The sequence below is a fragment of the Sinohyriopsis cumingii genome, unplaced genomic scaffold (genome assembly GCF_028554795.1).
Source record: "Sinohyriopsis cumingii isolate HCF-2022 unplaced genomic scaffold, ASM2855479v2 utg000066l, whole genome shotgun sequence".
Taxonomy (NCBI): domain Eukaryota; kingdom Metazoa; phylum Mollusca; class Bivalvia; order Unionida; family Unionidae; genus Sinohyriopsis; species Sinohyriopsis cumingii.
In genome coordinates this window covers 41375-110735 of record NW_028315866.1, presented here as the reverse complement: position 1 = coordinate 110735, position 69361 = coordinate 41375, and the positions used below count along the sequence as shown (strand labels likewise).

General features: G+C 33.7%; 10 non-coding genes across 10 annotated transcripts; all 10 read left to right on the top strand.

Annotated features, from left to right (window-relative positions):
• Positions 1-4570: 4570 nt before the first annotated feature.
• On the top strand, positions 4571-4654 carry Trnal-cag (transfer RNA leucine (anticodon CAG)). The gene has a single exon. It is a non-coding gene; the product is annotated as a tRNA-Leu (tRNA).
• Positions 4655-11441: 6787 nt separating this feature from the next.
• Positions 11442-11525, top strand: Trnal-cag (transfer RNA leucine (anticodon CAG)). The gene has a single exon. It is a non-coding gene; the product is annotated as a tRNA-Leu (tRNA).
• Positions 11526-18304: 6779 nt separating this feature from the next.
• Positions 18305-18388, top strand: Trnal-cag (transfer RNA leucine (anticodon CAG)). The gene has a single exon. It is a non-coding gene; the product is annotated as a tRNA-Leu (tRNA).
• A 6787-nt stretch (positions 18389-25175) lies between these two features.
• Positions 25176-25259, top strand: Trnal-cag (transfer RNA leucine (anticodon CAG)). Its single transcript has one exon. It is a non-coding gene; the product is annotated as a tRNA-Leu (tRNA).
• Positions 25260-32044: 6785 nt separating this feature from the next.
• Trnal-cag (transfer RNA leucine (anticodon CAG)) lies at positions 32045-32128 on the top strand. The gene has a single exon. It is a non-coding gene; the product is annotated as a tRNA-Leu (tRNA).
• A 6766-nt stretch (positions 32129-38894) lies between these two features.
• Positions 38895-38978, top strand: Trnal-cag (transfer RNA leucine (anticodon CAG)). Its single transcript has one exon. It is a non-coding gene; the product is annotated as a tRNA-Leu (tRNA).
• A 6775-nt stretch (positions 38979-45753) lies between these two features.
• Trnal-cag (transfer RNA leucine (anticodon CAG)) lies at positions 45754-45837 on the top strand. The gene has a single exon. It is a non-coding gene; the product is annotated as a tRNA-Leu (tRNA).
• A 6773-nt stretch (positions 45838-52610) lies between these two features.
• Positions 52611-52694, top strand: Trnal-cag (transfer RNA leucine (anticodon CAG)). Its single transcript has one exon. It is a non-coding gene; the product is annotated as a tRNA-Leu (tRNA).
• A 6776-nt stretch (positions 52695-59470) lies between these two features.
• On the top strand, positions 59471-59554 carry Trnal-cag (transfer RNA leucine (anticodon CAG)). The gene has a single exon. It is a non-coding gene; the product is annotated as a tRNA-Leu (tRNA).
• A 6767-nt stretch (positions 59555-66321) lies between these two features.
• Positions 66322-66405, top strand: Trnal-cag (transfer RNA leucine (anticodon CAG)). The gene has a single exon. It is a non-coding gene; the product is annotated as a tRNA-Leu (tRNA).
• Positions 66406-69361: the final 2956 nt, after the last annotated feature.

Below are 69361 nucleotides of genomic sequence, written 5' to 3'. Positions count from 1 at the left end.
TATTTATTATGCAGATACATCCTTTAGTGATCATTCTTTTGTATACCTTAAACTAAATACCTGCAAAGTGGAAACAGGGCCCGGATTATGGATATTAAATAACAATGTTCTTTTTGAGGAAAAATATGTACAAAGAGTGAAATCAATTCTTACCGAAGGAAAAACTGACGAAATGTATTTCAGTGAACCACTCATTTGGTGGGATAATGTAAAATACAAAATTAAAAAATTTTCCCAAGTATACTGTACAAGAAGAAATAAGGAAAGATTACAAGAATACTTTACATTGCAAAATAAATTAAAATCATTTTCAGAAAAAGTCGCAAATAAAGAACCATATGACATTAACAAATATGAAGAACTAAAACATCAGCTAAGTGACTATGAAACTGATTTTTGTCGGGGTGCTATATTGAGATCTAAGGCCAAATGGGCAATTGAAAGCGATAGAAATACTAAATATTTTCTAAATCTTGAGAAATATCGACACAACAAAAATGTAATCAATGAATTAATTGATGATGATGGTGTAATTATTTCAAATACAAGCGGAATCTTAAATGAAATACATCAGTTTTATAGTCATTTATATTCTTCGGTAACTGTTGATGATAATTGTACTGATTCACTTTTAAATTTTGTAAACTGTTCTGTATCTGATGAGGATAAAGATATGTGTGATGCCATAATAACAGTTGATGAAATACATACAGCTATAAAAGGGATGGCTAAAAATAAAAGCCCCGGCCCGGACGGATTGACAGTAGAGTGGTATTGTAAATTTTATGATTGTATATATGATATTCTGTTGCACATCTTTCAGAGTGTTGAGAATGACAATATTATGTCGAGATCAATGAGATTTGGGGTTATATCACTTATTTATAAAAATAAGGGGGATAATAGAAGATTGCAAAATTGGCGTCCTATCAGTTTACTTAATGTAGATTATAAAATTTTGGCAAGGATTTTGTCTACACGTTTAAAAATGGTATTACCCAAAATTATTTCTCAAACTCAGACATGTTGTATAGTTGGGAGAGATATTGCTGATACTATAGTCACTGTAAGAGATATTATAGATATGGTTGAGAGAGACAATCTTGAGGGATATATCTTAAAAATTGATCAAGAAAAAGCGTTTGACAGAGTTTGCCACTCATATTTGATTTCTGTGTTACGAAAGTTCGGTTTTGGTGACAATTTTATTCAGTGGATAAAGATATTTTATAATGAAATTAAAAGTAGTGTTAAATGCAATGGTCATCTAACGAAACCCTTTTTAATTAAAAATTCAGTCAGACAAGGTTGTCCTATATCAGCAATGTTATATGTATTAGCAGCAGAACCCTTAGGACTCGCTATCAAAGCAAATCCCACTATCAAAGGTATTCCACTCCCACTGTCTAGTAATACAAGTAAAGTTTTTCAACATGCAGATGATACAACCTTGACATTAGCGGACACACAATCCATTAATCAATCTTTTAATGTACTTGACTTGTATTGTAAAGGATCTGGTGCAAAGGTGAACAAGGAAAAGACAGAACTTCTGTGTATTGGATCTGGTAAACTTACTGATGATTATTGCAAACAATTACAAATTCAAATGTGTGATCAAGTCATCTTAATTTTGGGAGCTTATGTGGGAAAATGTGCAAAGTTATGTGAGCAACTGAACTGGAATGATAGATTGTCTAAAATTAAAAACTTATTGCAACTGTGGTCACAGAGATATTTGACAATACAAGGAAAAGTAACAGTTGTTAATAACTTATTAGTTTCTAGAGTATTGTACATAGTGTCAGTTCAGCCTCTTCCTGATATGATTGCTGATGAATTGAAGCAATTATTTCTCAGATTTATCTGGTCAGGAAAGTCCCATTTGGTTCACTATTATACAATAATTGGTGATAAGCGAAATGGCGGACTACAGTTAACTGATATAAAGATGAAAATGTATGCATTCAGACTAAAATTTTTAAAAAGATACTTTGATGTGAATTGCCATGCTATGTGGAAAAATACCTTTGATCACTTTTTATCTACTGTCCTGAACATGAGGTTGACCAAAGAGTTGTTTCTCATGTCTTTAAATAAGCAACAATTGAATACCCTACGTATATTTTACAGAGAAATGTTTCATGCATGGGAAAAACTTAGAAATAATATCGATACAAATATTGATGTGAGGAATGTTTTTGAACAACCTCTCTTTTTAAATCCTAATATTACATGTGCTGGTAAAACGTTGTTTTTCGCAGAATTTATAGAAGCAGGAATTGTTCGTGTTCAGGATATTACATATGAATTTGTACCTGGAATACTACCTTATAGAGCTATTCCAGAAATGATATACAAATCAAATTCTGAGATCAAAACAGATAAGATAAAAAAAGACTATAATTGCATAATAGAAAGTATACCATTAGGCTGGAGAAATATTGTTGCAACAGAGTCAAAACCCACTGTAACCAATGGGAGAAATAATATGTTTCTCAGAGTTGATACAAAATTATATGACCTCTGTTTATGTACAACACAACTATTTTACAAGCTTTTATGTACGTTGATTTTTCAAGAACCAGCTTCTGTTTCCTTTTGGAGTAAGATATTTAGTTTGGAAAAGCATAAATACTGGAAATTGATACACCTACCTTTCAAGACCCCAGATTGTATAGATTTGGATTATAGAATAATGCACAATCGAATATTTACAAAAGAGAGACTAAAATACTATGGCAAAATTGATAATGACTCATGTCCAGTGTGCCAGTTGGAAACAGAGGATTTATTTCACATGTTTTTGAAATGTCCTGAATTAAGCTCTTTTAAGAATTATATTGTATATATAGTTGAGATTCTTTTTAAAAATTGTAGAGTTGGTGTTCTCAATAGCACTTCTCTTGAACAAATGCTCATGATAGGATATAACAAAGAAACAAAATCAGTAAATAGTTATTTTTTGAACTACATTCTGAGCATTGCTCGATTGTGCATTTACAAAAGAAGAAACATTATGTCTTTATTAGGGAAACAAATAGACATCGAAAGATTGTTCCAATATTTGACTAGAAAATATATATTATATGCGTATCAACATTACAAAGACAAAAATCAGACTTTGATTACGAAGTATTTTGTAAAAGATAATCCTTTAATGAGAATAGAAGAGGATAAAGTGTTTATTACATTGTAGAATCATTGTTTTGTACTATAACATTACACAATAAAATTTTAGAATCATTGTTCTGTAATATAGCTTAACAAAATACTATTGTAGAATCATTGTTTTGTAATATAGCATTACAAAATACTATTGTAGAACCATTATTTTGTAATATAGCATTACAAACTACTATGTACATACTGACTGTATATTTTTAACTTTTATACTGTACAAAGCGTTTTTGAATAAAGAAAGAAAAAAAAAAGGCGATGCGTTCAGGTCGCAGTCGGGTCTTCCCGGCGTGGGTTCGAATCCCACTTCTGACAAACTGTTCTTTTGTCATAGAGCAGTATCTCTTATGACTCTAAAATAGAAAACATCAATCTTACAGCGTTCATGTATGCTGGCATATAACAGCTGTTTTAGTTAAATATGCTTTTCTGGCCCTTCAAATGTATTAACTTGTTATCCTCTCTCTCTCTCTCTCTCTCTCTCTCTCTCACACACACACACACACACACACACACATATAGACACACACACACATACAAATCTCACGGATATCTACAGACGGGAAAGCGATACTACCTGCATGAGTGTTTCACTCACATTCATTCGAGTCCCAAAAAGGTTACCTTTTTATTCTTTATGCTCAAACAGTTATAATAAGCACAAGGTATTATCGAGAGGAGAAGTTTATCTCTTGTATGTTAATGAGAAATTGTCATTTTTATATAAGTACCCGCTGGCGCTATATTCCCGCGATTCACAAACAAGATGCCCATCTATCCACTGCCTGTCTAATTATATACGTCCACCTACCCTTCCCCCCCCCACACACACACACACACACCATCTCTCTCTCTCTCTCTCTCTCTCTCTCTCTCTCTCTGTCTCTCTCTATGGATGTATGCATACATAATATAACATTGTTCAATAACGCTTACCTGTTACATTGGAGGTTTTCACTGTTCCTTCATATTTCAATTGTTCTCTATTACTTAACATTTGCATTTGTCTCTATCATTTAATGTATCCTTTCCACTGTATTTCTAAGAGATAAGGTGCAGAAAACTAATGGATAGATCAGGATGGACAAGCGGTCTAAGATGATGCATTCAAATTACAGTAGAATCTCTCCCTCATCGACTTCTCTGCAAGGAAAACATTAATAACTTTGTAGTTAATGTTATCATTATTAGAGGCACAATATACAAGTACAAAGATAAAAATATAGATGATGGGAGATTATCCTGTGCTGTTACAAAATCTTTGTTGTTACAAAATCTTACTATTTATTCAATTAGTCGATGATTCTAGGCCTCAACGAGTCCTATTCAGTATGCTGACCTATACGCCCTTCAATCTCTCTATGTGCACTCGGATCTTTGCAATGCATATGTCAGGATGGCCGAGCGGTCTAAGGCGCTGCGTTCAGGTCGCAGTCGGGTCTTCCCGGCGTGGGTTCGAATCCCACTTCTGACAAACTGTTCTTTTGTCATAGAGCAGTATCTTTTATGACTCTAAAATAGAGACTTCCGGTTATGACATCAGAAGGAAAACACGTTTGATGATCGCTCCGTGAATTTTCAAGTTTTTTTCCTTTAATAGACATTTTTGCTGTTTTAATTTGTTACAGGTACGTTGATAAGATTTGTTTGATCGCATTCATATATAAGTGAGATATATTTTGAGTGTGTGGATAACTTTATCCACCACACAAAAAATTTTTTTCTGTGACAATGAATACAAAGCCTGGTCGTGCTGCACGTGCAGCACAAGGAGCTGACTCACACTCTAATGACACCAGTGGAATAGCTAACAATAAGAATGGCATGTCGAGTAACATCGATAGACAGACAGGAGCTTCTCGTCGTTTTGGGAAAGAATGTACCGTGGTGATTGATGTAAAGGATGTGAAGAAAATAAAGGCAAGTGATATTGTTAGAAGTGTAGAAGAATTAACCGGAGATATGTCGGTCTATGCAGTTGTGCCCAAAGGTGCAAATTTGTATGAGGTCACACTACCGAGTAAGGAAGTAGCATATAATACCTTGTGTGGAATTGATATTGGAAGTGAACACTTTGATTGTACTCTTTTATATTCAGACACTATTATTGTGTCAATTCTTCATTTACCAGCATACATCACAGATGATGATATAAGTATGAAGCTCGGTGAATACGGAGTAGAACTTCTTTCTCCCATTCAACGCAGATATTATCCTGGAACTAGTGTGGCTGATGGGACTCGTTATGTCAAATGTAAATTTCCACAGCAGGTAAAATCCTTGCCTTACAGTCTGAAATTTCAGACTGTCAATGGTCAACAATACTTTAGAGTATTACACAATAATCAAGTTAAGGTATGTTCTAGATGTCTTGATCCGGGACATGTTATAAAAGACTGCCCTGATTTTGTATGCTACAAGTGTGGGGAGCAAGGCCATGTAGCAAAAAATTGCACAAGGCAAAGATGTGAAAGTTGTGGAAGTTTTCCTCTTATGTGTACATGCAGGATATGCGACAAATGCCACAAAGAGGCGCAAACATGTATGTGTTACAGAGAGGCCATTACAGGCATTCATTCGCAAGTTGATGATGATATGAGGGAAGACATATTGGAGTTACAGAGTGACGAAGATGATAAAGAAGAAATTGAGAATGCAAAAAAAGATAATGAGAGTGGAGAAAGTGGGGAAGAAAAAGAAAGAATTGGAGTTGATATGACCAATGTAGAAATAGAATCTGAGGAAGTAAACAACAATCATACAATTGGAGATGGATCGGGGACAGATTCAGATGATGACAGGAAGATGGCTGCAGACGTTGTTGAAAGATCAAACGAATCACGTACATGTCAAGAAAACGGTACTAATATCGAAAATTTCAAAGTAGTACAAAGGAGAAGGAGAAGGTTTAATCCAGTACCTAATATGAAGATGAATAGCATGCGACGAACACCTATGAAGAAATGATCAAACACTCAACATTTTTTAATACTTTCAATACACTCATCATAATCATGGCTTTAAATATTGTATCTCTAAATGTAAATGGCTTGCGTAATTTGAATAAACTAAAGTCTGTTTTAGAAATATTTAAAGAGAAAAGAGGCCATATTTTATTATTGCAAGAAACCTTTTGGGATGATGAGTTTGTTGAAAGTATTAGAGAAAATGAGATTTGGAATGGTGACATATTTTATAGTAATGCTGACAACAGGAGGGCAGGTGTTGCTGTTTTAGTAGTGAGAGAATTGAGAAATCAGGTGACACAAGAAATGATTGAAAAGGGTAGGATTTTACATCTTAAAATAGCTATTGATGATAAAGTGATTGATTTAATCAATATTTATGCTCCAAATGTTGTGAAGGAAAAGTTTAACTTTTTCATGAAGCTAAATACATATTTACATAACAGTACTAGTGATAGCACTATCCTGGCTGGTGATTTTAATACAACTTTAGCAGGTATTGATCGACATAACAAAGCCTTACATATTGATGATGTAGCAATGCGTGAACTTTATAAAATTATTCATGATAGGAATATTACCGATTTATGGAGATCACGAAATCCTAGTACTCGTAGTTTCTCCAGAAAACAAGTTGTACTAGGCGAAATGAAGCAGAGTAGAATAGATTATTTTTTGATTTCCTCAAAATTGCACTCCAATGTGCAAAATATTTATTATGCAGATACATCCTTTAGTGATCATTCTTTTGTATACCTTAAACTAAATACCTGCAAAGTGGAAACAGGGCCCGGATTATGGATATTAAATAACAATGTTCTTTTTGAGGAAAAATATGTACAAAGAGTGAAATCAATTCTTACCGAAGGAAAAACTGACGAAATGTATTTCAGTGAACCACTCATTTGGTGGGATAATGTAAAATACAAAATTAAAAAATTTTCCCAAGTATACTGTACAAGAAGAAATAAGGAAAGATTACAAGAATACTTTACATTGCAAAATAAATTAAAATCATTTTCAGAAAAAGTCGCAAATAAAGAACCATATGACATTAACAAATATGAAGAACTAAAACATCAGCTAAGTGACTATGAAACTGATTTTTGTCGGGGTGCTATATTGAGATCTAAGGCCAAATGGGCAATTGAAAGCGATAGAAATACTAAATATTTTCTAAATCTTGAGAAATATCGACACAACAAAAATGTAATCAATGAATTAATTGATGATGATGGTGTAATTATTTCAAATACAAGCGGAATCTTAAATGAAATACATCAGTTTTATAGTCATTTATATTCTTCGGTAACTGTTGATGATAATTGTACTGATTCACTTTTAAATTTTGTAAACTGTTCTGTATCTGATGAGGATAAAGATATGTGTGATGCCATAATAACAGTTGATGAAATACATACAGCTATAAAAGGGATGGCTAAAAATAAAAGCCCCGGCCCGGACGGATTGACAGTAGAGTGGTATTGTAAATTTTATGATTGTATATATGATATTCTGTTGCACATCTTTCAGAGTGTTAAGAATGACAATATTATGTCGAGATCAATGAGATTTGGGGTTATATCACTTATTTATAAAAATAAGGGGGATAATAGAAGATTGCAAAATTGGCGTCCTATCAGTTTACTTAATGTAGATTATAAAATTTTGGCAAGGATTTTGTCTACACGTTTAAAAATGGTATTACCCAAAATTATTTCTCAAACTCAGACATGTTGTATAGTTGGGAGAGATATTGCTGATACTATAGTCACTGTAAGAGATATTATAGATATGGTTGAGAGAAACAATCTTGAGGGATATATCTTAAAAATTGATCAAGAAAAAGCGTTTGACAGAGTTTGCCACTCATATTTGATTTCTGTGTTACGAAAGTTCGGTTTTGGTGACAATTTTATTCAGTGGATAAAGATATTTTATAATGAAATTAAAAGTAGTGTTAAATGCAATGGTCATCTAACGAAACCCTTTTTAATTAAAAATTCAGTCAGACAAGGTTGTCCTATATCAGCAATGTTATATGTATTAGCAGCAGAACCCTTAGGACTCGCTATCAAAGCAAATCCCACTATCAAAGGTATTCCACTCCCACTGTCTAGTAATACAAGTAAAGTTTTTCAACATGCAGATGATACAACCTTGACATTAGCGGACACACAATCCATTAATCAATCTTTTAATGTACTTGACTTGTATTGTAAAGGATCTGGTGCAAAGGTGAACAAGGAAAAGACAGAACTTCTGTGTATTGGATCTGGTAAACTTACTGATGATTATTGCAAACAATTACAAATTCAAATGTGTGATCAAGTCATCTTAATTTTGGGAGCTTATGTGGGAAAATGTGCAAAGTTATGTGAGCAACTGAACTGGAATGATAGATTGTCTAAAATTAAAAACTTATTGCAACTGTGGTCACAGAGATATTTGACAATACAAGGAAAAGTAACAGTTGTTAATAACTTATTAGTTTCTAGAGTATTGTACATAGTGTCAGTTCAGCCTCTTCCTGATATGATTGCTGATGAATTGAAGCAATTATTTCTCAGATTTATCTGGTCAGGAAAGTCCCATTTGGTTCACTATTATACAATAATTGGTGATAAGCGAAATGGCGGACTACAGTTAACTGATATAAAGATGAAAATGTATGCATTCAGACTAAAATTTTTAAAAAGATACTTTGATGTGAATTGCCATGCTATGTGGAAAAATACCTTTGATCACTTTTTATCTACTGTCCTGAACATGAGGTTGACCAAAGAGTTGTTTCTCATGTCTTTAAATAAGCAACAATTGAATATCCTACCTATATTTTACAGAGAAATGTTTCATGCATGGGAAAAACTTAGAAATAATATCGATACAAATATTGATGTGAGGAATGTTTTTGAACAACCTCTCTTTTTAAATCCTAATATTACATGTGCTGGTAAAACGTTGTTTTTCGCAGAATTTATAGAAGCAGGAATTGTTCGTGTTCAGGATATTACATATGAATTTGTACCTGGAATACTACCTTATAGAGCTATTCCAGAAATGATATACAAATCAAATTCTGAGATCAAAACAGATAAGATAAAAAAAGACTATAATTGCATAATAGAAAGTATACCATTAGGCTGGAGAAATATTGTTGCAACAGAGTCAAAACCCACTGTAACCAATGGGAGAAATAATATGTTTCTCAGAGTTGATACAAAATTATATGACCTCTGTTTATGTACAACACAACTATTTTACAAGCTTTTATGTACGTTGATTTTTCAAGAACCAGCTTCTGTTTCCTTTTGGAGTAAGATATTTAGTTTGGAAAAGCATAAATACTGGAAATTGATACACCTACCTTTCAAGACCCCAGATTGTATAGATTTGGATTATAGAATAATGCACAATCGAATATTTACAAAAGAGAGACTAAAATACTATGGCAAAATTGATAATGACTCATGTCCAGTGTGCCAGTTGGAAACAGAGGATTTATTTCACATGTTTTTGAAATGTCCTGAATTAAGCTCTTTTAAGAATTATATTGTATATATAGTTGAGATTCTTTTTAAAAATTGTAGAGTTGGTGTTCTCAATAGCACTTCTCTTGAACAAATGCTCATGATAGGATATAACAAAGAAACAAAATCAGTAAATAGTTATTTTTTGAACTACATTCTGAGCATTGCTCGATTGTGCATTTACAAAAGAAGAAACATTATGTCTTTATTAGGGAAACAAATAGACATCGAAAGATTGTTCCAATATTTGACTAGAAAATATATATTATATGCGTATCAACATTACAAAGACAAAAATCAGACTTTGATTACGAAGTATTTTGTAAAAGATAATCCTTTAATGAGAATAGAAGAGGATAAAGTGTTTATTACATTGTAGAATCATTGTTTTGTACTATAACATTACACAATAAAATTTTAGAATCATTGTTCTGTAATATAGCTTAACAAAATACTATTGTAGAATCATTGTTTTGTAATATAGCATTACAAAATACTATTGTAGAACCATTATTTTGTAATATAGCATTACAAACTACTATGTACATACTGACTGTATATTTTTAACTTTTATACTGTACAAAGCGTTTTTGAATAAAGAAAGAAAAAAAAAAAAAAGGCGATGCGTTCAGGTCGCAGTCGGGTCTTCCCGGCGTGGGTTCGAATCCCACTTCTGACAAACTGTTCTTTTGTCATAGAGCAGTATCTCTTATGACTCTAAAATAGAAAACATCAATCTTACAGCGTTCATGTATGCTGGCATATAACAGCTGTTTTAGTTAAATATGCTTTTCTGGCCCTTCAAATGTATTAACTTGTTATCCTCTCTCTCTCTCTCTCTCTCTCTCTCTCTCTCTCTCTCTCTCTCTCTCTCTCTCTCACACACACACACACACACACACACACATATAGACACACACACACATACAAATCTCACGGATATCTACAGACGGGAAAGCGATACTACCTGCATGAGTGTTTCACTCACATTCATTCGAGTCCCAAAAAGGTTACCTTTTTATTCTTTATGCTCAAACAGTTATAATAAGCACAAGGTATTATCGAGAGGAGAAGTTTATCTCTTGTATGTTAATGAGAAATTGTCATTTTTATATAAGTACCCGCTGGCGCTATATTCCCGCGATTCACAAACAAGATGCCCATCTATCCACTGCCTGTCTAATTATATACGTCCACCTACCCTTCCCCCCCCCCACACACACACACACACCATCTCTCTCTCTCTCTCTCTCTCTCTCTCTCTCTATGGATGTATGCATACATAATATAACATTGTTCAATAACGCTTACCTGTTACATTGGAGGTTTTCACTGTTCCTTCATATTTCAATTGTTCTCTATTACTTAACATTTGCATTTGTCTCTATCATTTAATGTATCCTTTCCACTGTATTTCTAAGAGATAAGGTGCAGAAAACTAATGGATAGATCAGGATGGACAAGCGGTCTAAGATGATGCATTCAAATTACAGTAGAATCCCTCCCTCATCGACTTCTCTGCAAGGAAAACATTAATAACTTTGTAGTTAATGTTATCATTATTAGAGGAACAATATACAAGTACAAAGATAAAAATATAGATGATGGGAGATTATCCTGTGCTGTTACAAAATCTTTGTTGTTACAAAATCTTACTATTTATTCAATTAGTCGATGATTCTAGGCCTCAACGAGTCCTATTCAGTATGCTGACCTATACGCCCTTCAGTCTCTCTATGTGCACTCGGATCTTTGCAATGCATATGTCAGGATGGCCGAGCGGTCTAAGGCGCTGCGTTCAGGTCGCAGTCGGGTCTTCCCGGCGTGGGTTCGAATCCCACTTCTGACAAACTGTTCTTTTGTCATAGAGCAGTATCTTTTATGACTCTAAAATAGAGACTTCCGGTTATGACATCAGAAGGAAAACACGTTTGATGATCGCTCCGTGAATTTTCAAGTTTTTTTCCTTTAATAGACATTTTTGCTGTTTTAATTTGTTACAGGTACGTTGATAAGATTTGTTTGATCGCATTCATATATAAGTGAGATATATTTTGAGTGTGTGGATAACTTTATCCACCACACAAAAAATTTTTTTCTGTGACAATGAATACAAAGCCTGGTCGTGCTGCACGTGCAGCACAAGGAGCTGACTCACACTCTAATGACACCAGTGGAATAGCTAACAATAAGAATGGCATGTCGAGTAACATCGATAGACAGACAGGAGCTTCTCGTCGTTTTGGGAAAGAATGTACCGTGGTGATTGATGTAAAGGATGTGAAGAAAATAAAGGCAAGTGATATTGTTAGAAGTGTAGAAGAATTAACCGGAGATATGTCGGTCTATGCAGTTGTGCCCAAAGGTGCAAATTTGTATGAGGTCACACTACCGAGTAAGGAAGTAGCATATAATACCTTGTGTGGAATTGATATTGGAAGTGAACACTTTGATTGTACTCTTTTATATTCAGACACTATTATTGTGTCAATTCTTCATTTACCAGCATACATCACAGATGATGATATAAGTATGAAGCTCGGTGAATACGGAGTAGAACTTCTTTCTCCCATTCAACGCAGATATTATCCTGGAACTAGTGTGGCTGATGGGACTCGTTATGTCAAATGTAAATTTCCACAGCAGGTAAAATCCTTGCCTTACAGTCTGAAATTTCAGACTGTCAATGGTCAACAATACTTTAGAGTATTACACAATAATCAAGTTAAGGTATGTTCTAGATGTCTTGATCCGGGACATGTTATAAAAGACTGCCCTGATTTTGTATGCTACAAGTGTGGGGAGCAAGGCCATGTAGCAAAAAATTGCACAAGGCAAAGATGTGAAAGTTGTGGAAGTTTTCCTCTTATGTGTACATGCAGGATATGCGACAAATGCCACAAAGAGGCGCAAACATGTATGTGTTACAGAGAGGCCATTACAGGCATTCATTCGCAAGTTGATGATGATATGAGGGAAGACATATTGGAGTTACAGAGTGACGAAGATGATAAAGAAGAAATTGAGAATGCAAAAAAAGATAATGAGAGTGGAGAAAGTGGGGAAGAAAAAGAAAGAATTGGAGTTGATATGACCAATGTAGAAATAGAATCTGAGGAAGTAAACAACAATCATACAATTGGAGATGGATCGGGGACAGATTCAGATGATGACAGGAAGATGGCTGCAGACGTTGTTGAAAGATCAAACGAATCACGTACATGTCAAGAAAACGGTACTAATATCGAAAATTTCAAAGTAGTACAAAGGAGAAGGAGAAGGTTTAATCCAGTACCTAATATGAAGATGAATAGCATGCGACGAACACCTATGAAGAAATGATCAAACACTCAACATTTTTTAATACTTTCAATACACTCATCATAATCATGGCTTTAAATATTGTATCTCTAAATGTAAATGGCTTGCGTAATTTGAATAAACTAAAGTCTGTTTTAGAAATATTTAAAGAGAAAAGAGGCCATATTTTATTATTGCAAGAAACCTTTTGGGATGATGAGTTTGTTGAAAGTATTAGAGAAAATGAGATTTGGACTGGTGACATATTTTATAGTAATGCTGACATTAGGAGGGCAGGTGTTGCTGTTTTAGTAGTGAGAGAATTGAGAAATCAGGTGACACAAGAAATGATTGAAAAGGGTAGGATTTTACATCTTAAAATAGCTATGGATGATAAAGTGATTGATTTAATCAATATTTATGCTCCAAATGTTGTGAAGGAAAAGTTTAACTTTTTCATGAAGCTAAATACATATTTACATAACAGTACTAGTGATAGCACTATCCTGGCTGGTGATTTTAATACAACTTTAGCAGGTATTGATCGACATAACAAAGCCTTACATATTGATGATGTAGCAATGCGTGAACTTTATAAAATTATTCATGATAGGAATATTACCGATTTATGGAGATCACGAAATCCTAGTACTCGTAGTTTCTCCAGAAAACAAGTTGTACTAGGCGAAATGAAGCAGAGTAGAATAGATTATTTTTTGATTTCCTCAAAATTGCACTCCAATGTGCAAAATATTTATTATGCAGATACATCCTTTAGTGATCATTCTTTTGTATACCTTAAACTAAATACCTGCAAAGTGGAAACAGGGCCCGGATTATGGATATTAAATAACAATGTTCTTTTTGAGGAAAAATATGTACAAAGAGTGAAATCAATTCTTACCGAGGGAAAAACTGACGAAATGTATTTCAGTGAACCACTCATTTGGTGGGATAATGTAAAATACAAAATTAAAAAATTTTCCCAAGTATACTGTACAAGAAGAAATAAGGAAAGATTACAAGAATACTTTACATTGCAAAATAAATTAAAATCATTTTCAGAAAAAGTCGCAAATAAAGAACCATATGACATTAACAAATATGAAGAACTAAAACATCAGCTAAGTGACTATGAAACTGATTTTTGTCGGGGGTGCTATATTGAGATCTAAGGCCAAATGGGCAATTGAAAGCGATAGAAATACTAAATATTTTCTAAATCTTGAGAAATATCGACACAACAAAAATGTAATCAATGAATTGATTGATGATGATGGTGTAATTATTTCAAATACAAGCGGAATCTTAGATGAAATACATCAGTTTTATAGTCATTTATATTCTTCGGTAACTGTTGATGATAATTGTACTGATTCACTTTTAAATTTTGTAAACTGTTCTGTATCTGATGAGGATAAAGATATGTGTGATGCCATAATAACAGTTGATGAAATACATACAGCTATAAAAGGGATGGCTAAAAATAAAAGCCCCGGCCCGGACGGATTGACAGTAGAGTGGTATTGTAAATTTTATGATTGTATATATGATATTCTGTTGCACATCTTTCAGAGTGTTAAGAATGACAATATTATGTCGAGATCAATGAGATTTGGGGTTATATCACTTATTTATAAAAATAAGGGGGATAATAGAAGATTGCAAAATTGGCGTCCTATCAGTTTACTTAATGTAGATTATAAAATTTTGGCAAGGATTTTGTCTACACGTTTAAAAATGGTATTACCCAAAATTATTTCTCAAACTCAGACATGTTGTATAGTTGGGAGAGATATTGCTGATACTATAGTCACTGTAAGAGATATTATAGATATGGTTGAGAGAGACAATCTTGAGGGATATATCTTAAAAATTGATCAAGAAAAAGCGTTTGACAGAGTTTGCCACTCATATTTGATTTCTGTGTTACGAAAGTTCGGTTTTGGTGACAATTTTATTCAGTGGATAAAGATATTTTATAATGAAATTAAAAGTAGTGTTAAATGCAATGGTCATCTAACGAAACCCTTTTTAATTAAAAATTCAGTCAGACAAGGTTGTCCTATATCAGCAATGTTATATGTATTAGCAGCAGAACCCTTAGGACTCGCTATCAAAGCAAATCCCACTATCAAAGGTATTCCACTCCCACTGTCTAGTAATACAAGTAAAGTTTTTCAACATGCAGATGATACAACCTTGACATTAGCGGACACACAATCCATTAATCAATCTTTTAATGTACTTGACTTGTATTGTAAAGGATCTGGTGCAAAGGTGAACAAGGAAAAGACAGAACTTCTGTGTATTGGATCTGGTAAACTTACTGATGATTATTGCAAACAATTACAAATTCAAATGTGTGATCAAGTCATCTTAATTTTGGGAGCTTATGTGGGAAAATGTGCAAAGTTATGTGAGCAACTGAACTGGAATGATAGATTGTCTAAAATTAAAAACTTATTGCAACTGTGGTCACAGAGATATTTGACAATACAAGGAAAAGTAACAGTTGTTAATAACTTATTAGTTTCTAGAGTATTGTACATAGTGTCAGTTCAGCCTCTTCCTGATATGATTGCTGATGAATTGAAGCAATTATTTCTCAGATTTATCTGGTCAGGAAAGTCCCATTTGGTTCACTATTATACAATAATTGGTGATAAGCGAAATGGCGGACTACAGTTAACTGATATAAAGATGAAAATGTATGCATTCAGACTAAAATTTTTAAAAAGATACTTTGATGTGAATTGCCATGCTATGTGGAAAAATACCTTTGATCACTTTTTATCTACTGTCCTGAACATGAGGTTGACCAAAGAGTTGTTTCTCATGTCTTTAAATAAGCAACAATTGAATACCCTACCTATATTTTACAGAGGAATGTTTCATGCATGGGAAAAACTTAGAAATAATATCGATACAAATATTGATGTGAGGAATGTTTTTGAACAACCTCTCTTTTTAAATCCTAATATTACATGTGCTGGTAAAACGTTGTTTTTCGCAGAATTTATAGAAGCAGGAATTGTTCGTGTTCAGGATATTACATATGAATTTGTACCTGGAATACTACCTTATAGAGCTATTCCAGAAATGATATACAAATCAAATTCTGAGATCAAAACAGATAAGATAAAAAAAGACTATAATTGCATAATAGAAAGTATACCATTAGGCTGGAGAAATATTGTTGCAACAGAGTCAAAACCCACTGTAACCAATGGGAGAAATAATATGTTTCTCAGAGTTGATACAAAATTATATGACCTCTGTTTATGTACAACACAACTATTTTACAAGCTTTTATGTACGTTGATTTTTCAAGAACCAGCTTCTGTTTCCTTTTGGAGTAAGATATTTAGTTTGGAAAAGCATAAATACTGGAAATTGATACACCTACCTTTCAAGACCCCAGATTGTATAGATTTGGATTATAGAATAATGCACAATCGAATATTTACAAAAGAGAGACTAAAATACTATGGCAAAATTGATAATGACTCATGTCCAGTGTGCCAGTTGGAAACAGAGGATTTATTTCACATGTTTTTGAAATGTCCTGAATTAAGCTCTTTTAAGAATTATATTGTATATATAGTTGAGATTCTTTTTAAAAATTGTAGAGTTGGTGTTCTCAATAGCACTTCTCTTGAACAAATGCTCATGATAGGATATAACAAAGAAACAAAATCAGTAAATAGTTATTTTTTGAACTACATTCTGAGCATTGCTCGATTGTGCATTTACAAAAGAAGAAACATTATGTCTTTATTAGGGAAACAAATAGACATCGAAAGATTGTTCCAATATTTGACTAGAAAATATATATTATATGCGTATCAACATTACAAAGACAAAAATCAGACTTTGATTACGAAGTATTTTGTAAAAGATAATCCTTTAATGAGAATAGAAGAGGATAAAGTGTTTATTACATTGTAGAATCATTGTTTTGTACTATAACATTACACAATAAAATTTTAGAATCATTGTTCTGTAATATAGCTTAACAAAATACTATTGTAGAATCATTGTTTTGTAATATAGCATTACAAAATACTATTGTAGAACCATTATTTTGTAATATAGCATTACAAACTACTATGTACATACTGACTGTATATTTTTAACTTTTATACTGTACAAAGCGTTTTTGAATAAAGAAAGAAAAAAAAAAAAAAAGGCGATGCGTTCAGGTCGCAGTCGGGTCTTCCCGGCGTGGGTTCGAATCCCACTTCTGACAAACTGTTCTTTTGTCATAGAGCAGTATCTCTTATGACTCTAAAATAGAAAACATCAATCTTACAGCGTTCATGTATGCTGGCATATAACAGCTGTTTTAGTTAAATATGCTTTTCTGGCCCTTCAAATGTATTAACTTGTTATCCTCTCTCTCTCTCTCTCTCTCTCTCTCTCTCTCTCTCTCTCTCTCTCACACACACACACACACACACACACACATATAGACACACACACACATACAAATCTCACGGATATCTACAGACGGGAAAGCGATACTACCTGCATGAGTGTTTCACTCACATTCATTCGAGTCCCAAAAAGGTTACCTTTTTATTCTTTATGCTCAAACAGTTATAATAAGCACAAGGTATTATCGAGAGGAGAAGTTTATCTCTTGTATGTTAATGAGAAATTGTCATTTTTATATAAGTACCCGCTGGCGCTATATTCCCGCGATTCACAAACAAGATGCCCATCTATCCACTGCCTGTCTAATTATATACGTCCACCTACCCTTCCCCCCCCCCACACACACACACACACCATCTCTCTCTCTCTCTCTCTCTCTCTCTCTCTCTATGGATGTATGCATACATAATATAACATTGTTCAATAACGCTTACCTGTTACATTGGAGGTTTTCACTGTTCCTTCATATTTCAATTGTTCTCTATTACTTAACATTTGCATTTGTCTCTATCATTTAATGTATCCTTTCCACTGTATTTCTAAGAGATAAGGTGCAGAAAACTAATGGATAGATCAGGATGGACAAGCGGTCTAAGATGATGCATTCAAATTACAGTAGAATCCCTCCCTCATCGACTTCTCTGCAAGGAAAACATTAATAACTTTGTAGTTAATGTTATCATTATTAGAGGCACAATATACAAGTACAAAGATAAAAATATAGATGATGGGAGATTATCCTGTGCTGTTACAAAATCTTTGTTGTTACAAAATCTTACTATTTATTCAATTAGTCGATGATTCTAGGCCTCAACGAGTCCTATTCAGTATGCTGACCTATACGCCCTTCAGTCTCTCTATGTGCACTCGGATCTTTGCAATGCATATGTCAGGATGGCCGAGCGGTCTAAGGCGCTGCGTTCAGGTCGCAGTCGGGTCTTCCCGGCGTGGGTTCGAATCCCACTTCTGACAAACTGTTCTTTTGTCATAGAGCAGTATCTTTTATGACTCTAAAATAGAGACTTCCGGTTATGACATCAGAAGGAAAACACGTTTGATGATCGCTCCGTGAATTTTCAAGTTTTTTTCCTTTAATAGACATTTTTGCTGTTTTAATTTGTTACAGGTACGTTGATAAGATTTGTTTGATCGCATTCATATATAAGTGAGATATATTTTGAGTGTGTGGATAACTTTATCCACCACACAAAAAATTTTTTTCTGTGACAATGAATACAAAGCCTGGTCGTGCTGCACGTGCAGCACAAGGAGCTGACTCACACTCTAATGACACCAGTGGAATAGCTAACAATAAGAATGGCATGTCGAGTAACATCGATAGACAGACAGGAGCTTCTCGTCGTTTTGGGAAAGAATGTACCGTGGTGATTGATGTAAAGGATGTGAAGAAAATAAAGGCAAGTGATATTGTTAGAAGTGTAGAAGAATTAACCGGAGATATGTCGGTCTATGCAGTTGTGCCCAAAGGTGCAAATTTGTATGAGGTCACACTACCGAGTAAGGAAGTAGCATATAATACCTTGTGTGGAATTGATATTGGAAGTGAACACTTTGATTGTACTCTTTTATATTCAGACACTATTATTGTGTCAATTCTTCATTTACCAGCATACATCACAGATGATGATATAAGTATGAAGCTCGGTGAATACGGAGTAGAACTTCTTTCTCCCATTCAACGCAGATATTATCCTGGAACTAGTGTGGCTGATGGGACTCGTTATGTCAAATGTAAATTTCCACAGCAGGTAAAATCCTTGCCTTACAGTCTGAAATTTCAGACTGTCAATGGTCAACAATACTTTAGAGTATTACACAATAATCAAGTTAAGGTATGTTCTAGATGTCTTGATCCGGGACATGTTATAAAAGACTGCCCTGATTTTGTATGCTACAAGTGTGGGGAGCAAGGCCATGTAGCAAAAAATTGCACAAGGCAAAGATGTGAAAGTTGTGGAAGTTTTCCTCTTATGTGTACATGCAGGATATGCGACAAATGCCACAAAGAGGCGCAAACATGTATGTGTTACAGAGAGGCCATTACAGGCATTCATTCGCAAGTTGATGATGATATGAGGGAAGACATATTGGAGTTACAGAGTGACGAAGATGATAAAGAAGAAATTGAGAATGCAAAAAAAGATAATGAGAGTGGAGAAAGTGGGGAAGAAAAAGAAAGAATTGGAGTTGATATGACCAATGTAGAAATAGAATCTGAGGAAGTAAACAACAATCATACAATTGGAGATGGATCGGGGACAGATTCAGATGATGACAGGAAGATGGCTGCAGACGTTGTTGAAAGATCAAACGAATCACGTACATGTCAAGAAAACGGTACTAATATCGAAAATTTCAAAGTAGTACAAAGGAGAAGGAGAAGGTTTAATCCAGTACCTAATATGAAGATGAATAGCATGCGACGAACACCTATGAAGAAATGATCAAACACTCAACATTTTTTAATACTTTCAATACACTCATCATAATCATGGCTTTAAATATTGTATCTCTAAATGTAAATGGCTTGCGTAATTTGAATAAACTAAAGTCTGTTTTAGAAATATTTAAAGAGAAAAGAGGCCATATTTTATTATTGCAAGAAACCTTTTGGGATGATGAGTTTGTTGAAAGTATTAGAGAAAATGAGATTTGGACTGGTGACATATTTTATAGTAATGCTGACATTAGGAGGGCAGGTGTTGCTGTTTTAGTAGTGAGAGAATTGAGAAATCAGGTGACACAAGAAATGATTGAAAAGGGTAGGATTTTACATCTTAAAATAGCTATGGATGATAAAGTGATTGATTTAATCAATATTTATGCTCCAAATGTTGTGAAGGAAAAGTTTAACTTTTTCATGAAGCTAAATACATATTTACATAACAGTACTAGTGATAGCACTATCCTGGCTGGTGATTTTAATACAACTTTAGCAGGTATTGATCGACATAACAAAGCCTTACATATTGATGATGTAGCAATGCGTGAACTTTATAAAATTATTCATGATAGGAATATTACCGATTTATGGAGATCACGAAATCCTAGTACTCGTAGTTTCTCCAGAAAACAAGTTGTACTAGGCGAAATGAAGCAGAGTAGAATAGATTATTTTTTGATTTCCTCAAAATTGCACTCCAATGTGCAAAATATTTATTATGCAGATACATCCTTTAGTGATCATTCTTTTGTATACCTTAAACTAAATACCTGCAAAGTGGAAACAGGGCCCGGATTATGGATATTAAATAACAATGTTCTTTTTGAGGAAAAATATGTACAAAGAGTGAAATCAATTCTTACCGAGGGAAAAACTGACGAAATGTATTTCAGTGAACCACTCATTTGGTGGGATAATGTAAAATACAAAATTAAAAAATTTTCCCAAGTATACTGTACAAGAAGAAATAAGGAAAGATTACAAGAATACTTTACATTGCAAAATAAATTAAAATCATTTTCAGAAAAAGTCGCAAATAAAGAACCATATGACATTAACAAATATGAAGAACTAAAACATCAGCTAAGTGACTATGAAACTGATTTTTGTCGGGGGTGCTATATTGAGATCTAAGGCCAAATGGGCAATTGAAAGCGATAGAAATACTAAATATTTTCTAAATCTTGAGAAATATCGACACAACAAAAATGTAATCAATGAATTGATTGATGATGATGGTGTAATTATTTCAAATACAAGCGGAATCTTAGATGAAATACATCAGTTTTATAGTCATTTATATTCTTCGGTAACTGTTGATGATAATTGTACTGATTCACTTTTAAATTTTGTAAACTGTTCTGTATCTGATGAGGATAAAGATATGTGTGATGCCATAATAACAGTTGATGAAATACATACAGCTATAAAAGGGATGGCTAAAAATAAAAGCCCCGGCCCGGACGGATTGACAGTAGAGTGGTATTGTAAATTTTATGATTGTATATATGATATTCTGTTGCACATCTTTCAGAGTGTTAAGAATGACAATATTATGTCGAGATCAATGAGATTTGGGGTTATATCACTTATTTATAAAAATAAGGGGGATAATAGAAGATTGCAAAATTGGCGTCCTATCAGTTTACTTAATGTAGATTATAAAATTTTGGCAAGGATTTTGTCTACACGTTTAAAAATGGTATTACCCAAAATTATTTCTCAAACTCAGACATGTTGTATAGTTGGGAGAGATATTGCTGATACTATAGTCACTGTAAGAGATATTATAGATATGGTTGAGAGAGACAATCTTGAGGGATATATCTTAAAAATTGATCAAGAAAAAGCGTTTGACAGAGTTTGCCACTCATATTTGATTTCTGTGTTACGAAAGTTCGGTTTTGGTGACAATTTTATTCAGTGGATAAAGATATTTTATAATGAAATTAAAAGTAGTGTTAAATGCAATGGTCATCTAACGAAACCCTTTTTAATTAAAAATTCAGTCAGACAAGGTTGTCCTATATCAGCAATGTTATATGTATTAGCAGCAGAACCCTTAGGACTCGCTATCAAAGCAAATCCCACTATCAAAGGTATTCCACTCCCACTGTCTAGTAATACAAGTAAAGTTTTTCAACATGCAGATGATACAACCTTGACATTAGCGGACACACAATCCATTAATCAATCTTTTAATGTACTTGACTTGTATTGTAAAGGATCTGGTGCAAAGGTGAACAAGGAAAAGACAGAACTTCTGTGTATTGGATCTGGTAAACTTACTGATGATTATTGCAAACAATTACAAATTCAAATGTGTGATCAAGTCATCTTAATTTTGGGAGCTTATGTGGGAAAATGTGCAAAGTTATGTGAGCAACTGAACTGGAATGATAGATTGTCTAAAATTAAAAACTTATTGCAACTGTGGTCACAGAGATATTTGACAATACAAGGAAAAGTAACAGTTGTTAATAACTTATTAGTTTCTAGAGTATTGTACATAGTGTCAGTTCAGCCTCTTCCTGATATGATTGCTGATGAATTGAAGCAATTATTTCTCAGATTTATCTGGTCAGGAAAGTCCCATTTGGTTCACTATTATACAATAATTGGTGATAAGCGAAATGGCGGACTACAGTTAACTGATATAAAGATGAAAATGTATGCATTCAGACTAAAATTTTTAAAAAGATACTTTGATGTGAATTGCCATGCTATGTGGAAAAATACCTTTGATCACTTTTTATCTACTGTCCTGAACATGAGGTTGACCAAAGAGTTGTTTCTCATGTCTTTAAATAAGCAACAATTGAATACCCTACCTATATTTTACAGAGGAATGTTTCATGCATGGGAAAAACTTAGAAATAATATCGATACAAATATTGATGTGAGGAATGTTTTTGAACAACCTCTCTTTTTAAATCCTAATATTACATGTGCTGGTAAAACGTTGTTTTTCGCAGAATTTATAGAAGCAGGAATTGTTCGTGTTCAGGATATTACATATGAATTTGTACCTGGAATACTACCTTATAGAGCTATTCCAGAAATGATATACAAATCAAATTCTGAGATCAAAACAGATAAGATAAAAAAAGACTATAATTGCATAATAGAAAGTATACCATTAGGCTGGAGAAATATTGTTGCAACAGAGTCAAAACCCACTGTAACCAATGGGAGAAATAATATGTTTCTCAGAGTTGATACAAAATTATATGACCTCTGTTTATGTACAACACAACTATTTTACAAGCTTTTATGTACGTTGATTTTTCAAGAACCAGCTTCTGTTTCCTTTTGGAGTAAGATATTTAGTTTGGAAAAGCATAAATACTGGAAATTGATACACCTACCTTTCAAGACCCCAGATTGTATAGATTTGGATTATAGAATAATGCACAATCGAATATTTACAAAAGAGAGACTAAAATACTATGGCAAAATTGATAATGACTCATGTCCAGTGTGCCAGTTGGAAACAGAGGATTTATTTCACATGTTTTTGAAATGTCCTGAATTAAGCTCTTTTAAGAATTATATTGTATATATAGTTGAGATTCTTTTTAAAAATTGTAGAGTTGGTGTTCTCAATAGCACTTCTCTTGAACAAATGCTCATGATAGGATATAACAAAGAAACAAAATCAGTAAATAGTTATTTTTTGAACTACATTCTGAGCATTGCTCGATTGTGCATTTACAAAAGAAGAAACATTATGTCTTTATTAGGGAAACAAATAGACATCGAAAGATTGTTCCAATATTTGACTAGAAAATATATATTATATGCGTATCAACATTACAAAGACAAAAATCAGACTTTGATTACGAAGTATTTTGTAAAAGATAATCCTTTAATGAGAATAGAAGAGGATAAAGTGTTTATTACATTGTAGAATCATTGTTTTGTACTATAACATTACACAATAAAATTTTAGAATCATTGTTCTGTAATATAGCTTAACAAAATACTATTGTAGAATCATTGTTTTGTAATATAGCATTACAAAATACTATTGTAGAACCATTATTTTGTAATATAGCATTACAAACTACTATGTACATACTGACTGTATATTTTTAACTTTTATACTGTACAAAGCGTTTTTGAATAAAGAAAGAAAAAAAAAAAAAAAGGCGATGCGTTCAGGTCGCAGTCGGGTCTTCCCGGCGTGGGTTCGAATCCCACTTCTGACAAACTGTTCTTTTGTCATAGAGCAGTATCTCTTATGACTCTAAAATAGAAAACATCAATCTTACAGCGTTCATGTATGCTGGCATATAACAGCTGTTTTAGTTAAATATGCTTTTCTGGCCCTTCAAATGTATTAACTTGTTATCCTCTCTCTCTCTCTCTCTCTCTCTCTCTCTCTCTCTCTCTCTCTCTCTCTCTCACACACACACACACACACACACACATATAGACACACACACACATACAAATCTCACGGATATCTACAGACGGGAAAGCGATACTACCTGCATGAGTGTTTCACTCACATTCATTCGAGTCCCAAAAAGGTTACCTTTTTATTCTTTATGCTCAAACAGTTATAATAAGCACAAGGTATTATCGAGAGGAGAAGTTTATCTCTTGTATGTTAATGAGAAATTGTCATTTTTATATAAGTACCCGCTGGCGCTATATTCCCGCGATTCACAAACAAGATGCCCATCTATCCACTGCCTGTCTAATTATATACGTCCACCTACCCTTCCCCCCCCCCACACACACACACACACCATCTCTCTCTCTCTCTCTCTCTCTCTCTCTCTCTCTCTATGGATGTATGCATACATAATATAACATTGTTCAATAACGCTTACCTGTTACATTGGAGGTTTTCACTGTTCCTTCATATTTCAATTGTTCTCTATTACTTAACATTTGCATTTGTCTCTATCATTTAATGTATCCTTTCCACTGTATTTCTAAGAGATAAGGTGCAGAAAACTAATGGATAGATCAGGATGGACAAGCGGTCTAAGATGATGCATTCAAATTACAGTAGAATCCCTCCCTCATCGACTTCTCTGCAAGGAAAACATTAATAACTTTGTAGTTAATGTTATCATTATTAGAGGAACAATATACAAGTACAAAGATAAAAATATAGATGATGGGAGATTATCCTGTGCTGTTACAAAATCTTTGTTGTTACAAAATCTTACTATTTATTCAATTAGTCGATGATTCTAGGCCTCAACGAGTCCTATTCAGTATGCTGACCTATACGCCCTTCAGTCTCTCTATGTGCACTCGGATCTTTGCAATGCATATGTCAGGATGGCCGAGCGGTCTAAGGCGCTGCGTTCAGGTCGCAGTCGGGTCTTCCCGGCGTGGGTTCGAATCCCACTTCTGACAAACTGTTCTTTTGTCATAGAGCAGTATCTTTTATGACTCTAAAATAGAGACTTCCAGTTATGACATCAGAAGGAAAACACGTTTGATGATCGCTCCGTGAATTTTCAAGTTTTTTTCCTTTAATAGACATTTTTGCTGTTTTAATTTGTTACAGGTACGTTGATAAGATTTGTTTGATCGCATTCATATATAAGTGAGATATATTTTGAGTGTGTGGATAACTTTATCCACCACACAAAAAATTTTTTTCTGTGACAATGAATACAAAGCCTGGTCGTGCTGCACGTGCAGCACAAGGAGCTGACTCACACTCTAATGACACCAGTGGAATAGCTAACAATAAGAATGGCATGTCGAGTAACATCGATAGACAGACAGGAGCTTCTCGTCGTTTTGGGAAAGAATGTACCGTGGTGATTGATGTAAAGGATGTGAAGAAAATAAAGGCAAGTGATATTGTTAGAAGTGTAGAAGAATTAACCGGAGATATGTCGGTCTATGCAGTTGTGCCCAAAGGTGCAAATTTGTATGAGGTCACACTACCGAGTAAGGAAGTAGCATATAATACCTTGTGTGGAATTGATATTGGAAGTGAACACTTTGATTGTACTCTTTTATATTCAGACACTATTATTGTGTCAATTCTTCATTTACCAGCATACATCACAGATGATGATATAAGTATGAAGCTCGGTGAATACGGAGTAGAACTTCTTTCTCCCATTCAACGCAGATATTATCCTGGAACTAGTGTGGCTGATGGGACTCGTTATGTCAAATGTAAATTTCCACAGCAGGTAAAATCCTTGCCTTACAGTCTGAAATTTCAGACTGTCAATGGTCAACAATACTTTAGAGTATTACACAATAATCAAGTTAAGGTATGTTCTAGATGTCTTGATCCGGGACATGTTATAAAAGACTGCCCTGATTTTGTATGCTACAAGTGTGGGGAGCAAGGCCATGTAGCAAAAAATTGCACAAGGCAAAGATGTGAAAGTTGTGGAAGTTTTCCTCTTATGTGTACATGCAGGATATGCGACAAATGCCACAAAGAGGCGCAAACATGTATGTGTTACAGAGAGGCCATTACAGGCATTCATTCGCAAGTTGATGATGATATGAGGGAAGACATATTGGAGTTACAGAGTGACGAAGATGATAAAGAAGAAATTGAGAATGCAAAAAAAGATAATGAGAGTGGAGAAAGTGGGGAAGAAAAAGAAAGAATTGGAGTTGATATGACCAATGTAGAAATAGAATCTGAGGAAGTAAACAACAATCATACAATTGGAGATGGATCGGGGACAGATTCAGATGATGACAGGAAGATGGCTGCAGACGTTGTTGAAAGATCAAACGAATCACGTACATGTCAAGAAAACGGTACTAATATCGAAAATTTCAAAGTAGTACAAAGGAGAAGGAGAAGGTTTAATCCAGTACCTAATATGAAGATGAATAGCATGCGACGAACACCTATGAAGAAATGATCAAACACTCAACATTTTTTAATACTTTCAATACACTCATCATAATCATGGCTTTAAATATTGTATCTCTAAATGTAAATGGCTTGCGTAATTTGAATAAACTAAAGTCTGTTTTAGAAATATTTAAAGAGAAAAGAGGCCATATTTTATTATTGCAAGAAACCTTTTGGGATGATGAGTTTGTTGAAAGTATTAGAGAAAATGAGATTTGGACTGGTGACATATTTTATAGTAATGCTGACATTAGGAGGGCAGGTGTTGCTGTTTTAGTAGTGAGAGAATTGAGAAATCAGGTGACACAAGAAATGATTGAAAAGGGTAGGATTTTACATCTTAAAATAGCTATGGATGATAAAGTGATTGATTTAATCAATATTTATGCTCCAAATGTTGTGAAGGAAAAGTTTAACTTTTTCATGAAGCTAAATACATATTTACATAACAGTACTAGTGATAGCACTATCCTGGCTGGTGATTTTAATACAACTTTAGCAGGTATTGATCGACATAACAAAGCCTTACATATTGATGATGTAGCAATGCGTGAACTTTATAAAATTATTCATGATAGGAATATTACCGATTTATGGAGATCACGAAATCCTAGTACTCGTAGTTTCTCCAGAAAACAAGTTGTACTAGGCGAAATGAAGCAGAGTAGAATAGATTATTTTTTGATTTCCTCAAAATTACACTCCAATGTGCAAAATATTTATTATGCAGATACATCCTTTAGTGATCATTCTTTTGTATACCTTAAACTAAATACCTGCAAAGTGGAAACAGGGCCCGGATTATGGATATTAAATAACAATGTTCTTTTTGAGGAAAAATATGTACAAAGAGTGAAATCAATTCTTACCGAGGGAAAAACTGACGAAATGTATTTCAGTGAACCACTCATTTGGTGGGATAATGTAAAATACAAAATTAAAAAATTTTCCCAAGTATACTGTACAAGAAGAAATAAGGAAAGATTACAAGAATACTTTACATTGCAAAATAAATTAAAATCATTTTCAGAAAAAGTCGCAAATAAAGAACCATATGACATTAACAAATATGAAGAACTAAAACATCAGCTAAGTGACTATGAAACTGATTTTTGTCGGGGGTGCTATATTGAGATCTAAGGCCAAATGGGCAATTGAAAGCGATAGAAATACTAAATATTTTCTAAATCTTGAGAAATATCGACACAACAAAAATGTAATCAATGAATTGATTGATGATGATGGTGTAATTATTTCAAATACAAGCGGAATCTTAGATGAAATACATCAGTTTTATAGTCATTTATATTCTTCGGTAACTGTTGATGATAATTGTACTGATTCACTTTTAAATTTTGTAAACTGTTCTGTATCTGATGAGGATAAAGATATGTGTGATGCCATAATAACAGTTGATGAAATACATACAGCTATAAAAGGGATGGCTAAAAATAAAAGCCCCGGCCCGGACGGATTGACAGTAGAGTGGTATTGTAAATTTTATGATTGTATATATGATATTCTGTTGCACATCTTTCAGAGTGTTAAGAATGACAATATTATGTCGAGATCAATGAGATTTGGGGTTATATCACTTATTTATAAAAATAAGGGGGATAATAGAAGATTGCAAAATTGGCGTCCTATCAGTTTACTTAATGTAGATTATAAAATTTTGGCAAGGATTTTGTCTACACGTTTAAAAATGGTATTACCCAAAATTATTTCTCAAACTCAGACATGTTGTATAGTTGGGAGAGATATTGTTGATACTATAGTCACTGTAAGAGATATTATAGATATGGTTGAGAGAGACAATCTTGAGGGATATATATTAAAAATTGATCAAGAAAAAGCGTTTGACAGAGTTTGCCACTCATATTTGATTTCTGTGTTACGAAAGTTCGGTTTTGGTGACAATTTTATTCAGTGGATAAAGATATTTTATAATGAAATTAAAAGTAGTGTTAAATGCAATGGTCATCTAACGAAACCCTTTTTAATTAAAAATTCAGTCAGACAAGGTTGTCCTATATCAGCAATGTTATATGTATTAGCAGCAGAACCCTTAGGACTCGCTATCAAAGCAAATCCCACTATCAAAGGTATTCCACTCCCACTGTCTAGTAATACAAGTAAAGTTTTTCAACATGCAGATGATACAACCTTGACATTAGCGGACACACAATCCATTAATCAATCTTTTAATGTACTTGACTTGTATTGTAAAGGATCTGGTGCAAAGGTGAACAAGGAAAAGACAGAACTTCTGTGTATTGGATCTGGTAAACTTACTGATGATTATTGCAAACAATTACAAATTCAAATGTGTGATCAAGTCATCTTAATTTTGGGAGCTTATGTGGGAAAATGTGCAAAGTTATGTGAGCAACTGAACTGGAATGATAGATTGTCTAAAATTAAAAACTTATTGCAACTGTGGTCACAGAGATATTTGACAATACAAGGAAAAGTAACAGTTGTTAATAACTTATTAGTTTCTAGAGTATTGTACATAGTGTCAGTTCAGCCTCTTCCTGATATGATTGCTGATGAATTGAAGCAATTATTTCTCAGATTTATCTGGTCAGGAAAGTCCCATTTGGTTCACTATTATACAATAATTGGTGATAAGCGAAATGGCGGACTACAGTTAACTGATATAAAGATGAAAATGTATGCATTCAGACTAAAATTTTTAAAAAGATACTTTGATGTGAATTGCCATGCTATGTGGAAAAATACCTTTGATCACTTTTTATCTACTGTCCTGAACATGAGGTTGACCAAAGAGTTGTTTCTCATGTCTTTAAATAAGCAACAATTGAATACCCTACCTATATTTTACAGAGGAATGTTTCATGCATGGGAAAAACTTAGAAATAATATCGATACAAATATTGATGTGAGGAATGTTTTTGAACAACCTCTCTTTTTAAATCCTAATATTACATGTGCTGGTAAAACGTTGTTTTTCGCAGAATTTATAGAAGCAGGAATTGTTCGTGTTCAGGATATTACATATGAATTTGTACCTGGAATACTACCTTATAGAGCTATTCCAGAAATGATATACAAATCAAATTCTGAGATCAAAACAGATAAGATAAAAAAAGACTATAATTGCATAATAGAAAGTATACCATTAGGCTGGAGAAATATTGTTGCAACAGAGTCAAAACCCACTGTAACCAATGGGAGAAATAATATGTTTCTCAGAGTTGATACAAAATTATATGACCTCTGTTTATGTACAACACAACTATTTTACAAGCTTTTATGTACGTTGATTTTTCAAGAACCAGCTTCTGTTTCCTTTTGGAGTAAGATATTTAGTTTGGAAAAGCATAAATACTGGAAATTGATACACCTACCTTTCAAGACCCCAGATTGTATAGATTTGGATTATAGAATAATGCACAATCGAATATTTACAAAAGAGAGACTAAAATACTATGGCAAAATTGATAATGACTCATGTCCAGTGTGCCAGTTGGAAACAGAGGATTTATTTCACATGTTTTTGAAATGTCCTGAATTAAGCTCTTTTAAGAATTATATTGTATATATAGTTGAGATTCTTTTTAAAAATTGTAGAGTTGGTGTTCTCAATAGCACTTCTCTTGAACAAATGCTCATGATAGGATATAACAAAGAAACAAAATCAGTAAATAGTTATTTTTTGAACTACATTCTGAGCATTGCTCGATTGTGCATTTACAAAAGAAGAAACATTATGTCTTTATTAGGGAAACAAATAGACATCGAAAGATTGTTCCAATATTTGACTAGAAAATATATATTATATGCGTATCAACATTACAAAGACAAAAATCAGACTTTGATTACGAAGTATTTTGTAAAAGATAATCCTTTAATGAGAATAGAAGAGGATAAAGTGTTTATTACATTGTAGAATCATTGTTTTGTACTATAACATTACAAAATAAAATTTTAGAATCATTGTTCTGTAATATAGCTTAACAAAATACTATTGTAGAATCATTGTTTTGTAATATAGCATTACAAAATACTATTGTAGAACCATTATTTTGTAATATACCATTACAAACTACTATGTACATACTGACTGTATATTTTTAACTTTTATACTGTACAAAGCGTTTTTGAATAAAGAAAGAAAAAAAAAAAAAAAGGCGATGCGTTCAGGTCGCAGTCGGGTCTTCCCGGCGTGGGTTCGAATCCCACTTCTGACAAACTGTTCTTTTGTCATAGAGCAGTATCTCTTATGACTCTAAAATAGAAAACATCAATCTTACAGCGTTCATGTATGCTGGCATATAACAGCTGTTTTAGTTAAATATGCTTTTCTGGCCCTTCAAATGTATTAACTTGTTATCCTCTCTCTCTCTCTCTCTCTCTCTCTCTCTCTCTCTCTCTCTCACACACACACACACACACACACACACACATACAAATCTCACGGATATCTACAGACGGGAAAGCGATACTACCTGCATGAGTGTTTCACTCACATTCATTCGAGTCCCAAAAAGGTTACCTTTTTATTCTTTATGCTCAAACAGTTATAATAACCACAAGGTATTATCGAGAGGAGAAGTTTATCTCTTGTATGTTAATGAGAAATTGTCATTTTTATATAAGTACCCGCTGGCGCTATATTCCCGCGATTCACAAACAAGATGCCCATCTATCCACTGCCTGTCTAATTATATACGTCCACCTACCCTTCCCCCCCCCCACACACACACACACCATCTCTCTCTCTCTCTCTCTCTCTCTCTCTCTCTCTCTCTCTCTCTCTCTCTCTCTCTCTCTATGGATGTATGCATACATAATATAACATTGTTCAATAACGCTTACCTGTTACATTGGAGGTTTTCACTGTTCCTTCATATTTCAATTGTTCTCTATTACTTAACATTTGCATTTGTCTCTATCATTTAATGTATCCTTTCCACTGTATTTCTAAGAGATAAGGTGCAGAAAACTAATGGATAGATCAGGATGGACAAGCGGTCTAAGATGATGCATTCAAATTACAGTAGAATCCCTCCCTCATCGACTTCTCTGCAAGGAAAACATTAATAACTTTGTAGTTAATGTTATCATTATTAGAGGCACAATATACAAGTACAAAGATAAAAATATAGATGATGGGAGATTATCCTGTGCTGTTACAAAATCTTTGTTGTTACAAAATCTTACTATTTATTCAATTAGTCGATGATTCTAGGCCTCAACGAGTCCTATTCAGTATGCTGACCTATACGCCCTTCAGTCTCTCTATGTGCACTCGGATCTTTGCAATGCATATGTCAGGATGGCCGAGCGGTCTAAGGCGCTGCGTTCAGGTCGCAGTCGGGTCTTCCCGGCGTGGGTTCGAATCCCACTTCTGACAAACTGTTCTTTTGTCAAAGAGCAGTATCTTTTATGACTCTAAAATAGAGACTTCCGGTTATGACATCAGAAGGAAAACACGTTTGATGATCGCTCCGTGAATTTTCAAGTTTTTTTCCTTTAATAGACATTTTTGCTGTTTTAATTTGTTACAGGTACGTTGATAAGATTTGTTTGATCGCATTCATATATAAGTGAGATATATTTTGAGTGTGTGGATAACTTTATCCACCACACAAAAAATTTTTTTCTGTGACAATGAATACAAAGCCTGGTCGTGCTGCACGTGCAGCACAAGGAGCTGACTCACACTCTAATGACACCAGTGGAATAGCTAACAATAAGAATGGCATGTCGAGTAACATCGATAGACAGACAGGAGCTTCTCGTCGTTTTGGGAAAGAATGTACCGTGGTGATTGATGTAAAGGATGTGAAGAAAATAAAGGCAAGTGATATTGTTAGAAGTGTAGAAGAATTAACCGGAGATATGTCGGTCTATGTAGTTGTGCCCAAAGGTGCAAATTTGTATGAGGTCACACTACCGAGTAAGGAAGTAGCATATAATACCTTGTTTGGAAGTGAACACTTTGATTGTACTCTTTTATATTCAGACACTATTATTGTGTCAATTCTTCATTTACCAGCATACATCACAGATGATGATATAAGTATGAAGCTCGGTGAATACGGAGTAGAACTTCTTTCTCCCATTCAACGCAGATATTATCCTGGAACTAGTGTGGCTGATGGGACTCGTTATGTCAAATGTAAATTTCCACAGCAGGTAAAATCCTTGCCTTACAGTCTGAAATTTCAGACTGTCAATGGTCAACAATACTTTAGAGTATTACACAATAATCAAGTTAAGGTATGTTCTAGATGTCTTGATCCGGGACATGTTATAAAAGACTGCCCTGATTTTGTATGCTACAAGTGTGGGGAGCAAGGCCATGTAGCAAAAAATTGCACAAGGCAAAGATGTGAAAGTTGTGGAAGTTTTCCTCTTATGTGTACATGCAGGATATGCGACAAATGCCACAAAGAGGCGCAAACATGTATGTGTTACAGAGAGGCCATTACAGGCATTCATTCGCAAGTTGATGATGATATGAGGGAAGACATATTGGAGTTACAGAGTGACGAAGATGATAAAGAAGAAATTGAGAATGCAAAAAAAGATAATGAGAGTGGAGAAAGTGGGGAAGAAAAAGAAAGAATTGGAGTTGATATGACCAATGTAGAAATAGAATCTGAGGAAGTAAACAACAATCATACAATTGGAGATGGATCGGGGACAGATTCAGATGATGACAGGAAGATGGCTGCAGACGTTGTTGAAAGATCAAACGAATCACGTACATGTCAAGAAAACGGTACTAATATCGAAAATTTCAAAGTAGTACAAAGGAGAAGGAGAAGGTTTAATCCAGTACCTAATATGAAGATGAATAGCATGCGACGAACACCTATGAAGAAATGATCAAACACTCAACATTTTTTAATACTTTCAATACACTCATCATAATCATGGCTTTAAATATTGTATCTCTAAATGTAAATGGCTTGCGTAATTTGAATAAACTAAAGTCTGTTTTAGAAATATTTAAAGAGAAAAGAGGCCATATTTTATTATTGCAAGAAACCTTTTGGGATGATGAGTTTGTTGAACGTATTAGAGAAAATCAGATTTGGAATGGTGACATATTTTATAGTAATGCTGACAATAGGAGGGCAGGTGTTGCTGTTTTAGTAGTGAGAGAATTGAGAAATCAGGTGACACAAGAAATGATTGAAAAGGGTAGGATTTTACATCTTAAAATAGCTATTGATGATAAAGTGATTGATTTAATCAATATTTATGCTCCAAATGTTGTGAAGGAAAAGTTTAACTTTTTCATGAAGCTAAATACATATTTACATAACAGTACTAGTGATAGCACTATCCTGGCTGGTGATTTTAATACAACTTTAGCAGGTATTGATCGACATAACAAAGCCTTACATATTGATGATGTAGCAATGCGTGAACTTTATAAAATTATTCATGATAGGAATATTACCGATTTATGGAGATCACGAAATCCTAGTACTCGTAGTTTCTCCAGAAAACAAGTTGTACTAGGCGAAATGAAGCAGAGTAGAATAGATTATTTTTTGATTTCCTCAAAATTGCACTCCAATGTGCAAAATATTTATTATGCAGATACATCCTTTAGTGATCATTCTTTTGTATACCTTAAACTAAATACCTGCAAAGTGGAAACAGGGCCCGGATTATGGATATTAAATAACAATGTTCTTTTTGAGGAAAAATATGTACAAAGAGTGAAATCAATTCTTACCGAAGGAAAAACTGACGAAATGTATTTCAGTGAACCACTCATTTGGTGGGATAATGTAAAATACAAAATTAAAAAATTTTCCCAAGTATACTGTACAAGAAGAAATAAGGAAAGATTACAAGAATACTTTACATTGCAAAATAAATTAAAATCATTTTCAGAAAAAGTCGCAAATAAAGAACCATATGACATTAACAAATATGAAGAACTAAAACATCAGCTAAGTGACTATGAAACTGATTTTTGTCGGGGTGCTATATTGAGATCTAAGGCCAAATGGGCAATTGAAAGCGATAGAAATACTAAATATTTTCTAAATCTTGAGAAATATCGACACAACAAAAATGTAATCAATGAATTAATTGATGATGATGGTGTAATTATTTCAAATACAAGCGGAATCTTAAATGAAATACATCAGTTTTATAGTCATTTATATTCTTCGGTAACTGTTGATGATAATTGTACTGATTCACTTTTAAATTTTGTAAACTGTTCTGTATCTGATGAGGATAAAGATATGTGTGATACCATAATAACAGTTGATGAAATACATACAGCTATAAAAGGGATGGCTAAAAATAAAAGCCCCGGCCCGGACGGATTGACAGTAGAGTGGTATTGTAAATTTTATGATTGTATATATGATATTCTGTTGCACATCTTTCAGAGTGTTAAGAATGACAATATTATGTCGAGATCAATGAGATTTGGGGTTATATCACTTATTTATAAAAATAAGGGGGATAATAGAAGATTGCAAAATTGGCGTCCTATCAGTTTACTTAATGTAGATTATAAAATTTTGGCAAGGATTTTGTCTACACGTTTAAAAATGGTATTACCCAAAATTATTTCTCAAACTCAGACATGTTGTATAGTTGGGAGAGATATTGCTGATACTATAGTCACTGTAAGAGATATTATAGATATGGTTGAGAGAGACAATCTTGAGGGATATATCTTAAAAATTGATCAAGAAAAAGCGTTTGACAGAGTTTGCCACTCATATTTGATTTCTGTGTTACGAAAGTTCGGTTTTGGTGACAATTTTATTCAGTGGATAAAGATATTTTATAATGAAATTAAAAGTAGTGTTAAATGCAATGGTCATCTAACGAAACCCTTTTTAATTAAAAATTCAGTCAGACAAGGTTGTCCTATATCAGCAATGTTATATGTATTAGCAGCAGAACCCTTAGGACTCGCTATCAAAGCAAATCCCACTATCAAAGGTATTCCACTCCCACTGTCTAGTAATACAAGTAAAGTTTTTCAACATGCAGATGATACAACCTTGACATTAGCGGACACACAATCCATTAATCAATCTTTTAATGTACTTGACTTGTATTGTAAAGGATCTGGTGCAAAGGTGAACAAGGAAAAGACAGAACTTCTGTGTATTGGATCTGGTAAACTTACTGATGATTATTGCAAACAATTACAAATTCAAATGTGTGATCAAGTCATCTTAATTTTGGGAGCTTATGTGGGAAAATGTGCAAAGTTATGTGAGCAACTGAACTGGAATGATAGATTGTCTAAAATTAAAAACTTATTGCAACTGTGGTCACAGAGATATTTGACAATACAAGGAAAAGTAACAGTTGTTAATAACTTATTAGTTTCTAGAGTATTGTACATAGTGTCAGTTCAGCCTCTTCCTGATATGATTGCTGATGAATTGAAGCAATTATTTCTCAGATTTATCTGGTCAGGAAAGTCCCATTTGGTTCACTATTATACAATAATTGGTGATAAGCGAAATGGCGGACTACAGTTAACTGATATAAAGATGAAAATGTATGCATTCAGACTAAAATTTTTAAAAAGATACTTTGATGTGAATTGCCATGCTATGTGGAAAAATACCTTTGATCACTTTTTATCTACTGTCCTGAACATGAGGTTGACCAAAGAGTTGTTTCTCATGTCTTTAAATAAGCAACAATTGAATACCCTACCTATATTTTACAGAGAAATGTTTCATGCATGGGAAAAACTTAGAAATAATATCGATACAAATATTGATGTGAGGAATGTTTTTGAACAACCTCTCTTTTTAAATCCTAATATTACATGTGCTGGTAAAACGTTGTTTTTCGCAGAATTTATAGAAGCAGGAATTGTTCGTGTTCAGGATATTACATATGAATTTGTACCTGGAATACTACCTTATAGAGCTATTCCAGAAATGATATACAAATCAAATTCTGAGATCAAAACAGATAAGATAAAAAAAGACTATAATTGCATAATAGAAAGTATACCATTAGGCTGGAGAAATATTGTTGCAACAGAGTCAAAACCCACTGTAACCAATGGGAGAAATAATATGTTTCTCAGAGTTGATACAAAATTATATGACCTCTGTTTATGTACAACACAACTATTTTACAAGCTTTTATGTACGTTGATTTTTCAAGAACCAGCTTCTGTTTCCTTTTGGAGTAAGATATTTAGTTTGGAAAAGCATAAATACTGGAAATTGATACACCTACCTTTCAAGACCCCAGATTGTATAGATTTGGATTATAGAATAATGCACAATCGAATATTTACAAAAGAGAGACTAAAATACTATGGCAAAATTGATAATGACTCATGTCCAGTGTGCCAGTTGGAAACAGAGGATTTATTTCACATGTTTTTGAAATGTCCTGAATTAAGCTCTTTTAAGAATTATATTGTATATATAGTTGAGATTCTTTTTAAAAATTGTAGAGTTGGTGTTCTCAATAGCACTTCTCTTGAACAAATGCTCATGATAGGATATAACAAAGAAACAAAATCAGTAAATAGTTATTTTTTGAACTACATTCTGAGCATTGCTCGATTGTGCATTTACAAAAGAAGAAACATTATGTCTTTATTAGGGAAACAAATAGACATCGAAAGATTGTTCCAATATTTGACTAGAAAATATATATTATATGCGTATCAACATTACAAAGACAAAAATCAGACTTTGATTACGAAGTATTTTGTAAAAGATAATCCTTTAATGAGAATAGAAGAGGATAAAGTGTTTATTACATTGTAGAATCATTGTTTTGTACTATAACATTACACAATAAAATTTTAGAATCATTGTTCTGTAATATAGCCTAACAAAATACTATTGTAGAATCATTGTTTTGTAATATAGCATTACAAAATACTATTGTAGAACCATTATTTTGTAATATAGCATTACAAACTACTATGTACATACTGACTGTATATTTTTAACTTTTATACTGTACAAAGCGTTTTTGAATAAAGAAAGAAAAAAAAAAGGCGATGCGTTCAGGTCGCAGTCGGGTCTTCCCGGCGTGGGTTCGAATCCCACTTCTGACAAACTGTTCTTTTGTCATAGAGCAGTATCTCTTATGACTCTAAAATAGAAAACATCAATCTTACAGCGTTCATGTATGCTGGCATATAACAGCTGTTTTAGTTAAATATGCTTTTCTGGCCCTTCAAATGTATTAACTTGTTATCCTCTCTCTCTCTCTCTCTCTCTCACACACACACACACACACACACACATATAGACACACACACACATACAAATCTCACGGATATCTACAGACGGGAAAGCGATACTACCTGCATGAGTGTTTCACTCACATTCATTCGAGTCCCAAAAAGGTTACCTTTTTATTCTTTATGCTCAAACAGTTATAATAAGCACAAGGTATTATCGAGAGGAGAAGTTTATCTCTTGTATGTTAATGAGAAATTGTCATTTTTATATAAGTACCCGCTGGCGCTATATTCCCGCGATTCACAAACAAGATGCCCATCTATCCACTGCCTGTCTAATTATATACGTCCACCTACCCTTCCCCCCCCCACACACACACACACACCATCTCTCTCTCTCTCTCTCTCTCTCTCTCTCTCTCTCTCTCTCTCTCTCTCTCTCTGTCTCTCTCTATGGATGTATGCATACATAATATAACATTGTTCAATAACGCTTACCTGTTACATTGGAGGTTTTCACTGTTCCTTCATATTTCAATTGTTCTCTATTACTTAACATTTGCATTTGTCTCTATCATTTAATGTATCCTTTCCACTGTATTTCTAAGAGATAAGGTGCAGAAAACTAATGGATAGATCAGGATGGACAAGCGGTCTAAGATGATGCATTCAAATTACAGTAGAATCTCTCCCTCATCGACTTCTCTGCAAGGAAAACATTAATAACTTTGTAGTTAATGTTATCATTATTAGAGGCACAATATACAAGTACAAAGATAAAAATATAGATGATGGGAGATTATCCTGTGCTGTTACAAAATCTTTGTTGTTACAAAATCTTACTATTTATTCAATTAGTCGATGATTCTAGGCCTCAACGAGTCCTATTCAGTATGCTGACCTATACGCCCTTCAATCTCTCTATGTGCACTCGGATCTTTGCAATGCATATGTCAGGATGGCCGAGCGGTCTAAGGCGCTGCGTTCAGGTCGCAGTCGGGTCTTCCCGGCGTGGGTTCGAATCCCACTTCTGACAAACTGTTCTTTTGTCATAGAGCAGTATCTTTTATGACTCTAAAATAGAGACTTCCGGTTATGACATCAGAAGGAAAACACGTTTGATGATCGCTCCGTGAATTTTCAAGTTTTTTTCCTTTAATAGACATTTTTGCTGTTTTAATTTGTTACAGGTACGTTGATAAGATTTGTTTGATCGCATTCATATATAAGTGAGATATATTTTGAGTGTGTGGATAACTTTATCCACCACACAAAAAATTTTTTTCTGTGACAATGAATACAAAGCCTGGTCGTGCTGCACGTGCAGCACAAGGAGCTGACTCACACTCTAATGACACCAGTGGAATAGCTAACAATAAGAATGGCATGTCGAGTAACATCGATAGACAGACAGGAGCTTCTCGTCGTTTTGGGAAAGAATGTACCGTGGTGATTGATGTAAAGGATGTGAAGAAAATAAAGGCAAGTGATATTGTTAGAAGTGTAGAAGAATTAACCGGAGATATGTCGGTCTATGCAGTTGTGCCCAAAGGTGCAAATTTGTATGAGGTCACACTACCGAGTAAGGAAGTAGCATATAATACCTTGTGTGGAATTGATATTGGAAGTGAACACTTTGATTGTACTCTTTTATATTCAGACACTATTATTGTGTCAATTCTTCATTTACCAGCATACATCACAGATGATGATATAAGTATGAAGCTCGGTGAATACGGAGTAGAACTTCTTTCTCCCATTCAACGCAGATATTATCCTGGAACTAGTGTGGCTGATGGGACTCGTTATGTCAAATGTAAATTTCCACAGCAGGTAAAATCCTTGCCTTACAGTCTGAAATTTCAGACTGTCAATGGTCAACAATACTTTAGAGTATTACACAATAATCAAGTTAAGGTATGTTCTAGATGTCTTGATCCGGGACATGTTATAAAAGACTGCCCTGATTTTGTATGCTACAAGTGTGGGGAGCAAGGCCATGTAGCAAAAAATTGCACAAGGCAAAGATGTGAAAGTTGTGGAAGTTTTCCTCTTATGTGTACATGCAGGATATGCGACAAATGCCACAAAGAGGCGCAAACATGTATGTGTTACAGAGAGGCCATTACAGGCATTCATTCGCAAGTTGATGATGATATGAGGGAAGACATATTGGAGTTACAGAGTGACGAAGATGATAAAGAAGAAATTGAGAATGCAAAAAAAGATAATGAGAGTGGAGAAAGTGGGGAAGAAAAAGAAAGAATTGGAGTTGATATGACCAATGTAGAAATAGAATCTGAGGAAGTAAACAACAATCATACAATTGGAGATGGATCGGGGACAGATTCAGATGATGACAGGAAGATGGCTGCAGACGTTGTTGAAAGATCAAACGAATCACGTACATGTCAAGAAAACGGTACTAATATCGAAAATTTCAAAGTAGTACAAAGGAGAAGGAGAAGGTTTAATCCAGTACCTAATATGAAGATGAATAGCATGCGACGAACACCTATGAAGAAATGATCAAACACTCAACATTTTTTAATACTTTCAATACACTCATCATAATCATGGCTTTAAATATTGTATCTCTAAATGTAAATGGCTTGCGTAATTTGAATAAACTAAAGTCTGTTTTAGAAATATTTAAAGAGAAAAGAGGCCATATTTTATTATTGCAAGAAACCTTTTGGGATGATGAGTTTGTTGAAAGTATTAGAGAAAATGAGATTTGGAATGGTGACATATTTTATAGTAATGCTGACAACAGGAGGGCAGGTGTTGCTGTTTTAGTAGTGAGAGAATTGAGAAATCAGGTGACACAAGAAATGATTGAAAAGGGTAGGATTTTACATCTTAAAATAGCTATTGATGATAAAGTGATTGATTTAATCAATATTTATGCTCCAAATGTTGTGAAGGAAAAGTTTAACTTTTTCATGAAGCTAAATACATATTTACATAACAGTACTAGTGATAGCACTATCCTGGCTGGTGATTTTAATACAACTTTAGCAGGTATTGATCGACATAACAAAGCCTTACATATTGATGATGTAGCAATGCGTGAACTTTATAAAATTATTCATGATAGGAATATTACCGATTTATGGAGATCACGAAATCCTAGTACTCGTAGTTTCTCCAGAAAACAAGTTGTACTAGGCGAAATGAAGCAGAGTAGAATAGATTATTTTTTGATTTCCTCAAAATTGCACTCCAATGTGCAAAATATTTATTATGCAGATACATCCTTTAGTGATCATTCTTTTGTATACCTTAAACTAAATACCTGCAAAGTGGAAACAGGGCCCGGATTATGGATATTAAATAACAATGTTCTTTTTGAGGAAAAATATGTACAAAGAGTGAAATCAATTCTTACCGAAGGAAAAACTGACGAAATGTATTTCAGTGAACCACTCATTTGGTGCGATAATGTAAAATACAAAATTAAAAAATTTTCCCAAGTATACTGTACAAGAAGAAATAAGGAAAGATTACAAGAATACTTTACATTGCAAAATAAATTAAAATCATTTTCAGAAAAAGTCGCAAATAAAGAACCATATGACATTAACAAATATGAAGAACTAAAACATCAGCTAAGTGACTATGAAACTGATTTTTGTCGGGGTGCTATATTGAGATCTAAGGCCAAATGGGCAATTGAAAGCGATAGAAATACTAAATATTTTCTAAATCTTGAGAAATATCGACACAACAAAAATGTAATCAATGAATTAATTGATGATGATGGTGTAATTATTTCAAATACAAGCGGAATCTTAAATGAAATACATCAGTTTTATAGTCATTTATATTCTTCGGTAACTGTTGATGATAATTGTACTGATTCACTTTTAAATTTTGTAAACTGTTCTGTATCTGATGAGGATAAAGATATGTGTGATGCCATAATAACAGTTGATGAAATACATACAGCTATAAAAGGGATGGCTAAAAATAAAAGCCCCGGCCCGGACGGATTGACAGTAGAGTGGTATTGTAAATTTTATGATTGTATATATGATATTCTGTTGCACATCTTTCAGAGTGTTAAGAATGACAATATTATGTCGAGATCAATGAGATTTGGGGTTATATCACTTATTTATAAAAATAAGGGGGATAATAGAAGATTGCAAAATTGGCGTCCTATCAGTTTACTTAATGTAGATTATAAAATTTTGGCAAGGATTTTGTCTACACGTTTAAAAATGGTATTACCCAAAATTATTTCTCAAACTCAGACATGTTGTATAGTTGGGAGAGATATTGCTGATACTATAGTCACTGTAAGAGATATTATAGATATGGTTGAGAGAGACAATCTTGAGGGATATATCTTAAAAATTGATCAAGAAAAAGCGTTTGACAGAGTTTGCCACTCATATTTGATTTCTGTGTTACGAAAGTTCGGTTTTGGTGACAATTTTATTCAGTGGATAAAGATATTTTATAATGAAATTAAAAGTAGTGTTAAATGCAATGGTCATCTAACGAAACCCTTTTTAATTAAAAATTCAGTCAGACAAGGTTGTCCTATATCAGCAATGTTATATGTATTAGCAGCAGAACCCTTAGGACTCGCTATCAAAGCAAATCCCACTATCAAAGGTATTCCACTCCCACTGTCTAGTAATACAAGTAAAGTTTTTCAACATGCAGATGATACAACCTTGACATTAGCGGACACACAATCCATTAATCAATCTTTTAATGTACTTGACTTGTATTGTAAAGGATCTGGTGCAAAGGTGAACAAGGAAAAGACAGAACTTCTGTGTATTGGATCTGGTAAACTTACTGATGATTATTGCAAACAATTACAAATTCAAATGTGTGATCAAGTCATCTTAATTTTGGGAGCTTATGTGGGAAAATGTGCAAAGTTATGTGAGCAACTGAACTGGAATGATAGATTGTCTAAAATTAAAAACTTATTGCAACTGTGGTCACAGAGATATTTGACAATACAAGGAAAAGTAACAGTTGTTAATAACTTATTAGTTTCTAGAGTATTGTACATAGTGTCAGTTCAGCCTCTTCCTGATATGATTGCTGATGAATTGAAGCAATTATTTCTCAGATTTATCTGGTCAGGAAAGTCCCATTTGGTTCACTATTATACAATAATTGGTGATAAGCGAAATGGCGGACTACAGTTAACTGATATAAAGATGAAAATGTATGCATTCAGACTAAAATTTTTAAAAAGATACTTTGATGTGAATTGCCATGCTATGTGGAAAAATACCTTTGATCACTTTTTATCTACTGTCCTGAACATGAGGTTGACCAAAGAGTTGTTTCTCATGTCTTTAAATAAGCAACAATTGAATACCCTACCTATATTTTACAGAGAAATGTTTCATGCATGGGAAAAACTTAGAAATAATATCGATACAAATATTGATGTGAGGAATGTTTTTGAACAACCTCTCTTTTTAAATCCTAATATTACATGTGCTGGTAAAACGTTGTTTTTCGCAGAATTTATAGAAGCAGGAATTGTTCGTGTTCAGGATATTACATATGAATTTGTACCTGGAATACTACCTTATAGAGCTATTCCAGAAATGATATACAAATCAAATTCTGAGATCAAAACAGATAAGATAAAAAAAGACTATAATTGCATAATAGAAAGTATACCATTAGGCTGGAGAAATATTGTTGCAACAGAGTCAAAACCCACTGTAACCAATGGGAGAAATAATATGTTTCTCAGAGTTGATACAAAATTATATGACCTCTGTTTATGTACAACACAACTATTTTACAAGCTTTTATGTACGTTGATTTTTCAAGAACCAGCTTCTGTTTCCTTTTGGAGTAAGATATTTAGTTTGGAAAAGCATAAATACTGGAAATTGATACACCTACCTTTCAAGACCCCAGATTGTATAGATTTGGATTATAGAATAATGCACAATCGAATATTTACAAAAGAGAGACTAAAATACTATGGCAAAATTGATAATGACTCATGTCCAGTGTGCCAGTTGGAAACAGAGGATTTATTTCACATGTTTTTGAAATGTCCTGAATTAAGCTCTTTTAAGAATTATATTGTATATATAGTTGAGATTCTTTTTAAAAATTGTAGAGTTGGTGTTCTCAATAGCACTTCTCTTGAACAAATGCTCATGATAGGATATAACAAAGAAACAAAATCAGTAAATAGTTATTTTTTGAACTACATTCTGAGCATTGCTCGATTGTGCATTTACAAAAGAAGAAACATTATGTCTTTATTAGGGAAACAAATAGACATCGAAAGATTGTTCCAATATTTGACTAGAAAATATATATTATATGCGTATCAACATTACAAAGACAAAAATCAGACTTTGATTACGAAGTATTTTGTAAAAGATAATCCTTTAATGAGAATAGAAGAGGATAAAGTGTTTATTACATTGTAGAATCATTGTTTTGTACTATAACATTACACAATAAAATTTTAGAATCATTGTTCTGTAATATAGCTTAACAAAATACTATTGTAGAATCATTGTTTTGTAATATAGCATTACAAAATACTATTGTAGAACCATTATTTTGTAATATAGCATTACAAACTACTATGTACATACTGACTGTATATTTTTAACTTTTATACTGTACAAAGCGTTTTTGAATAAAGAAAGAAAAAAAAAAAGGCGATGCGTTCAGGTCGCAGTCGGGTCTTCCCGGCGTGGGTTCGAATCCCACTTCTGACAAACTGTTCTTTTGTCATAGAGCAGTATCTCTTATGACTCTAAAATAGAAAACATCAATCTTACAGCGTTCATGTATGCTGGCATATAACAGCTGTTTTAGTTAAATATGCTTTTCTGGCCCTTCAAATGTATTAACTTGTTATCCTCTCTCTCTCTCTCTCTCTCTCTCTCTCTCTCACACACACACACACACACACACACACATATAGACACACACACACATACAAATCTCACGGATATCTACAGACGGGAAAGCGATACTACCTGCATGAGTGTTTCACTCACATTCATTCGAGTCCCAAAAAGGTTACCTTTTTATTCTTTATGCTCAAACAGTTATAATAAGCACAAGGTATTATCGAGAGGAGAAGTTTATCTCTTGTATGTTAATGAGAAATTGTCATTTTTATATAAGTACCCGCTGGCGCTATATTCCCGCGATTCACAAACAAGATGCCCATCTATCCACTGCCTGTCTAATTATATACGTCCACCTACCCTTCCCCCCCCCCCACACACACACACACCATCTCTTTCTCTCTCTCTCTCTCTCTCTCTCTCTCTCTCTGTCTCTCTCTATGGATGTATGCATACATAATATAACATTGTTCAATAACGCTTACCTGTTACATTGGAGGTTTTCACTGTTCCTTCATATTTCAATTGTTCTCTATTACTTAACATTTGCATTTGTCTCTATCATTTAATGTATCCTTTCCACTGTATTTCTAAGAGATAAGGTGCAGAAAACTAATGGATAGATCAGGATGGACAAGCGGTCTAAGATGATGCATTCAAATTACAGTAGAATCTCTCCCTCATCGACTTCTCTGCAAGGAAAACATTAATAACTTTGTAGTTAATGTTATCATTATTAGAGGCACAATATACAAGTACAAAGATAAAAATATAGATGATGGGAGATTATCCTGTGCTGTTACAAAATCTTTGTTGTTACAAAATCTTACTATTTATTCAATTAGTCGATGATTCTAGGCCTCAACGAGTCCTATTCAGTATGCTGACCTATACGCCCTTCAATCTCTCTATGTGCACTCGGATCTTTGCAATGCATATGTCAGGATGGCCGAGCGGTCTAAGGCGCTGCGTTCAGGTCGCAGTCGGGTCTTCCCGGCGTGGGTTCGAATCCCACTTCTGACAAACTGTTCTTTTGTCATAGAGCAGTATCTTTTATGACTCTAAAATAGAGACTTCCGGTTATGACATCAGAAGGAAAACACGTTTGATGATCGCTCCGTGAATTTTCAAGTTTTTTTCCTTTAATAGACATTTTTGCTGTTTTAATTTGTTACAGGTACGTTGATAAGATTTGTTTGATCGCATTCATATATAAGTGAGATATATTTTGAGTGTGTGGATAACTTTATCCACCACACAAAAAATTTTTTTCTGTGACAATGAATACAAAGCCTGGTCGTGCTGCACGTGCAGCACAAGGAGCTGACTCACACTCTAATGACACCAGTGGAATAGCTAACAATAAGAATGGCATGTCGAGTAACATCGATAGACAGACAGGAGCTTCTCGTCGTTTTGGGAAAGAATGTACCGTGGTGATTGATGTAAAGGATGTGAAGAAAATAAAGGCAAGTGATATTGTTAGAAGTGTAGAAGAATTAACCGGAGATATGTCGGTCTATGCAGTTGTGCCCAAAGGTGCAAATTTGTATGAGGTCACACTACCGAGTAAGGAAGTAGCATATAATACCTTGTGTGGAATTGATATTGGAAGTGAACACTTTGATTGTACTCTTTTATATTCAGACACTATTATTGTGTCAATTCTTCATTTACCAGCATACATCACAGATGATGATATAAGTATGAAGCTCGGTGAATACGGAGTAGAACTTCTTTCTCCCATTCAACGCAGATATTATCCTGGAACTAGTGTGGCTGATGGGACTCGTTATGTCAAATGTAAATTTCCACAGCAGGTAAAATCCTTGCCTTACAGTCTGAAATTTCAGACTGTCAATGGTCAACAATACTTTAGAGTATTACACAATAATCAAGTTAAGGTATGTTCTAGATGTCTTGATCCGGGACATGTTATAAAAGACTGCCCTGATTTTGTATGCTACAAGTGTGGGGAGCAAGGCCATGTAGCAAAAAATTGCACAAGGCAAAGATGTGAAAGTTGTGGAAGTTTTCCTCTTATGTGTACATGCAGGATATGCGACAAATGCCACAAAGAGGCGCAAACATGTATGTGTTACAGAGAGGCCATTACAGGCATTCATTCGCAAGTTGATGATGATATGAGGGAAGACATATTGGAGTTACAGAGTGACGAAGATGATAAAGAAGAAATTGAGAATGCAAAAAAAGATAATGAGAGTGGAGAAAGTGGGGAAGAAAAAGAAAGAATTGGAGTTGATATGACCAATGTAGAAATAGAATCTGAGGAAGTAAACAACAATCATACAATTGGAGATGGATCGGGGACAGATTCAGATGATGACAGGAAGATGGCTGCAGACGTTGTTGAAAGATCAAACGAATCACGTACATGTCAAGAAAACGGTACTAATATCGAAAATTTCAAAGTAGTACAAAGGAGAAGGAGAAGGTTTAATCCAGTACCTAATATGAAGATGAATAGCATGCGACGAACACCTATGAAGAAATGATCAAACACTCAACATTTTTTAATACTTTCAATACACTCATCATAATCATGGCTTTAAATATTGTATCTCTAAATGTAAATGGCTTGCGTAATTTGAATAAACTAAAGTCTGTTTTAGAAATATTTAAAGAGAAAAGAGGCCATATTTTATTATTGCAAGAAACCTTTTGGGATGATGAGTTTGTTGAAAGTATTAGAGAAAATGAGATTTGGAATGGTGACATATTTTATAGTAATGCTGACAACAGGAGGGCAGGTGTTGCTGTTTTAGTAGTGAGAGAATTGAGAAATCAGGTGACACAAGAAATGATTGAAAAGGGTAGGATTTTACATCTTAAAATAGCTATTGATGATAAAGTGATTGATTTAATCAATATTTATGCTCCAAATGTTGTGAAGGAAAAGTTTAACTTTTTCATGAAGCTAAATACATATTTACATAACAGTACTAGTGATAGCACTATCCTGGCTGGTGATTTTAATACAACTTTAGCAGGTATTGATCGACATAACAAAGCCTTACATATTGATGATGTAGCAATGCGTGAACTTTATAAAATTATTCATGATAGGAATATTACCGATTTATGGAGATCACGAAATCCTAGTACTCGTAGTTTCTCCAGAAAACAAGTTGTACTAGGCGAAATGAAGCAGAGTAGAATAGATTATTTTTTGATTTCCTCAAAATTGCACTCCAATGTGCAAAATATTTATTATGCAGATACATCCTTTAGTGATCATTCTTTTGTATACCTTAAACTAAATACCTGCAAAGTGGAAACAGGGCCCGGATTATGGATATTAAATAACAATGTTCTTTTTGAGGAAAAATATGTACAAAGAGTGAAATCAATTCTTACCGAAGGAAAAACTGACGAAATGTATTTCAGTGAACCACTCATTTGGTGCGATAATGTAAAATACAAAATTAAAAAATTTTCCCAAGTATACTGTACAAGAAGAAATAAGGAAAGATTACAAGAATACTTTACATTGCAAAATAAATTAAAATCATTTTCAGAAAAAGTCGCAAATAAAGAACCATATGACATTAACAAATATGAAGAACTAAAACATCAGCTAAGTGACTATGAAACTGATTTTTGTCGGGGTGCTATATTGAGATCTAAGGCCAAATGGGCAATTGAAAGCGATAGAAATACTAAATATTTTCTAAATCTTGAGAAATATCGACACAACAAAAATGTAATCAATGAATTAATTGATGATGATGGTGTAATTATTTCAAATACAAGCGGAATCTTAAATGAAATACATCAGTTTTATAGTCATTTATATTCTTCGGTAACTGTTGATGATAATTGTACTGATTCACTTTTAAATTTTGTAAACTGTTCTGTATCTGATGAGGATAAAGATATGTGTGATGCCATAATAACAGTTGATGAAATACATACAGCTATAAAAGGGATGGCTAAAAATAAAAGCCCCGGCCCGGACGGATTGACAGTAGAGTGGTATTGTAAATTTTATGATTGTATATATGATATTCTGTTGCACATCTTTCAGAGTGTTAAGAATGACAATATTATGTCGAGATCAATGAGATTTGGGGTTATATCACTTATTTATAAAAATAAGGGGGATAATAGAAGATTGCAAAATTGGCGTCCTATCAGTTTACTTAATGTAGATTATAAAATTTTGGCAAGGATTTTGTCTACACGTTTAAAAATGGTATTACCCAAAATTATTTCTCAAACTCAGACATGTTGTATAGTTGGGAGAGATATTGCTGATACTATAGTCACTGTAAGAGATATTATAGATATGGTTGAGAGAGACAATCTTGAGGGATATATCTTAAAAATTGATCAAGAAAAAGCGTTTGACAGAGTTTGCCACTCATATTTGATTTCTGTGTTACGAAAGTTCGGTTTTGGTGACAATTTTATTCAGTGGATAAAGATATTTTATAATGAAATTAAAAGTAGTGTTAAATGCAATGGTCATCTAACGAAACCCTTTTTAATTAAAAATTCAGTCAGACAAGGTTGTCCTATATCAGCAATGTTATATGTATTAGCAGCAGAACCCTTAGGACTCGCTATCAAAGCAAATCCCACTATCAAAGGTATTCCACTCCCACTGTCTAGTAATACAAGTAAAGTTTTTCAACATGCAGATGATACAACCTTGACATTAGCGGACACACAATCCATTAATCAATCTTTTAATGTACTTGACTTGTATTGTAAAGGATCTGGTGCAAAGGTGAACAAGGAAAAGACAGAACTTCTGTGTATTGGATCTGGTAAACTTACCGATGATTATTGCAAACAATTACAAATTCAAATGTGTGATCAAGTCATCTTAATTTTGGGAGCTTATGTGGGAAAATGTGCAAAGTTATGTGAGCAACTGAACTGGAATGATAGATTGTCTAAAATTAAAAACTTATTGCAACTGTGGTCACAGAGATATTTGACAATACAAGGAAAAGTAACAGTTGTTAATAACTTATTAGTTTCTAGAGTATTGTACATAGTGTCAGTTCAGCCTCTTCCTGATATGATTGCTGATGAATTGAAGCAATTATTTCTCAGATTTATCTGGTCAGGAAAGTCCCATTTGGTTCACTATTATACAATAATTGGTGATAAGCGAAATGGCGGACTACAGTTAACTGATATAAAGATGAAAATGTATGCATTCAGACTAAAATTTTTAAAAAGATACTTTGATGTGAATTGCCATGCTATGTGGAAAAATACCTTTGATCACTTTTTATCTACTGTCCTGAACATGAGGTTGACCAAAGAGTTGTTTCTCATGTCTTTAAATAAGCAACAATTGAATACCCTACCTATATTTTACAGAGAAATGTTTCATGCATGGGAAAAACTTAGAAATAATATCGATACAAATATTGATGTGAGGAATGTTTTTGAACAACCTCTCTTTTTAAATCCTAATATTACATGTGCTGGTAAAACGTTGTTTTTCGCAGAATTTATAGAAGCAGGAATTGTTCGTGTTCAGGATATTACATATGAATTTGTACCTGGAATACTACCTTATAGAGCTATTCCAGAAATGATATACAAATCAAATTCTGAGATCAAAACAGATAAGATAAAAAAAGACTATAATTGCATAATAGAAAGTATACCATTAGGCTGGAGAAATATTGTTGCAACAGAGTCAAAACCCACTGTAACCAATGGGAGAAATAATATGTTTCTCAGAGTTGATACAAAATTATATGACCTCTGTTTATGTACAACACAACTATTTTACAAGCTTTTATGTACGTTGATTTTTCAAGAACCAGCTTCTGTTTCCTTTTGGAGTAAGATATTTAGTTTGGAAAAGCATAAATACTGGAAATTGATACACCTACCTTTCAAGACCCCAGATTGTATAGATTTGGATTATAGAATAATGCACAATCGAATATTTACAAAAGAGAGACTAAAATACTATGGCAAAATTGATAATGACTCATGTCCAGTGTGCCAGTTGGAAACAGAGGATTTATTTCACATGTTTTTGAAATGTCCTGAATTAAGCTCTTTTAAGAATTATATTGTATATATAGTTGAGATTCTTTTTAAAAATTGTAGAGTTGGTGTTCTCAATAGCACTTCTCTTGAACAAATGCTCATGATAGGATATAACAAAGAAACAAAATCAGTAAATAGTTATTTTTTGAACTACATTCTGAGCATTGCTCGATTGTGCATTTACAAAAGAAGAAACATTATGTCTTTATTAGGGAAACAAATAGACATCGAAAGATTGTTCCAATATTTGACTAGAAAATATATATTATATGCGTATCAACATTACAAAGACAAAAATCAGACTTTGATTACGAAGTATTTTGTAAAAGATAATCCTTTAATGAGAATAGAAGAGGATAAAGTGTTTATTACATTGTAGAATCATTGTTTTGTACTATAACATTACACAATAAAATTTTAGAATCATTGTTCTGTAATATAGCTTAACAAAATACTATTGTAGAATCATTGTTTTGTAATATAGCATTACAAAATACTATTGTAGAACCATTATTTTGTAATATAGCATTACAAACTACTATGTACATACTGACTGTATATTTTTAACTTTTATACTGTACAAAGCGTTTTTGAATAAAGAAAGAAAAAAAAAAAGGCGATGCGTTCAGGTCGCAGTCGGGTCTTCCCGGCGTGGGTTCGAATCCCACTTCTGACAAACTGTTCTTTTGTCATAGAGCAGTATCTCTTATGACTCTAAAATAGAAAACATCAATCTTACAGCGTTCATGTATGCTGGCATATAACAGCTGTTTTAGTTAAATATGCTTTTCTGGCCCTTCAAATGTATTAACTTGTTATCCTCTCTCTCTCTCTCTCTCTCTCTCTCTCTCACACACACACACACACACACACACACATATAGACACACACACACACATACAAATCTCACGGATATCTACAGACGGGAAAGCGATACTACCTGCATGAGTGTTTCACTCACATTCATTCGAGTCCCAAAAAGGTTACCTTTTTATTCTTTATGCTCAAACAGTTATAATAAGCACAAGGTATTATCGAGAGGAGAAGTTTATCTCTTGTATGTTAATGAGAAATTGTCATTTTTATATAAGTACCCGCTGGCGCTATATTCCCGCGATTCACAAACAAGATGCCCATCTATCCACTGCCTGTCTAATTATATACGTCCACCTACCCTTCCCCCCCCCCCCCACACACACACACCATCTCTCTCTCTCTCTCTCTCTCTCTCTCTCTCTCTCTGTCTCTCTCTATGGATGTATGCATACATAATATAACATTGTTCAATAACGCTTACCTGTTACATTGGAGGTTTTCACTGTTCCTTCATATTTCAATTGTTCTCTATTACTTAACATTTGCATTTGTCTCTATCATTTAATGTATCCTTTCCACTGTATTTCTAAGAGATAAGGTGCAGAAAACTAATGGATAGATCAGGATGGACAAGCGGTCTAAGATGATGCATTCAAATTACAGTAGAATCTCTCCCTCATCGACTTCTCTGCAAGGAAAACATTAATAACTTTGTAGTTAATGTTATCATTATTAGAGGCACAATATACAAGTACAAAGATAAAAATATAGATGATGGGAGATTATCCTGTGCTGTTACAAAATCTTTGTTGTTACAAAATCTTACTATTTATTCAATTAGTCGATGATTCTAGGCCTCAACGAGTCCTATTCAGTATGCTGACCTATACGCCCTTCAATCTCTCTATGTGCACTCGGATCTTTGCAATGCATATGTCAGGATGGCCGAGCGGTCTAAGGCGCTGCGTTCAGGTCGCAGTCGGGTCTTCCCGGCGTGGGTTCGAATCCCACTTCTGACAAACTGTTCTTTTGTCATAGAGCAGTATCTTTTATGACTCTAAAATAGAGACTTCCGGTTATGACATCAGAAGGAAAACACGTTTGATGATCGCTCCGTGAATTTTCAAGTTTTTTTCCTTTAATAGACATTTTTGCTGTTTTAATTTGTTACAGGTACGTTGATAAGATTTGTTTGATCGCATTCATATATAAGTGAGATATATTTTGAGTGTGTGGATAACTTTATCCACCACACAAAAAATTTTTTTCTGTGACAATGAATACAAAGCCTGGTCGTGCTGCACGTGCAGCACAAGGAGCTGACTCACACTCTAATGACACCAGTGGAATAGCTAACAATAAGAATGGCATGTCGAGTAACATCGATAGACAGACAGGAGCTTCTCGTCGTTTTGGGAAAGAATGTACCGTGGTGATTGATGTAAAGGATGTGAAGAAAATAAAGGCAAGTGATATTGTTAGAAGTGTAGAAGAATTAACCGGAGATATGTCGGTCTATGCAGTTGTGCCCAAAGGTGCAAATTTGTATGAGGTCACACTACCGAGTAAGGAAGTAGCATATAATACCTTGTGTGGAATTGATATTGGAAGTGAACACTTTGATTGTACTCTTTTATATTCAGACACTATTATTGTGTCAATTCTTCATTTACCAGCATACATCACAGATGATGATATAAGTATGAAGCTCGGTGAATACGGAGTAGAACTTCTTTCTCCCATTCAACGCAGATATTATCCTGGAACTAGTGTGGCTGATGGGACTCGTTATGTCAAATGTAAATTTCCACAGCAGGTAAAATCCTTGCCTTACAGTCTGAAATTTCAGACTGTCAATGGTCAACAATACTTTAGAGTATTACACAATAATCAAGTTAAGGTATGTTCTAGATGTCTTGATCCGGGACATGTTATAAAAGACTGCCCTGATTTTGTATGCTACAAGTGTGGGGAGCAAGGCCATGTAGCAAAAAATTGCACAAGGCAAAGATGTGAAAGTTGTGGAAGTTTTCCTCTTATGTGTACATGCAGGATATGCGACAAATGCCACAAAGAGGCGCAAACATGTATGTGTTACAGAGAGGCCATTACAGGCATTCATTCGCAAGTTGATGATGATATGAGGGAAGACATATTGGAGTTACAGAGTGACGAAGATGATAAAGAAGAAATTGAGAATGCAAAAAAAGATAATGAGAGTGGAGAAAGTGGGGAAGAAAAAGAAAGAATTGGAGTTGATATGACCAATGTAGAAATAGAATCTGAGGAAGTAAACAACAATCATACAATTGGAGATGGATCGGGGACAGATTCAGATGATGACAGGAAGATGGCTGCAGACGTTGTTGAAAGATCAAACGAATCACGTACATGTCAAGAAAACGGTACTAATATCGAAAATTTCAAAGTAGTACAAAGGAGAAGGAGAAGGTTTAATCCAGTACCTAATATGAAGATGAATAGCATGCGACGAACACCTATGAAGAAATGATCAAACACTCAACATTTTTTAATACTTTCAATACACTCATCATAATCATGGCTTTAAATATTGTATCTCTAAATGTAAATGGCTTGCGTAATTTGAATAAACTAAAGTCTGTTTTAGAAATATTTAAAGAGAAAAGAGGCCATATTTTATTATTGCAAGAAACCTTTTGGGATGATGAGTTTGTTGAAAGTATTAGAGAAAATGAGATTTGGAATGGTGACATATTTTATAGTAATGCTGACAACAGGAGGGCAGGTGTTGCTGTTTTAGTAGTGAGAGAATTGAGAAATCAGGTGACACAAGAAATGATTGAAAAGGGTAGGATTTTACATCTTAAAATAGCTATTGATGATAAAGTGATTGATTTAATCAATATTTATGCTCCAAATGTTGTGAAGGAAAAGTTTAACTTTTTCATGAAGCTAAATACATATTTACATAACAGTACTAGTGATAGCACTATCCTGGCTGGTGATTTTAATACAACTTTAGCAGGTATTGATCGACATAACAAAGCCTTACATATTGATGATGTAGCAATGCGTGAACTTTATAAAATTATTCATGATAGGAATATTACCGATTTATGGAGATCACGAAATCCTAGTACTCGTAGTTTCTCCAGAAAACAAGTTGTACTAGGCGAAATGAAGCAGAGTAGAATAGATTATTTTTTGATTTCCTCAAAATTGCACTCCAATGTGCAAAATATTTATTATGCAGATACATCCTTTAGTGATCATTCTTTTGTATACCTTAAACTAAATACCTGCAAAGTGGAAACAGGGCCCGGATTATGGATATTAAATAACAATGTTCTTTTTGAGGAAAAATATGTACAAAGAGTGAAATCAATTCTTACCGAAGGAAAAACTGACGAAATGTATTTCAGTGAACCACTCATTTGGTGGGATAATGTAAAATACAAAATTAAAAAATTTTCCCAAGTATACTGTACAAGAAGAAATAAGGAAAGATTACAAGAATACTTTACATTGCAAAATAAATTAAAATCATTTTCAGAAAAAGTCGCAAATAAAGAACCATATGACATTAACAAATATGAAGAACTAAAACATCAGCTAAGTGACTATGAAACTGATTTTTGTCGGGGTGCTATATTGAGATCTAAGGCCAAATCGGCAATTGAAAGCGATAGAAATACTAAATATTTTCTAAATCTTGAGAAATATCGACACAACAAAAATGTAATCAATGAATTAATTGATGATGATGGTGTAATTATTTCAAATACAAGCGGAATCTTAAATGAAATACATCAGTTTTATAGTCATTTATATTCTTCGGTAACTGTTGATGATAATTGTACTGATTCACTTTTAAATTTTGTAAACTGTTCTGTATCTGATGAGGATAAAGATATGTGTGATGCCATAATAACAGTTGATGAAATACATACAGCTATAAAAGGGATGGCTAAAAATAAAAGCCCCGGCCCGGACGGATTGACAGTAGAGTGGTATTGTAAATTTTATGATTGTATATATGATATTCTGTTGCACATCTTTCAGAGTGTTAAGAATGACAATATTATGTCGAGATCAATGAGATTTGGGGTTATATCACTTATTTATAAAAATAAGGGGGATAATAGAAGATTGCAAAATTGGCGTCCTATCAGTTTACTTAATGTAGATTATAAAATTTTGGCAAGGATTTTGTCTACACGTTTAAAAATGGTATTACCCAAAATTATTTCTCAAACTCAGACATGTTGTATAGTTGGGAGAGATATTGCTGATACTATAGTCACTGTAAGAGATATTATAGATATGGTTGAGAGAAACAATCTTGAGGGATATATCTTAAAAATTGATCAAGAAAAAGCGTTTGACAGAGTTTGCCACTCATATTTGATTTCTGTGTTACGAAAGTTCGGTTTTGGTGACAATTTTATTCAGTGGATAAAGATATTTTATAATGAAATTAAAAGTAGTGTTAAATGCAATGGTCATCTAACGAAACCCTTTTTAATTAAAAATTCAGTCAGACAAGGTTGTCCTATATCAGCAATGTTATATGTATTAGCAGCAGAACCCTTAGGACTCGCTATCAAAGCAAATCCCACTATCAAAGGTATTCCACTCCCACTGTCTAGTAATACAAGTAAAGTTTTTCAACATGCAGATGATACAACCTTGACATTAGCGGACACACAATCCATTAATCAATCTTTTAATGTACTTGACTTGTATTGTAAAGGATCTGGTGCAAAGGTGAACAAGGAAAAGACAGAACTTCTGTGTATTGGATCTGGTAAACTTACTGATGATTATTGCAAACAATTACAAATTCAAATGTGTGATCAAGTCATCTTAATTTTGGGAGCTTATGTGGGAAAATGTGCAAAGTTATGTGAGCAACTGAACTGGAATGATAGATTGTCTAAAATTAAAAACTTATTGCAACTGTGGTCACAGAGATATTTGACAATACAAGGAAAAGTAACAGTTGTTAATAACTTATTAGTTTCTAGAGTATTGTACATAGTGTCAGTTCAGCCTCTTCCTGATATGATTGCTGATGAATTGAAGCAATTATTTCTCAGATTTATCTGGTCAGGAAAGTCCCATTTGGTTCACTATTATACAATAATTGGTGATAAGCGAAATGGCGGACTACAGTTAACTGATATAAAGATGAAAATGTATGCATTCAGACTAAAATTTTTAAAAAGATACTTTGATGTGAATTGCCATGCTATGTGGAAAAATACCTTTGATCACTTTTTATCTACTGTCCTGAACATGAGGTTGACCAAAGAGTTGTTTCTCATGTCTTTAAATAAGCAACAATTGAATATCCTACCTATATTTTACAGAGAAATGTTTCATGCATGGGAAAAACTTAGAAATAATATCGATACAAATATTGATGTGAGGAATGTTTTTGAACAACCTCTCTTTTTAAATCCTAATATTACATGTGCTGGTAAAACGTTGTTTTTCGCAGAATTTATAGAAGCAGGAATTGTTCGTGTTCAGGATATTACATATGAATTTGTACCTGGAATACTACCTTATAGAGCTATTCCAGAAATGATATACAAATCAAATTCTGAGATCAAAACAGATAAGATAAAAAAAGACTATAATTGCATAATAGAAAGTATACCATTAGGCTGGAGAAATATTGTTGCAACAGAGTCAAAACCCACTGTAACCAATGGGAGAAATAATATGTTTCTCAGAGTTGATACAAAATTATATGACCTCTGTTTATGTACAACACAACTATTTTACAAGCTTTTATGTACGTTGATTTTTCAAGAACCAGCTTCTGTTTCCTTTTGGAGTAAGATATTTAGTTTGGAAAAGCATAAATACTGGAAATTGATACACCTACCTTTCAAGACCCCAGATTGTATAGATTTGGATTATAGAATAATGCACAATCGAATATTTACAAAAGAGAGACTAAAATACTATGGCAAAATTGATAATGACTCATGTCCAGTGTGCCAGTTGGAAACAGAGGATTTATTTCACATGTTTTTGAAATGTCCTGAATTAAGCTCTTTTAAGAATTATATTGTATATATAGTTGAGATTCTTTTTAAAAATTGTAGAGTTGGTGTTCTCAATAGCACTTCTCTTGAACAAATGCTCATGATAGGATATAACAAAGAAACAAAATCAGTAAATAGTTATTTTTTGAACTACATTCTGAGCATTGCTCGATTGTGCATTTACAAAAGAAGAAACATTATGTCTTTATTAGGGAAACAAATAGACATCGAAAGATTGTTCCAATATTTGACTAGAAAATATATATTATATGCGTATCAACATTACAAAGACAAAAATCAGACTTTGATTACGAAGTATTTTGTAAAAGATAATCCTTTAATGAGAATAGAAGAGGATAAAGTGTTTATTACATTGTAGAATCATTGTTTTGTACTATAACATTACACAATAAAATTTTAGAATCATTGTTCTGTAATATAGCTTAACAAAATACTATTGTAGAATCATTGTTTTGTAATATAGCATTACAAAATACTATTGTAGAACCATTATTTTGTAATATAGCATTACAAACTACTATGTACATACTGACTGTATATTTTTAACTTTTATACTGTACAAAGCGTTTTTGAATAAAGAAAGAAAAAAAAAAAAAAAGGCGATGCGTTCAGGTCGCAGTCGGGTCTTCCCGGCGTGGGTTCGAATCCCACTTCTGACAAACTGTTCTTTTGTCATAGAGCAGTATCTCTTATGACTCTAAAATAGAAAACATCAATCTTACAGCGTTCATGTATGCTGGCATATAACAGCTGTTTTAGTTAAATATGCTTTTCTGGCCCTTCAAATGTATTAACTTGTTATCCTCTCTCTCTCTCTCTCTCTCTCTCTCTCTCTCTCTCTCTCTCTCACACACACACACACACACACACACACATATAGACACACACACACATACAAATCTCACGGATATCTACAGACGGGAAAGCGATACTACCTGCATGAGTGTTTCACTCACATTCATTCGAGTCCCAAAAAGGTTACCTTTTTATTCTTTATGCTCAAACAGTTATAATAAGCACAAGGTATTATCGAGAGGAGAAGTTTATCTCTTGTATGTTAATGAGAAATTGTCATTTTTATATAAGTACCCGCTGGCGCTATATTCCCGCGATTCACAAACAAGATGCCCATCTATCCACTGCCTGTCTAATTATATACGTCCACCTACCCTTCCCCCCCCCCACACACACACACACACCATCTCTCTCTCTCTCTCTCTCTCTCTCTCTCTCTATGGATGTATGCATACATAATATAACATTGTTCAATAACGCTTACCTGTTACATTGGAGGTTTTCACTGTTCCTTCATATTTCAATTGTTCTCTATTACTTAACATTTGCATTTGTCTCTATCATTTAATGTATCCTTTCCACTGTATTTCTAAGAGATAAGGTGCAGAAAACTAATGGATAGATCAGGATGGACAAGCGGTCTAAGATGATGCATTCAAATTACAGTAGAATCCCTCCCTCATCGACTTCTCTGCAAGGAAAACATTAATAACTTTGTAGTTAATGTTATCATTATTAGAGGAACAATATACAAGTACAAAGATAAAAATATAGATGATGGGAGATTATCCTGTGCTGTTACAAAATCTTTGTTGTTACAAAATCTTACTATTTATTCAATTAGTCGATGATTCTAGGCCTCAACGAGTCCTATTCAGTATGCTGACCTATACGCCCTTCAGTCTCTCTATGTGCACTCGGATCTTTGCAATGCATATGTCAGGATGGCCGAGCGGTCTAAGGCGCTGCGTTCAGGTCGCAGTCGGGTCTTCCCGGCGTGGGTTCGAATCCCACTTCTGACAAACTGTTCTTTTGTCATAGAGCAGTATCTTTTATGACTCTAAAATAGAGACTTCCGGTTATGACATCAGAAGGAAAACACGTTTGATGATCGCTCCGTGAATTTTCAAGTTTTTTTCCTTTAATAGACATTTTTGCTGTTTTAATTTGTTACAGGTACGTTGATAAGATTTGTTTGATCGCATTCATATATAAGTGAGATATATTTTGAGTGTGTGGATAACTTTATCCACCACACAAAAAATTTTTTTCTGTGACAATGAATACAAAGCCTGGTCGTGCTGCACGTGCAGCACAAGGAGCTGACTCACACTCTAATGACACCAGTGGAATAGCTAACAATAAGAATGGCATGTCGAGTAACATCGATAGACAGACAGGAGCTTCTCGTCGTTTTGGGAAAGAATGTACCGTGGTGATTGATGTAAAGGATGTGAAGAAAATAAAGGCAAGTGATATTGTTAGAAGTGTAGAAGAATTAACCGGAGATATGTCGGTCTATGCAGTTGTGCCCAAAGGTGCAAATTTGTATGAGGTCACACTACCGAGTAAGGAAGTAGCATATAATACCTTGTGTGGAATTGATATTGGAAGTGAACACTTTGATTGTACTCTTTTATATTCAGACACTATTATTGTGTCAATTCTTCATTTACCAGCATACATCACAGATGATGATATAAGTATGAAGCTCGGTGAATACGGAGTAGAACTTCTTTCTCCCATTCAACGCAGATATTATCCTGGAACTAGTGTGGCTGATGGGACTCGTTATGTCAAATGTAAATTTCCACAGCAGGTAAAATCCTTGCCTTACAGTCTGAAATTTCAGACTGTCAATGGTCAACAATACTTTAGAGTATTACACAATAATCAAGTTAAGGTATGTTCTAGATGTCTTGATCCGGGACATGTTATAAAAGACTGCCCTGATTTTGTATGCTACAAGTGTGGGGAGCAAGGCCATGTAGCAAAAAATTGCACAAGGCAAAGATGTGAAAGTTGTGGAAGTTTTCCTCTTATGTGTACATGCAGGATATGCGACAAATGCCACAAAGAGGCGCAAACATGTATGTGTTACAGAGAGGCCATTACAGGCATTCATTCGCAAGTTGATGATGATATGAGGGAAGACATATTGGAGTTACAGAGTGACGAAGATGATAAAGAAGAAATTGAGAATGCAAAAAAAGATAATGAGAGTGGAGAAAGTGGGGAAGAAAAAGAAAGAATTGGAGTTGATATGACCAATGTAGAAATAGAATCTGAGGAAGTAAACAACAATCATACAATTGGAGATGGATCGGGGACAGATTCAGATGATGACAGGAAGATGGCTGCAGACGTTGTTGAAAGATCAAACGAATCACGTACATGTCAAGAAAACGGTACTAATATCGAAAATTTCAAAGTAGTACAAAGGAGAAGGAGAAGGTTTAATCCAGTACCTAATATGAAGATGAATAGCATGCGACGAACACCTATGAAGAAATGATCAAACACTCAACATTTTTTAATACTTTCAATACACTCATCATAATCATGGCTTTAAATATTGTATCTCTAAATGTAAATGGCTTGCGTAATTTGAATAAACTAAAGTCTGTTTTAGAAATATTTAAAGAGAAAAGAGGCCATATTTTATTATTGCAAGAAACCTTTTGGGATGATGAGTTTGTTGAAAGTATTAGAGAAAATGAGATTTGGAATGGTGACATATTTTATAGTAATGCTGACAACAGGAGGGCAGGTGTTGCTGTTTTAGTAGTGAGAGAATTGAGAAATCAGGTGACACAAGAAATGATTGAAAAGGGTAGGATTTTACATCTTAAAATAGCTATTGATGATAAAGTGATTGATTTAATCAATATTTATGCTCCAAATGTTGTGAAGGAAAAGTTTAACTTTTTCATGAAGCTAAATACATATTTACATAACAGTACTAGTGATAGCACTATCCTGGCTGGTGATTTTAATACAACTTTAGCAGGTATTGATCGACATAACAAAGCCTTACATATTGATGATGTAGCAATGCGTGAACTTTATAAAATTATTCATGATAGGAATATTACCGATTTATGGAGATCACGAAATCCTAGTACTCGTAGTTTCTCCAGAAAACAAGTTGTACTAGGCGAAATGAAGCAGAGTAGAATAGATTATTTTTTGATTTCCTCAAAATTGCACTCCAATGTGCAAAATATTTATTATGCAGATACATCCTTTAGTGATCATTCTTTTGTATACCTTAAACTAAATACCTGCAAAGTGGAAACAGGGCCCGGATTATGGATATTAAATAACAATGTTCTTTTTGAGGAAAAATATGTACAAAGAGTGAAATCAATTCTTACCGAAGGAAAAACTGACGAAATGTATTTCAGTGAACCACTCATTTGGTGCGATAATGTAAAATACAAAATTAAAAAATTTTCCCAAGTATACTGTACAAGAAGAAATAAGGAAAGATTACAAGAATACTTTACATTGCAAAATAAATTAAAATCATTTTCAGAAAAAGTCGCAAATAAAGAACCATATGACATTAACAAATATGAAGAACTAAAACATCAGCTAAGTGACTATGAAACTGATTTTTGTCGGGGTGCTATATTGAGATCTAAGGCCAAATGGGCAATTGAAAGCGATAGAAATACTAAATATTTTCTAAATCTTGAGAAATATCGACACAACAAAAATGTAATCAATGAATTAATTGATGATGATGGTGTAATTATTTCAAATACAAGCGGAATCTTAAATGAAATACATCAGTTTTATAGTCATTTATATTCTTCGGTAACTGTTGATGATAATTGTACTGATTCACTTTTAAATTTTGTAAACTGTTCTGTATCTGATGAGGATAAAGATATGTGTGATGCCATAATAACAGTTGATGAAATACATACAGCTATAAAAGGGATGGCTAAAAATAAAAGCCCCGGCCCGGACGGATTGACAGTAGAGTGGTATTGTAAATTTTATGATTGTATATATGATATTCTGTTGCACATCTTTCAGAGTGTTAAGAATGACAATATTATGTCGAGATCAATGAGATTTGGGGTTATATCACTTATTTATAAAAATAAGGGGGATAATAGAAGATTGCAAAATTGGCGTCCTATCAGTTTACTTAATGTAGATTATAAAATTTTGGCAAGGATTTTGTCTACACGTTTAAAAATGGTATTACCCAAAATTATTTCTCAAACTCAGACATGTTGTATAGTTGGGAGAGATATTGCTGATACTATAGTCACTGTAAGAGATATTATAGATATGGTTGAGAGAGACAATCTTGAGGGATATATCTTAAAAATTGATCAAGAAAAAGCGTTTGACAGAGTTTACCACTCATATTTGATTTCTGTGTTACGAAAGTTCGGTTTTGGTGACAATTTTATTCAGTGGATAAAGATATTTTATAATGAAATTAAAAGTAGTGTTAAATGCAATGGTCATCTAACGAAACCCTTTTTAATTAAAAATTCAGTCAGACAAGGTTGTCCTATATCAGCAATGTTATATGTATTAGCAGCAGAACCCTTAGGACTCGCTATCAAAGCAAATCCCACTATCAAAGGTATTCCACTCCCACTGTCTAGTAATACAAGTAAAGTTTTTCAACATGCAGATGATACAACCTTGACATTAGCGGACACACAATCCATTAATCAATCTTTTAATGTACTTGACTTGTATTGTAAAGGATCTGGTGCAAAGGTGAACAAGGAAAAGACAGAACTTCTGTGTATTGGATCTGGTAAACTTACTGATGATTATTGCAAACAATTACAAATTCAAATGTGTGATCAAGTCATCTTAATTTTGGGAGCTTATGTGGGAAAATGTGCAAAGTTATGTGAGCAACTGAACTGGAATGATAGATTGTCTAAAATTAAAAACTTATTGCAACTGTGGTCACAGAGATATTTGACAATACAAGGAAAAGTAACAGTTGTTAATAACTTATTAGTTTCTAGAGTATTGTACATAGTGTCAGTTCAGCCTCTTCCTGATATGATTGCTGATGAATTGAAGCAATTATTTCTCAGATTTATCTGGTCAGGAAAGTCCCATTTGGTTCACTATTATACAATAATTGGTGATAAGCGAAATGGCGGACTACAGTTAACTGATATAAAGATGAAAATGTATGCATTCAGACTAAAATTTTTAAAAAGATACTTTGATGTGAATTGCCATGCTATGTGGAAAAATACCTTTGATCACTTTTTATCTACTGTCCTGAACATGAGGTTGACCAAAGAGTTGTTTCTCATGTCTTTAAATAAGCAACAATTGAATACCCTACCTATATTTTACAGAGAAATGTTTCATGCATGGGAAAAACTTAGAAATAATATCGATACAAATATTGATGTGAGGAATGTTTTTGAACAACCTCTCTTTTTAAATCCTAATATTACATGTGCTGGTAAAACGTTGTTTTTCGCAGAATTTATAGAAGCAGGAATTGTTCGTGTTCAGGATATTACATATGAATTTGTACCTGGAATACTACCTTATAGAGCTATTCAAGAAATGATATACAAATCAAATTCTGAGATCAAAACAGATAAGATAAAAAAAGACTATAATTGCATAATAGAAAGTATACCATTAGGCTGGAGAAATATTGTTGCAACAGAGTCAAAACCCACTGTAACCAATGGGAGAAATAATATGTTTCTCAGAGTTGATACAAAATTATATGACCTCTGTTTATGTACAACACAACTATTTTACAAGCTTTTATGTACGTTGATTTTTCAAGAACCAGCTTCTGTTTCCTTTTGGAGTAAGATATTTAGTTTGGAAAAGCATAAATACTGGAAATTGATACACCTACCTTTCAAGACCCCAGATTGTATAGATTTGGATTATAGAATAATGCACAATCGAATATTTACAAAAGAGAGACTAAAATACTATGGCAAAATTGATAATGACTCATGTCCAGTGTGCCAGTTGGAAACAGAGGATTTATTTCACATGTTTTTGAAATGTCCTGAATTAAGCTCTTTTAAGAATTATATTGTATATATAGTTGAGATTCTTTTTAAAAATTGTAGAGTTGGTGTTCTCAATAGCACTTCTCTTGAACAAATGCTCATGATAGGATATAACAAAGAAACAAAATCAGTAAATAGTTATTTTTTGAACTACATTCTGAGCATTGCTCGATTGTGCATTTACAAAAGAAGAAACATTATGTCTTTATTAGGGAAACAAATAGACATCGAAAGATTGTTCCAATATTTGACTAGAAAATATATATTATATGCGTATCAACATTACAAAGACAAAAATCAGACTTTGATTACGAAGTATTTTGTAAAAGATAATCCTTTAATGAGAATAGAAGAGGATAAAGTGTTTATTACATTGTAGAATCATTGTTTTGTACTATAACATTACACAATAAAATTTTAGAATCATTGTTCTGTAATATAGCTTAACAAAATACTATTGTAGAATCATTGTTTTGTAATATAGCATTACAAAATACTATTGTAGAACCATTATTTTGTAATATAGCATTACAAACTACTATGTACATACTGACTGTATATTTTTAACTTTTATACTGTACAAAGCGTTTTTGAATAAAGAAAGAAAAAAAAAAAAAAAGGCGATGCGTTCAGGTCGCAGTCGGGTCTTCCCGGCGTGGGTTCGAATCCCACTTCTGACAAACTGTTCTTTTGTCATAGAGCAGTATCTCTTATGACTCTAAAATAGAAAACATCAATCTTACAGCGTTCATGTATGCTGGCATATAACAGCTGTTTTAGTTAAATATGCTTTTCTGGCCCTTCAAATGTATTAACTTGTTATCCTCTCTCTCTCTCTCTCTCTCTCTCTCTCTCTCTCTCACACACACACACACACACACACATATAGACACACACACACATACAAATCTCACGGATATCTACAGACGGGAAAGCGATACTACCTGCATGAGTGTTTCACTCACATTCATTCGAGTCCCAAAAAGGTTACCTTTTTATTCTTTATGCTCAAACAGTTATAATAAGCACAAGGTATTATCGAGAGGAGAAGTTTATCTCTTGTATGTTAATGAGAAATTGTCATTTTTATATAAGTACCCGCTGGCGCTATATTCCCGCGATTCACAAACAAGATGCCCATCTATCCACTGCCTGTCTAATTATATACGTCCACCTACCCTTTCCCCCCCCCCACACACACACACACCATCTCTCTCTCTCTCTCTCTCTCTCTCTCTCTCTCTCTATGGATGTATGCATACATAATATAACATTGTTCAATAACGCTTACCTGTTACATTGGAGGTTTTCACTGTTCCTTCATATTTCAATTGTTCTCTATTACTTAACATTTGCATTTGTCTCTATCATTTAATGTATCCTTTCCACTGTATTTCTAAGAGATAAGGTGCAGAAAACTAATGGATAGATCAGGATGGACAAGCGGTCTAAGATGATGCATTCAAATTACAGTAGAATCCCTCCCTCATCGACTTCTCTGCAAGGAAAACATTAATAACTTTGTAGTTAATGTTATCATTATTAGAGGCACAATATACAAGTACAAAGATAAAAATATAGATGATGGGAGATTATCCTGTGCTGTTACAAAATCTTTGTTGTTACAAAATCTTACTATTTATTCAATTAGTTGATGATTCTAGGCCTCAACGAGTCCTATTCAGTATGCTGACCTATACGCCCTTCAGTCTCTCTATGTGCACTCGGATCTTTGCAATGCATATGTCAGGATGGCCGAGCGGTCTAAGGCGCTGCGTTCAGGTCGCAGTCGGGTCTTCCCGGCGTGGGTTCGAATCCCACTTCTGACAAACTGTTCTTTTGTCATAGAGCAGTATCTTTTATGACTCTAAAATAGAGACTTCCGGTTATGACATCAGAAGGAAAACACGTTTGATGATCGCTCCGTGAATTTTCAAGTTTTTTTCCTTTAATAGACATTTTTGCTGTTTTAATTTGTTACAGGTACGTTGATAAGATTTGTTTGATCGCATTCATATATAAGTGAGATATATTTTGAGTGTGTGGATAACTTTATCCACCACACAAAAAATTTTTTTCTGTGACAATGAATACAAAGCCTGGTCGTGCTGCACGTGCAGCACAAGGAGCTGACTCACACTCTAATGACACCAGTGGAATAGCTAACAATAAGAATGGCATGTCGAGTAACATCGATAGACAGACAGGAGCTTCTCGTCGTTTTGGGAAAGAATGTACCGTGGTGATTGATGTAAAGGATGTGAAGAAAATAAAGGCAAGTGATATTGTTAGAAGTGTAGAAGAATTAACCGGAGATATGTCGGTCTATGCAGTTGTGCCCAAAGGTGCAAATTTGTATGAGGTCACACTACCGAGTAAGGAAGTAGCATATAATACCTTGTGTGGAATTGATATTGGAAGTGAACACTTTGATTGTACTCTTTTATATTCAGACACTATTATTGTGTCAATTCTTCATTTACCAGCATACATCACAGATGATGATATAAGTATGAAGCTCGGTGAATACGGAGTAGAACTTCTTTCTCCCATTCAACGCAGATATTATCCTGGAACTAGTGTGGCTGATGGGACTCGTTATGTCAAATGTAAATTTCCACAGCAGGTAAAATCCTTGCCTTACAGTCTGAAATTTCAGACTGTCAATGGTCAACAATACTTTAGAGTATTACACAATAATCAAGTTAAGGTATGTTCTAGATGTCTTGATCCGGGACATGTTATAAAAGACTGCCCTGATTTTGTATGCTACAAGTGTGGGGAGCAAGGCCATGTAGCAAAAAATTGCACAAGGCAAAGATGTGAAAGTTGTGGAAGTTTTCCTCTTATGTGTACATGCAGGATATGCGACAAATGCCACAAAGAGGCGCAAACATGTATGTGTTACAGAGAGGCCATTACAGGCATTCATTCGCAAGTTGATGATGATATGAGGGAAGACATATTGGAGTTACAGAGTGACGAAGATGATAAAGAAGAAATTGAGAATGCAAAAAAAGATAATGAGAGTGGAGAAAGTGGGGAAGAAAAAGAAAGAATTGGAGTTGATATGACCAATGTAGAAATAGAATCTGAGGAAGTAAACAACAATCATACAATTGGAGATGGATCGGGGACAGATTCAGATGATGACAGGAAGATGGCTGCAGACGTTGTTGAAAGATCAAACGAATCACGTACATGTCAAGAAAACGGTACTAATATCGAAAATTTCAAAGTAGTACAAAGGAGAAGGAGAAGGTTTAATCCAGTACCTAATATGAAGATGAATAGCATGCGACGAACACCTATGAAGAAATGATCAAACACTCAACATTTTTTAATACTTTCAATACACTCATCATAATCATGGCTTTAAATATTGTATCTCTAAATGTAAATGGCTTGCGTAATTTGAATAAACTAAAGTCTGTTTTAGAAATATTTAAAGAGAAAAGAGGCCATATTTTATTATTGCAAGAAACCTTTTGGGATGATGAGTTTGTTGAAAGTATTAGAGAAAATGAGATTTGGAATGGTGACATATTTTATAGTAATGCTGACAACAGGAGGGCAGGTGTTGCTGTTTTAGTAGTGAGAGAATTGAGAAATCAGGTGACACAAGAAATGATTGAAAAGGGTAGGATTTTACATCTTAAAATAGCTATTGATGATAAAGTGATTGATTTAATCAATATTTATGCTCCAAATGTTGTGAAGGAAAAGTTTAACTTTTTCATGAAGCTAAATACATATTTACATAACAGTACTAGTGATAGCACTATCCTGGCTGGTGATTTTAATACAACTTTAGCAGGTATTGATCGACATAACAAAGCCTTACATATTGATGATGTAGCAATGCGTGAACTTTATAAAATTATTCATGATAGGAATATTACCGATTTATGGAGATCACGAAATCCTAGTACTCGTAGTTTCTCCAGAAAACAAGTTGTACTAGGCGAAATGAAGCAGAGTAGAATAGATTATTTTTTGATTTCCTCAAAATTGCACTCCAATGTGCAAAATATTTATTATGCAGATACATCCTTTAGTGATCATTCTTTTGTATACCTTAAACTAAATACCTGCAAAGTGGAAACAGGGCCCGGATTATGGATATTAAATAACAATGTTCTTTTTGAGGAAAAATATGTACAAAGAGTGAAATCAATTCTTACCGAAGGAAAAACTGACGAAATGTATTTCAGTGAACCACTCATTTGGTGGGATAATGTAAAATACAAAATTAAAAAATTTTCCCAAGTATACTGTACAAGAAGAAATAAGGAAAGATTACAAGAATACTTTACATTGCAAAATAAATTAAAATCATTTTCAGAAAAAGTCGCAAATAAAGAACCATATGACATTAACAAATATGAAGAACTAAAACATCAGCTAAGTGACTATGAAACTGATTTTTGTCGGGGTGCTATATTGAGATCTAAGGCCAAATGGGCAATTGAAAGCGATAGAAATACTAAATATTTTCTAAATCTTGAGAAATATCGACACAACAAAAATGTAATCAATGAATTAATTGATGATGATGGTGTAATTATTTCAAATACAAGCGGAATCTTAAATGAAATACATCAGTTTTATAGTCATTTATATTCTTCGGTAACTGTTGATGATAATTGTACTGATTCACTTTTAAATTTTGTAAACTGTTCTGTATCTGATGAGGATAAAGATATGTGTGATGCCATAATAACAGTTGATGAAATACATACAGCTATAAAAGGGATGGCTAAAAATAAAAGCCCCGGCCCGGAC